The sequence below is a fragment of the Gigantopelta aegis genome, chromosome 10 (assembly GCF_016097555.1).
Source record: "Gigantopelta aegis isolate Gae_Host chromosome 10, Gae_host_genome, whole genome shotgun sequence".
Lineage (NCBI taxonomy): Eukaryota > Metazoa > Mollusca > Gastropoda > Neomphalida > Peltospiridae > Gigantopelta > Gigantopelta aegis.
The window spans coordinates 72,747,607-72,819,695 of record NC_054708.1 but is presented as its reverse complement, the minus strand read 5'-3'; the positions used below and the strand labels follow the sequence as shown (position 1 = coordinate 72,819,695).

Genomic DNA, 72,089 nt, shown 5'->3' with positions numbered 1-72,089 from the left:
AATAAATGAATAATTTTTAATGTAAAATTGAAGACTGATACGTATTGGTATGGTTCGCTGTACTGCGGCCACTAAAATAGACTCGCCCGATATTTTTAGAATTTGTATGCTCCCAAATAACGTTATAAAAGGCGAAGTGTGATTGGTCAATATTTAAATTATTATTTACAGACGAAATGTTACCTGGACATTGGGGACTACGCAGTGTTGTTAGTTTTAAATCACTGGCAGGATTCTGCAAGTAAGGTTTTGATTTTTGGACATGAGCTCCAACTGGCTGTCTTTAGATCCACATGTAATAGTGGAGCTAATTTGAATTAGATTGCCATCTGCAGGGCCCATATTCTCGAAGCTCTCTTAGTACTACGAAATAGTAAAACCATTGTAGAGTGTGACGTCACTACAGCACACGCCATAGTGACGTCATAGCTTACGATCATTTTACGATTTCGTAAGCTAAGATTGCTTCGAAAATATGGGCCCAGGCTACCACGTTTATATCACATAAGCGCCTAAAAAAGTTAAGGTTTGTTTTTGTTTAACGACACCACTAGAGCACATTGAATTATTAATAATCGGCTATTGGAAGGAAGGAAATGTTTTATTTAACGATATTTTAAAAACATTTTATTTACGGTTATATGGAAGGAAGGAAGTAAGGAAGGAAAGAATTTTTTTTATTTAACGACGGACTCAATACATTTTATTTATGGTTATATGGCGTCAGACATATGGTTAAGGACCACACAGATATTGAGAGAGGAAACCCGCTGTCACCACATTATGGGCTACTCTTTTCGATTATCAGCAAGGGATCTTTTATATGCACCATCCACAGACAGGATAGTACATACCACGGCCTTTGTGGCGTTGTGGAGCACTGGCTGGAACGAGAAATAGCCTAATCGGTCGGCTATTGGATTCTAACATTTGGTAATTTTGACATATAGTAATAGACAGGAAAGCCCCTACATTTTTTCGATTAGTAGCACGGGATCTTTTATATGCGCAATCCCACAGACAGGATAATACATTTCACGGCCTTTGATATACCAGTCGTGGTGCACTGGCTGGAACGAGAAATAGCTCAGTAGGCCCACCGATCGACGGGATCGATCAGAGCTTTTCTACTGGGCTACCTCCCGTGTCGAAAGACGATGTAGCGACTGCGACAGGATTGGGGGGGGGGGGGGGGGGTATGGGGTAGCTATCAGGCACGGCGGAGCGGGGGGGGGGGGGAGGCGGTGAGGGAGCTCTAGGGGCTTTATCCCCACAATAATTCTGAATCAAAATATTATTCGTAGTAAACCTTAAGGCAGAGATGAATTTTACTGGTAGAATGCAGGAAATTGCATTTCAGGACATCTAGTTTTCAAAATTATATGAACCCCCTAGAAAGTTTGCTTTGCGCCCTCGATCTCAGTCATCCCCACCCCCAATGTATACTTCCTTCCGCGGTGCATGGCTTTGCCTGCTTATAGTTTATCACAAAAACGTTTCATATATTATTTTTGCAGCTGCTGTAAATGTAAAATGCCCGTGTCTTCAATGTAAACAAGAATTCGTGTGACACATAAGCTGACCTTCGTTTCAGTCATCTATTTAGGTATAACTTATGATTATGATGTTACCTGCTTCAGCTGTATCTGTATACGTCCGGGGGTTAGTAGGCCTACACGTCACACTGCGAAACACAGGTCGCGAAGTGCAGACTAGTATATATATAGTATTATACATGTATATACATTAATACATATAGTGTAATACACATACATAATAATACACGTACATTGTACATATACGCTTACTCATACAGTTATTTATACACATACTCATACACCTATTTATACACATACACATACTCATACACTTATTTATACACATACACATACTCATACACTTATTTATACATACACATACATGCTCTTACACATACACATACTTATACATATTATACATACATATACAAATACACTTACACATATACATACACTTATACACATACACATACACTTATACACACACGCAGAGAGAGAGGGGGGGGGGGGACAGACGGAGAGAGAGAGAGAGAGAGAGAGAGAGAGAGAGAGAGAGAGAGAGAGAGAGATGGTGAATAATTATAATAGATTACATACAGTATGATATTTTCTTGTAATGCCCAATCAAAAGACAATACTATTAGAAGAGGTTAATTTGAACTTATTAATGGTTTTGTATATATATTATAGTAGTGATGTTCCTGCGACAGATTATAGTCGAAAATTAATTGGTTGGGCTGTTAATGTTCAATTATCAAATTCCATAATCGTTTGTCGCGGAAAATATTATTTGTAATTAAATGGTTCCTACAATTTAAATGAAATTGATGTAAATATTCTGCGGTTTAGGTTTAGGTGTAAGTAAAGTAACTACATATTGAACAGATATTAAAGGTAAAACTAGCACTGTGTTGGATCTTTTCCCTCGAGTACGACCACATGTATAGTCCTAATAATTCAAATATTTATTAAGTTTACATAATATATATTAAGCGATGATATAATCGAAAGTTGATCGGTTGCTGCAAACCGATTATAACCGATGGTCGATGATGAAATTTCAACAGATTGCAAACTAATTATGCATTAGTATATATAGGTCTAATACACAAATATATGGTACACGTCTTTGCACGCTGGGACCTCCTTCCCCGATCCCAAAGATGTCAGAGGCCGGGACCTCCTTCCCCGATCCCAAAGATGTCAGAGGCTGGGATCTCCTTCCCCGATCCCAAACATGTCAGAGGCTGGGACCGTGGTGGGCATGTCTCAACCTTCAGTGGATATGAGCACGTCAAAGAATGCTTCGACCCACCCCACCCCACCCCACCCCCTGCACGCTGGATGACCTCAGAGAAAGGTCAGTACAGCTGCCAAATTTAATTGTATTGTGCATTCACTCCAAACCTACCAGCTTTAAAACCGTTTGATCATATGTCATTAAAACGGTAGCCTCACCTGACAATATTATATCAACACTTAAATACAAACACAACTAGTTTTAATAAATTCGTGTTTTGTCACTACCAACGGTTCTCGTCAGATGTCTTCATACATCATACCAGTCTGTCACCATGGTTTAATATATTGTAAACCAACAGCTTCTGGGTATTAAAGTGGAGAATAATATATAATTATATTCTTCATGTAACGTAACACACCTCGTCGCCATTTTGAAGAAGCGACCCGCCTGTCAAACGTTAATACGGGAAAATTCATGTATGTCACCTATATTAGATTTCAGCTAATATAATAGGAGGGATCTGGCAATATCACGAGAAGAAACGTAAACTGTATGACCTGTTATAAATGCATGAATATTCAAACTATACTCGTGCTTCAGCTTCATTGGCCGCCGATATTCTCGAGTTCGGTTTTATCTTTAATAGGATCCGGGGTTATTATTATTATTATTATTATTATTATTATTTTATTATTATTTTTTTTTAAAAACCCAACAAAGTTTGAATGGTAACAGTCTTTAAAAAAACATAAAGTTTGAATGGAGGGCTGTTGTTAAAACCCATAAGAAAGTTTGAATGGCGACTGTCTTTAAAAACAACAACGTTTGGGTTGGAAGTGTCTTTAAAAGCCATAACACAGTTTAATTGGGGATTGTCCTAAAACACATAACAAAATTGGAATTGGGACTGTGTTTAAAACCATAACAAAATATCATAACACAGTTTGAATGGGAACTGTGTTTAAAACAACAAAGCTTGAATAGGGACTCTTTTAAACAGCATAACAAAGTTTGAATAGGGACTCTTTTAAACAGCATAACAAAGTTTGAATAGGGACTCTTTTAAAAATCATAACAAAGTTTGAATAGGGGCTCTTTTAAACATCATAACAAAGTTTGAATAGGGACTCTTTTAAACAGCATTACAAAGTTTCCTTAGGGACGATGTTTAAAACATCATAAGAATGTTTGAATGCTGACTATGTTTAACATCATAACACAGTTTGAATGCTGACTGTGTTTAGCATAATCACAAAGTTTGAATGCTAGCTGTGTTTAACATCATAACAAGGTTTGAATGTTGGCTGTGTTTAACATCATCACAAAGTTTGAATGCGAACTGTGTTTAACATCATAACAAAGTTTGAATGCGAATTGTGTTTAACATCATAACAAAGATTGAATGTGAACTGCGTTTAATATCATAACAAAGTTTGAATGCTGACTGTGTTTAACATCATAACAAAGTTTGAATGCGAACTGTGTTTAACATCATAAAGTTTAAATGCGAACTGTGTTTAACATCATAGCAAAGTTTGAATGCTTACTGAGTTTAACATCATAACAAAGTTTGAATGCGAACTGTGTTTAACATCATAACAAAGTTTGAATGCTTACTGTGTTTAACATCATAACAAAGTTTGAATGCGAACTGTGTTTAACATCATAACAAATTCTGAATGCTTACTGTGTTTAACATCATAACACAGTTTGAATGCGAACTGTGTTTAACATCATAACAAAGTTTGAATGCTTACTGTGTTTAACATTATAACAAAGTTTGAATGCGGACTGTATTTAACATCATAGCAAAGTTTGAATGCGAACTGTGTTTAACATCATAGCAAAGTTTGAATGCGAACTGTGCTCAACATCAGTGGCGTAGGAAGGTGCCAAAAAGGGGGGAGGGGTGCCACACTTTTATATTTACACACTTTTACACTATTATAAAGCAAATATAAAGCAAAATATCTGAAAAATGGGGGACACATGCCCCTTGCCCCCTTGCCCCCCGACCGTTTCCTACGCCAGTGAACATCATAACACAGATTGAATGTGAACTGTGTTTAACATCATAACAAAGTTTGAATGCTGACTCTGTTTAACATCATAACAAAGTTTAAATGCTTACTGTGTTTAACATCATAACAAACGTTGAATGCGAACTGTGTTTAACATCAGAACAACGAATGAATGAATGAATGTTTAACGACACCCCGGCACGAAAAATACATCGGCTATTGGGTGACAAACTATGGTAATGGAAACAAATAAAGTGATGATCAACATCAATATAAGAATTTAAGATTTAAATAAAAACAGTGTAAAGAACTGTGCAAAAATACAAATATCACAGATAGATACTGACTTTTACTCAAAATTTCAATTGTATCTCGAAGAAAACAAGGTGATTTGTTCTGTATTGGCCATTCTCAAAGAGAATGTTACAACTATGCACCACGGTGAGGTTACAGCACGCGCAGGGGTCTGAATGCGAACTGTTTAACACCATAACAAAGATTGAATGCGAACTGTGTATAACATTATAACAAATACTGAATGCGAACTGTGTATAACATTATAACAAATACTGAACGCGAACTGTGTACGCACAAGGGTAAATATAATAAAAACATTTAAAGGGACATTCCTGAGTTTGCTGCATTGTAATAGTTCAGGAGCCCAGTGAGGTTTAATTAGCATTGCGAGTACAAAAGGTCTGGACCCATATTCACAAAAAAGTGTAAATTTACGTCTACGACTAGCACTTACGTGTGCCGTAGATTTACGTTTACATGCAAGAAGCACCTTATTCTCAAAGATGGTCGTAAATGTAAACGTAACTTAGTTGGACGTAAATCTACGATTTAACATTCTCACTGGAGTAATTAATAAAAACACATTAGAAATGATGGCTACCGGGTAAATAACAAATGCGCAAAACTCAATTTTGTTTGTCGTTTGCTAACAATAACATTGCGAACAGTGAACCATGGCATTTTGGTATTGGTGGGGATCCGCGTTTTGGTACGAACTTGAGGACATTTCTTAAAAAGGAAAAGATAACTCAGGAGAAATTGGCCGAGTCGAAAACATCCGTTCGATCACGAACAAAAATATGTTCAATCCGTGGGCGTTCGCCATCGCAAATTGCTTCATTTATTGGAAATACTGCTAGTTTCCGTAAATAATAGTAAATAACGGTGATCGTGCTTGATTTATTATATGTACACAACTTACGTGCAGCGTTAGTTGCAACCTGAGGCACTCTTATATTTACGTCCAACTTTACACGTAACTTACGTTTTCGTTGTTTCGTGAATAGCTCTGCAGTCGTAGATTTACGTGTACGTGTAAAACTAGGCTTACGATATTTTGTGAATATGGGTCCTGAGGCCTGGAATATGTAGGTGTGGGCTGTGGGACCCCCAAACGGCCATTCTTAAGTGTCATCTCCTGTACCAATCCGAGGGGCCGCCCTCAAAATACCCCAAATTTTAAGTTTAATTAGCATGGTTGAGTACACAAATCAAACCTACATCAAAATGTTCTCTGTTGATGTACTAATTAAGATCCACCATTCTTAAGTGTCAGCTCCTGTACTTAGTCCACTTAAGAACGCCCCTAATTAGCACTAATTAGAAGTTTAATTAGCATGGTTGAGTACATCAACGAAACTGATGCCAAAATATTCTTTAGGGTACCCTGACTAAGGATCAGTGATTCTTAAGTGTCAAAACCTGTACCGAATCCACTTAAGAACGGGTCAAACGTCACAATCCACCCAATTTCAGGTTAATTAGCACGATCGAGTACATCAACGAAACTAACGTTAAAATTTTCTCTGTTGATGTACTAATTAAGATCTACCATTCTTAAGTGTCATCTCCTGTACTTAGTCCACTTAAGAACGCCCCTAATTAGCACTAATTAGAAGATTAATTAGCATGGTTGAGTACATCAACGAAACTGATGCCAACATATTCTTTAGGATACCCTGACTAAGGATCAGTGATTCTTAAGTGTCAAAACCTGTACTGAATCCACTTAAGAACGGGTCAAAGGTCAAAATCCATAAGATGTTTCCGACTAATAAAATATTTCTACGATTAAACTTACTGTGAAGTGCATTAATTGTAAGAACTACGGTACTAACAAGTGCGCGCTATACATGCTCAGTCGAAACTACCGGCCCGACCCGGCATGGTCGCTGGCACAATGTAACAAGAGAAAATAAACAAGTTACACATGCTACACCATTAGTTAGCTTCATACATGGTGTCAGGATTAAACTGAAAGTGATCGCCAAGTCAACGAATGTTCCACTGTTGTAAGTGACATTGTAAGTTTGACATAAAACGCGAAACTTAGAATGGCTGGCAACGCCGCATTGTTAGACAAGGGCCCGAGCATGAACTGGGCTACGGACGACGGGCTTTACAGACGCTTTAAAATTTGGAAGCAAAGATGCGAGCTGCTGTTTACCGGTCCAGTGTCCCGTATGGACGAAGAAATTAAATGCAAATACCTCCTTTACTGGGCAGGTGAACAAGGTTTAGAACTTTTCAATAGTTGGGGGATGTCCAACGAAGATAAGAAGTTACTAGCAAACTACTGGGCAGGGTTCGAAATTTTCACAAAGCCTCAGTCAAATGAGTTAATGGCCTCTTGGGCACTGCATCATATTTCTCAAGAAAGTTTATGCATAGAAGAATTTGTGGCCAAGTTACGCGTCATGATAAAAGAAGCAGATTATCCTCCTGAACATTATAAGCGCTTCCTCAGAGACTTCTTTGTATTTGGCATAAATTCTGATCGAGTCAGAAAAGACTGCTTTAAAGAACTAACATTTGAAAAAGCCTTGACCCTTGCAAAAGCAGAAGAATCTGCAAACAAACAGTTACAACAAATAAACAAGTCCCAAACAGAAGACATACACATAGTTAAAAAGAACACAAAGTTCAACAGAAACAGGGATAAAAAGACATTTCATCCCAGTCATGGGGCTAGCCAGAAACATACACAGTCTAACCCTTCCAGGCGTATACCGGATAGAACGTGCCGTTATTGTGGGGGTAACATACATAAACGTGAGCAATGCCCAGCCAGAAATGCAAAATGTCACATTTGCCAAAAATTAGGACATTACGCAAAAGCTTGTCTCTCTAATAAGAGAAAGCAGATCCATGACATCAAAACTGAAGAAAATGAAGGCGCACAGTCAGCAAGCGACCATGTGTTCCTAAGATTAGTCGAAGCCACACCGCTAAATGGTACCATTAACATGATATCATGCAAAGAGAAAGCAACACTTGATGTGCAGATGTCAGCACAGCCACATGGAAAACAGACACAGGTTCAATGTAAGATTGACTCTGAAGCAGAAACAAACATTATGCCAAAAGCAGTGTTTGAACAGTTGTTTCCAAAACAACATCAGTTGAATAAACCCACAGTCAAGCTGTCTGCTTATGGGGGCATCGAAATTCCCAGTTTGGGGTCATGCCAGGTATACATCCAAACTTTAAACAACAGCCGCCCGAAAGCAATCCAAATGGAAGTCGTGAATGCAAATGGTCCTGCAGTCATTGGCAATATTACAGCTCAGAACCTGAACTTGCTGAAATTAAACTGGCCGATTACAACTTCAGCTACCAAAACTGAAAGTAACAAACATATTGGGTTAACAAAGCTGTTTGACATCCGAGGAAAACAACACCCTTTTCCATTAACCAAAGAATACTTGCTTCAAAAGTACAGTGATGTATTCGCGGGGATTGGTCGTTTTCCATGGCCTGCATATCACATAGAGACAGATCCAGCTGTTCCACCTGTGCAGCATCCACCTAGGCAAGTACCCGTGCATATGCAGTCAGCCTACAAAGATGAGCTGAACAAACTACAGGAACTAGGAATCCTACAAGAAGTTCAAAACGAGTACACCCCATGGGTAAACGTCAACGCCAAATGGATCATTTCGTTTATGCCTAGATCCTCGAGATTTAAACAAGGCAATCAAACGAAATCCATACTACGTCCGCACAGTTGACGATGTCATACCAAAAGTTAGTGGTACCACACAAATCAGTATCCTGGATGCTCGGAATGGATACTGGCAAGTTGACATTGATGAAGAAAGCAGCAAGCTCTGTACATTCAATACACCATGGGGAAAATACCGCTGGACAAGACTATTCTTTGGCTTAACTGTGAGTGGTGATGTGTTCCAAGAAAAGATGGACACAGTATTTGGAAAGGTCAATGGACTGAGTGGTATAGCAGATGACACATTCGTATATGGTAAAAGCGAAATGGCTCACGACCAGAATATTCTCAACACCCTCGATACAGCTCGTGAAAATGGTGTTAAGTTCAACCCAGACAAATTCCAGTTCAAGGTTGCGGAAACCTCGTTCTTCGGTTTAACGTGAACTTGTGATGGACTCAAACCCGATGTGAGTGAAGTGAGCGCTATTGAGCAGATGCCACCTCCACAAAACCTCACAGAACTACAGTCCTTTATGGGAATGCTGACTACTTGAATCGCTTTTCACCAGTCCTAGCTCAAGCATCGGGGCCAATTCGCAAATTAATGAAGAAAGACACTTCCTTCATATGGCAGCCAGAACACCAGAAAGCATTCGAGATGGTAAAGGATGTCATCACAAAGTCTCCGGTACTGGCATATTATGATGCCGAAAAACAAAATGTGATCCAGTCGGACGCAAGTCTCAAAGGGCTAGGATGCGTATTGATGCAGGATGACAAACCTGTATGCTACGCCAGTCGATCGCTCACCGATGCCGAGTCTAGATACAGCAACATAAAACGGGAACTCCTAGCTGCATGTTGGGCTCTAGAAAATTTTAACCATTATGTCTATGGTAAACATGTCATCGTGGAAACTGACCACAAGCCATTAAAAAGCATATGGAAAAAGAGCATTGCAAGTGCATCGCCCAGATTACAGCGTCTACTGCTCAGAATGTCAAAATATGATGTTGAGGTTCGATACATCACAGGGAAGTCAAATGTGGTGGCTGACGCGTTGTCGTGTGTCAGTTACATGAAAAACCCAGACTTTGACAATGGAGTACCATTGATTGAAGTTGACACCATTACAAGTAGTCTGCCCACAACTCCAGCCAAACTGAAAGAAATCCGTCGGTGTACAACCAAGGATGCAAAATTGTGTCATTTAAAGGACATGATATACCATGGTTGGCCAGAATATAGTAGTGACTGTCCGCCTGATCTGAAAGAATACCGGACTTTCAGAGAAGATTTAAGTGTCGAGAATGGCTTGGTCTTGAAGGGACACCGTCTAGTAATTCCAGACAAGCTGCGTCCTCAGATGCTAAATATCATCCATCAAGGACATCTTGGGTCTGAGAAATGCCAGCTGAAGGCTAAAGATTGCTTGTTCTGGCCTGGTATCTCAAAAGATATTAAAGAGATGACTGCCTCATGTAACACATGCATACAGTTCTCGAAACAGCAGCCCAGGGAAACCTTGTTTCCACACAACGTGCCAAGCTACCCATGGCAAAAGGTAGCCTCTGATCTGTTCGACTACAAAGGAGCACAATACCTAATCACAGCTGATTACTACAGCAAATTCCCAGTGGTCCGAAAACTACAAACTACTTCATCAACATATATCATTCAACAGTTAAAATCCATATTTGCAGAAAATGGAATACCGGAAACCTTGGTTTCGGATAATGGGCCACAGTACAGCAGTCGTGAGTTCGCTTCATTCTGCGAATCATGGGGAATCACTCATGTGACGAGCTCACCCCTCTATCCGCAAAGCAATGGATTCATTGAAAGAATGGTACAGACCGTAAAAAACTTACTTAAGAAATCTGAAGTTCCGGACAAGATCCATATCTGGTCTTGTTGGTGTATCGAACTACTCCGATCGACAACAAATTAGCAGCACCAGCCAAACTGCTCAACAACAGAGACTATCGAACTCAACTACCATCAAGTGGCCGTTTACAACGCCTCCAGTCAGATGATTCAAATGTTGACTTCAACATCGCCAAAACATCCAGAAACACCAATATGACAAAAGATCCAGTGACTTAAGTGAACTTTCTCCCAGACAACATGTTGTTATGTACCAACCGACATCAAACACCTGGATTCCAGCAGAAATAAAAAAAAGTCTCCGATAAATCCAGATCGTACATTGTCTAAACTGCTAACGGGGTGGAATATCGTCGGAACCGTTCACATCTTAAGCCGGTGAAGACCCAACCACCTGATGGCGAAACTCGACAAGCCGAAAACGAAACACAACTGCCTGACAGCGAAACAACCCTGTGAGAAGCACAAGATTCAAGGGTGTCACATACTATACCTTCTGAACCACGAACATGTACTACTAGAAGTGGTCGTGTTGTGAAGTCGCCTCAAAGATTAGACTTGTAGTGTCTAAACAGTATTATTACAACTCTATATAACTTAGTCAGATATTAATAAGTAGTCTATGACAATGTGCCAAACCAAGGACAAGACTGTGACCAAATTAGTCATATTAATATCAGAATTAACATTACAAGAAAGTGTCCAAGAAACTTGAGATACTAACAGTTTATTTTATTATTTTGAACTTATAATTTCTTAAAGAGTTTTATAATTTAAAACATTTTTTAATATAAGTTAATTGTTCTACAATTGGTACAGCATTTAAAAGTAAGAATATTACTTTAGAGTAGCTAGTAATTTTTTCTTATTGTTTTCTAAAAGGCGGAGATGTGAAGTGCATTAATTGTAAGAACTACGGTACTAACAAGTGCGCGCTACATATGCGCAGTCGAAACTACCGGCTCGACCCGGCATGGTCGCTGGCACAATGTAACAAGAGAAAATAAACAAATTACACATGCTACACCATTAGTTAGCTTCATACACTTACGTAGTAAATATATTTTCTTGTTTAGAATACCAGTGTCTGTATATTCAATATGTTTCTGGTCGTCTTAATATTTATAAGAAGCCCAAACTGGATTTTGTCTTGAAATAATTTTGTACGTACCAAAAAATTATATTTTAGGAAATAAAATGAAATTTACCTAGTATAAATATTAGAACGATCAGAAACACGTTTAATATACAGCAACTATTATTTTATGCAGAAAAATATATTTGATATGTAATTACAATCGTTAAAAAGTCCCTGTTAGTCGATAAAATCTAAAAAATTGCAGCAAACTCAGAAAAAAAGTTTTAAAATATTCCTACAATTATATAAAACATAATTTATAACAATCAAAACTACAATGTATACATACAATTATTTTAAGATAAGTTTCTCACATGATCACACATTGTTTTCACTAATTCTTTACACGACTGAATATTACTTTACCTACCAATAACACAGAACAAAATAAACTTTTAGAATGAAAAACAAAAATCCTTAAGTAATTCAGTATACTATCAATACATTTTTTTCCATACCAAACGCTCTTGAAAAACAGAATATTTGCTGTAAACGAACTGATAAACAAAAACATCCTCAAAATATCTATTCCTCGTAATCCCTCTAGTCGACAAAATGTTTCTAAGAATAAAGGCATCTAGTATATCAGTGCCGCGACCGGCGTATAAACAAGCTCATAAATATTAATAGGTAGCGCTCTGCAAGCACAGTAAACACATGGGCCGAGTCGAATCGTTGGCAGTCGATACTCCAGCACCGTACGAGCAACAGTTCGCCTCGATTCTCTGGCTATTCCTTTCTCAGCCATCACCATGCCTCCTCCAATACCAGAACAGCTTACTAAATATGAGAAGGTGAGTGTTAGTAGTAGTAGTAACATTGGTAGTGTTCACTAAAGTACTGTGTGTGTAGACTGACTGTAGACTGTGGTGTAGAGGCGATGCTATGCGTGTACTGCTAGTTAGGTAGGTACCACATGTTTCGTAGTACTAATACTAGCTGTTATTTTCTACTACGTATCAGTATTTGAAATAGGTTAAATTTGATATGTTTGTATTACGTATTTTAAAATGCTGGGGAAAATTAGCGCCAAATTGTTAACATGTCTGATATCGGTTGTTTAAGTCAGCGGAAATGAACGAAACGAATGAATGAATGAATTCGGACATTGACAGCTACTGGAATAAAATCGGTCACTGGTTAAATACTCCCCCTCCCACTCCCTACCACCATCACCACTATCACCATAACCTCGTCTACTTTTTGTTTTTATAGCCTTCTACGAAATACGTACAGCTAAAGTTAAATAATAATTCTCTAAATGCAGTGAATGTAGCTTTATTTTAATGTTTGACATTTTCTCTACAATGTCAGAGCGGTTCTCTTTCTTGTTCAAACAGTGTAGCATAGCCGAGAGATTTCATTGGTTCAAACGGGGTGTGTGTCCTCCGCACACCTCCAAAAGGTTGAATAAATTATCCTTGAGCCGAACAACACAGCGAAAATCATTAGCATCGTTACACGTGGTTTGACGTTCCAGAAAAAAATGTTCTTCAAATAGCTTGTTGATTTATCATCTTATCACCCCCTCCCTCACCCCGCTCCCCACAAGTTTTCTTTAAGGAAGCACTACATAGATTTTGAAGCATAGGGGAATTACATTTAAAATTTTAAAATATATTAATTATAATATATAAGACTTGAAATATAATAATTAAATTTAAGACTTGAAATATAATAATTAAATTTAAGACTTGAAATATAATAATTGTATTTAAGACAAAAAAAAAAAAAAAAAAAAAAAAAAAAAAATAATTGTAAAACTGACTGCTGTTGGTAATTTGAAAAAAAGAACTTTTTGAAAATAAATACAATTAAATCACAGTTTCTGAAATAGCTGGTTTTGAATATTAGTATTATTTTGAAGGATTACAGATTAATTTTCACTTTTTAAAAAACTTTCATGTCATAAAATTAAAAATAAAAATAAAATATTATTTAAGAATACAAATTAAATTAAAGCTAAAATGTACAGTTATGAAACTAAATGGATTTTTTATTTTTGTGACACCCCTTTTACAACATTCTGGATCCGCCCCTGTGTAATCGACCCAGACAACTATAGCAGTGCCATAGCTATCATTTTCCCCCACGGGGTAACTGGGGCTGGGGAGTGCGAAATATCAACTTAAAATTGCAATCTCGAATACAATTTTAATATTTAAGCATTTAGAATACTTCAAGATGGACTTAGCTTCTAAGGGGCGGGATGTAGCCCAGTGGTAAAGCGTTCGCTTGATGTGCGGTCGGTCTAGGATCGATCCCCGTCAGTGGACCCATTGGGCTATTTCTCGTTCCAGCCAGTGCTCCACAACTGGTGTAACAAAGGCCGTGGTATGTATTATTCTGTCTGCGGGATGGTGCATATAAAAGATCCCTTGCTGCTAATCGAAAAGAGTAGACCATGAAGTGGCGACAGCGGGTTTCCTCTCTCAATATCTGTGTGGTCCTTAACCATATGTCTGACGCCATATAACCGTAAATAAAATGTGTTGAGTGCGAATTTCTTTCTTTCTTTCTTAGCTTCTAAAGTGTAAACTTTTGACTCCATATACAAATAACAATAACTGCCTAAACACGTTTTCAAATGAATGTTGGCTGGCTCCACAAATTATATTCATATATCGATCAACTGGCTGTAAACAGAAACATCCTTATTAGCCCAAATTATCTTATGGAATCGATCTTTAAAACGTTATCAAGCAGATTTAATTTCATCGGTGTTATTGGCAATCCGTTTTCCCAATTAAATAAATTATAATACATATAACTATAAGTTTGTAAAGAAAGCATTTATAGTCGCTCACGTACCGGCCTCGGTGGCGTCGTGGTTAGGCCATCGGTCTACAGGCTGGTAGGTACTGGGTTCGGATCCCAGTCGAGGCATGGAATTTTTAATCCAGATACCGACTCCAAACCCTGAGTGAGTGCTCCGCAAGGCTCAATGGGTAGGTGTAAACCACTTGCATCGACCAGTGATCCATAACTGGTTCAACAAAGACCATGGTTTGTGCTATCCTGCCTGTGGGAAGCGCAAATAAAAGATCCCTTGCTGCTTGTCGTAAAAGAGTAGCCTGTGTGGCGACAGCGGGTTTCCTCTAAAAACAAACAGTGTCAGACTGACCATATGTTTGACGTCCAGTAGCCGATGATAAGATAAAAAATCAATGTGCTCTAGTGGCGTCGTTAAATAAAAAAAAACACTTTTTTTTTAGTCGCTCACGTGCCCATGTTTTGCACCTTTTGTTTGGAACGTGTATTTAGAGAGTAATGTTATTTTGTGTCCACTGCTCGCAGTATGGAATATTGTCCTATGTTGAACCAGTTATGGATCACTGGTCGGTGCAAGTGGTTTACTCAAGGTTTGGAGTCGGTATCTAGATTAGAAATCCCATGCCTCGACTGAGATCCGAACCCAGTACCTACCAGCCTGTAGACCAATGGCCTAACCACTACACCACCGAGGCCGGTTAGAGAGAGAGAGAGAGAGAGAGAGAGAGAGAGAGAGAGAGAGAGAGAGAGAGAGAGAGAGACGTTTGTTCTAACGCACTTTCGTCAGAATAATATTGGATTTGCATCACAATTTGCCATTGGCGTGTTGTAATTGCATGTAATGACGAACCTCTAACCGCTTTCTCTGCAAAATGGTAATCATTTGTTGAAGAGGACGATTCCGTACCATACTTATGCAACATCTCGGAAATGTGTTGTTGTCGGAAACGTGCCAAGTGTTGGTAAAACAACTCACGTCATAAGAAAACATTGCTTAATATTGTATTCGATTACATGGAATCTAAGAATAGTACTCAATGAACTGAATTGGTGTTATCGACAATTTTTACTTGCCCAAGTTTAGCCAAACATAATATGGAAAAATGTTGTCTTGATACTGAAGTCAATGGCGAGTTAGTTAAAATCTGAATGATAAAACTTTTGGAGAGCATAGCAAGTTCAGTTCAAAATGGCTGATTGCACACATTTTCATTTAAATACGGATGAAGGGAAACCATGATTAATGACTGGTATTTGGTGGATACAGCCATTGATGTAAATATCAGTTCCTCGAATTAACAATGGCAGATCTTCATAAAAATAGTAGTATTTTATTCACAAAAGGTTGAATATCCAGGTCATGTGTCAACCACTTCTATGTTATGGTTGGTCGCCGTTGCATTGAAAGTCATTTATATGTAGGTGAAGGTCATATTCAGAGATAGTATTTTGTCAATTGTAAAGAGGAAATTTTCCACACTGTTAATGAATACATAGTTTAAAAATTGATGGACTAAGAAAGCAAACAGATAGTGTGCAGGGAGACTAGTGTACTGTGAAGAGCAATTGGGGGCGTGGGGGGGGGGGGGGGGGGGGGGGGGGTCCAGAAAATTTATCGAAGAAAAAAAATCACTTGGAGCGGGGTGTGGGGGGGGGGGATAAGGATTCGACCTGGATATTTATTTCAATAAGGGCATCTGCTAAAAAAAAAAATTACTGACAAAATCATACACTGGTAAGGTAATATAACAACACGTACATAACGAGAAAGCATAAAAGAGGAGAGAAAAAAAGAGAGGGGGCGGGGGCAAAAGAGAAAATGATATTTAAAAAATAGAAAAAAGATAGGTAAGATTATTGAACAGAAGAATTCAAAAATAATTAGAGATATCAGATAGGGACAAAGGGACAGAGAGAAAAAGAGAGAGGTGGGAGGGGAGAGGAGATGGAGAGGAGAGAGAGAGAGGAGAGGAGGATAAGAAAACAAATTGAAGAGTAAATAAATGAAAGTAGGGATATATTATATTAAAAGAGAAGTAGGGAGAGAGAGAGAGAGAGAGAGAGCTATTGGGTGTCAAAGAGAGAGAGAGAGGAATAAGAAAACAAATTGTAAAGAAGTGCAAAAATACAAAAATGAATTTTACGGGATATATTATATTAAAAGAGAAGTAAAACCCCTGCACCACGGTGAGGTTAAAAAGCTATGAAAAGAGTTGAAGGTTAATTAGTAACAAACGTGAGAGAAATAAAGAAATTTGGATAAGAGGTCATAATGAATGAAAGATAAATGTGATGGGTGCACAAAAAATAAAATTATAGTGGGAATGTGAGGGGCCTGCTTTATATTATGAGAGGGGGGGGGGGGTTCACCCCTGTGAGTAAATCACCCACACTGTTGTGGAACGATTTAATACATGATTAAAGCAAACTGATGAAATATTAATGATGCTAAACAAAGAAACGAATTTATAGTGAGAGATGTTTCAATAACGGTCTCTGGTGTACTTTTGAAATTGTAATATATTAAATATAAGATTTTAAAAGTCATGAAAAAAATTCTGTCTTTTAAAAATAACTCAAAAGTATCGAGTATTTTAATTCTTAGTTATGGAGTTTTCCCAACACTTGTATCTGACGTTCTTATTAGATTAATCAGACAGACACCCTTTTCTAAGGGGGTGGGACGTAGCCCAGTGGTAAAGCGCTCGCTCGATACGCGGTCGGTCTGGAATCGATCCCCGTCGGTGGACCCATTGGGCTATTTCTCGTTTCAGCCAGTGCACTACGACTGGTATGGCCGTGGTATGTACTACCCTGTCTGTGGGATGGTTCTTATAAAATATCTATTACTGCTAATCGAAAAAAGTAGCCCATGAAGTGGCGACATAGGGTTTCGTCTTTCAATATCTGTGTGGTCCTTTACTATATGTCTGATGCCATATAACCGTAAATAAAATGTGTTTTGTACGTCGTTAAATAAAACATTTCCTTCATTCCAAAGAAACGTATATACAGAATTGCCAATATGATTAAAATTATCTCTACTGGTCTACCTGATAATAGTTTTAGTCCATTGGATCCGAGTTCAATCACATTGACAGAATTGCATTTACCTGAAATACGATCATGAACATTTCAGAATAGGATCGTATAACCAACCATTCTCTTTGATCTTCCAGAGGTGTTCTCACAATTGCACGTGCTATTTACGCTTTAATAAAAAAATTTAAAAATTCCGTAATTTATTGTTTGTAAATTAAACATACATGTACATTCAGCGATTTTATGATTATTTCCCCACTCTCCACCTCTTTGAGTAGATAATAAGTAGTTCACCAATTTACATATTATGTTCTTAGCTTGAATGTATTACTCGATTCGTTTGTAACAGCTTTGGTTGTTGAGTTTATTCGTCTCACAATTAAAGTATTGTTCACTATTTGGCTGTCCAGTGAGTGGGATTATTGATTCCTATCACCGGCCTGGAACGACCATTGGCTCATATTGTCAGTCACTGAGGGGCGTGGGGTAACTCAGTGCTACATAACTCATTGAGTCACAGGATCGATTCTTCTCCGTGGAACCGTTCGAGTTTTCTCCTGTTCCAACCAATATCCTACGACTGGTGTATTGAAAATCGTTGTCTTATCTTGTATGTGGAAACGTGAATGTAAAAGATCCCTTGCTGCTATTCGATAGGGGTAGTCTATGTAGCGGCAGTGAGTTTCTTATCTCATTTCCGTATATTAGACGCCAAATAGCCGTAGTTTATAAATAAGCTTTCAAAGAGTCCATTCCTTATTTGGTCTTGACGTCAAAGAAAAGAATAACTCCCAAGTTGCAACCATTATCATCAGCATGTTAATGTTTGATAATGTTGCTGTTGCTGCAAGTTTGACGGTCTTAGCGGTAATATGGCGCATGTCATGACCATGTTAACACAGTAAATGTATGGCGCGTGTGATGACCATGTTAACACAGTAAATGTTGTGGTATATTGAGACTAGGTTTCGCCAGGGGCGTATTATCGCTGACGGGGGCGGAATCTAGCCCAGTGAGTAACGCGCTGTCGGAGGTCCTTGGGTCGAACAATCGAATCGCTACTTTTAGGCCCAATCTCTGATTGGTTTTTCCCCCCTTCCCAACCAGTGTCCAACGACTGGTACATCAAAGGCCGTGGTATGTGCTGTCCTGTTTGCAGGAAAGTGCTTATTAAAAATCCCTTGCTACTAGTGGAAAACGTTGCGGGTTTCGTTTGAAGTCTATGCGTCAGGATTATCAAATGTTTGACATCAAATAGCTCATAATTAAATCAATGTGCTCTTTAACTTTAGATGGTGGTGGTGAGGGTGATCATCATCATCATTATTAACATCAACAGCATTATCAGATAGACAGACAGTTTATTCAGTATAAAGGTCATAGACCCATAATGCTGTCAGAAAATGTTATACATTTTTTGCGCATATGTGTAGCTAACATTTGGACAGTATACTATAGGTATATATTTCAATATTTAAGTATTTCTTCTTCTTTTTTTTTTGCATATTATAAAGATAAAGACATACATTAAATAATACATCCAAATTTTCTGATGTCATAATATCTATAAAGGTTTGCAATGAATGATTTATTTAATAAATTTAGAAATATAGTGATCTCTTAGTACATCATAACGCTTACATACAAGCAAAATATGGAGTTCATCCTCAATATAGCGTAATACATGATACAGACAATATGGATAGAGTCTTTCAGTGTAGGTTATGTTGTTATATCTTCCTTGGTCAACAGCAAGTCTAAAGTTACTACATCTAAATTTGTATAGATATTATCATTATTATATGGTAATTGGCGTGCTTTTATCAGTTGCTGAACGTTTATATTAAGCTCTCTCCCAAGGAGAGAATACAAGTCGGGAATATTTGACACATATGTTGTCACGACTTTTAACAATGCTGTGTCTGTCCTTAAACCCACAGATTAGTGTTTCAAACGGAGGGCGTCTTCACCAGCTCCGACCACCAAGGCGAATATAATTCACGCTGCTTCATATATATACTGAGAGAAACTAATACAGCAACACTTGGTATTGTAGAACAAATTTCATTGACTAGTAGTGTAGTAATATCTGTTTATAATTCAAAGATATAATGTGTGAATCAATGTCAGTAATGTGGGATTGAGAGTAAGTAATGCGGTTAACGTTCTGACACTAATGGTGAGGTTATTGGTGATAGTCACCCTCTCCTGTCAATCTTTCTGTGTTCCTTCATTTCTGTCCATCAGTATAGGATCATCGAACATTTGTGGAAGCAGATGTATTATAGTCAGTATTAGGTCACTGTGCTTTAAGGTTCACGCGACAAAAATATCCGGCGTAGGGACAATCTTATCCGGTTAATATCGATATTTTACAAGGTGCCTGACAATAGCATCAAACATGTACGGCCTTACCGGCAGTGTATGACAGTCTCGGGTAGGGTCTCCACGAGTACTCGCCATCGAGTACTCGGGCACGGGCCGAGTCTACGAAAACTCGAGTTCGTTCGTCATTAAAGGGACAGACCCTAGTTTTTAAACACTAAGGCATATTTTTTCACGATTAGAGCCGTTTATGATCATTGAAATCAAACATTACTTATATTTTATTGTTTAGATTATCTATTTCCGTACAACCGAAGTGTTTCTGGTCATCCTGTTGTTTCTAATACAACAAAATGCATGTTTTATATTTTTTAAAAACGCGCGTGCGTCTGAGAAGTAACGGTTATTGATTCGAGTTCTAGTCTATTTTTTTAAGGATATTTCCCAGTTTTAACGTCACAGACTAGATGATGATGAGACTAAAGAATAAAATAAACTAGCATTATGCATCTTAATCCCAGCGTGCCATTGTATTGCATTCCACCGGTTCGACTCATGGCCCTATAACGTCACCTGCACCAAGCTGCTTGACATATGGCAAAATGACGTAAAAACAATTAATTAAATGAGAGTGCTCTTCCTTGCACGGGTACTCGAGTCCTGTGAATGGACTCCAGTCTTGTTAGACTCGACCTGTACCCGAGTACTAAAGTACTCGTGGAGACTCTAGTCACAACCTCTAGTAGTGGTCACACCTCCATGGGTGTGTGTGTGTGTGTGGGGGGGGGGGGGGGGGGGGTAAGCTATGGTTTACTCCTAATTTAGTACAAAAAATTTCATTTTCGTTCTCGAATTTTGGGGTCAGGGGTCAGGCCCCCGCCCCTCTCTGCCCAACCCGTTTCCTACGGGCCTGAGTCTTGTTAATTTTGGTTGGAATACTCGAGTATTGACTATATTACTAGATATATGTTTTTTCTACCCTTGCTGCCTTAGATTTGAACAAAAGAAGAAGTGTTCTTTAAGAGCAACTGATTCTGTTGCAATTGTTAATCTGTTTCACATCGATGCAAAACATGACATACAAAAGTAAAGATAGAATTACCGGTGCAGCTACACTTTGTCAAACCGCCAAATACTGATACACATTTCCATACTGCGCGTTATTCCGCGAGAAATTCTTTGCTACCTGCCAATGACAGGATCGTGTTTGGTTTCCAGCTACCTGTTTCCTGGAGCACCAGTGTGAACACGTAATCATATACATCGTACACATTCCAAACTAATTTTGGTGAGCTGTATTGCTTTGGTAACCTAAACAATTATAAATATTTTAAGTTTTAGATTTATATACTTTATTTCAATGTTCAATGAACCCATAGGCGTACGGGCTTCCATTTGTGTAAGGGTCGGGTGTGGGTAGGGGTGGGAGACTGATTTTTGCCCGAATTAAACAAAAATGCTTGAATGGTTATATTGGGTTGGAAACAAATCATTACGCATTTTTACATGGATTACAACTAATATTGTTGGTAGAAAGATGGAAATACGTGATAAAAAGGTTTCAAGCAAGCTCATATTGCCCGAATATTTCTATCTTTTTTGCCCGAATTTGATGATTTGCCCTCTGTCTCGTACGCTTATGAATGTACCAACATGAATCAGCTGGTAAAACGAGCACCCCAGTAAAAGTGTTAAGTTTTAGTATTACCCCGGACACATGCACATAAAACACGTATGCACGCACGCGTGTATGCAGACATATACACACACACACACGCACACACACACATATATATATATATATATATATATATATATATATATATATATATATATATATATATATATACGTGCATTATCAACGTACACATTCTCAACTTACTTAATAGGAAAAACACCAACTGAAAAAAAAACCCTGCACTGTAGCACTAATCTAGACCGAGTGTATTTAACATTGTCATGCTGACTGTGGGTTCAACAGCCTCAAAACACATTGTGCGCAGCTGGATTCATTTATCCAGTAAGCGGTCTCTACGACATATATATCATTTAGCGACGTAAATGTTACCGCTGTATTTTAACCCCATAAACCCATAGTACTTGTCTCGTGGAGGTCGTTGTCATAATTCACCTCATAAAGGTCACGACCTCGTTTTGCAAGGACATTGTATATGTCTAGCAGACGTGAACAAAGCCGACAATGTGTTAAGACGAATGTGGATGTCTAATATAAATTACTGGTAGTTAGTGCAACTAACCGGCCTCGGTGGTGTAATCGAATATAAGGCTGGTAGGTACTGGGTTCGCAGCCCGGTACCGATTCCCACTCAGAGCGAGTTTTAACGACTCATTGGGTAGGTGTAAGAGCACTACACCCTCTACAACTAACCACAGACAGCACAGATAGCTGAGATGTGTGCCCAGGGAGGCGTGCTTGGATATAAGCACGAAAATAAGTTGAAATGAATGAAAGAAAATGGTACTAGTATGTAATTACAGTTATTTCTCTAGAACATATGGTTATTTTGATACTTGGTCGAGATTGAAAGAGAAGAAACCCCCATTCGCTATATAGGGTACTATACCAAGAAACTACCAAGATTCCCAAAGGCCCATAGGAACATCTAGAGTAGGGCCTGCTTTGGTTCTCTAGCCGTGTGGCACTGGTTGGGACGAGAAAAGCCTTCATCCATGGAGGATGTTCGATCTTATGGCCCATCGCAACATAGACGAGAGAGAGAGAGAGAGAGAGAGAGAGAGAGAGAGAGAGAGAGAGAGAGAGAGAGAGATGTGTTTGTGTGTGTGTGGGGGGGGGGGGGGGCAGATAGATATATATGTACACACAGACGGACGAACGGACAGACAAAGAGGGGAGAGGGACAAACATATGATATATTAGTTAAAGTGTGTTCTGTTCAACGACTCCACTAGAGCACATTGATTTATTAATCGTCGGCTACTGGATATCAAACATTTGGTAATGCTGACACGTAGCCATCAGAGAAAACTCGTTACATTTTCCCATTAGTAGCAAGGGATCTTTTATGTGCACTTTTCCACAGACAGGCTAGCACACACTACAGCCATTGATATACCACTGGGGCATTGAAAAGGATGGAGAAAAACTGGGAATAATGTCCTGATTAAGTCGTGGCAGTTTTTCAAGGATCGCAAGCTTGTTAAAAAATATCAGTGTATCAAAGTACAGCTAAAATATAAAATATTTCAGAATACGGCTAAAATGTTAAAATGTATAAGAATACAACTATAACATCAAATGTATCTGAGTACAACTAAAATATAAAATGTATCGGAATAGAAATTAATGTAAAATGTATCAGAGAACTAAAATGTAGGCGGGATGTAGTTCGCCTGAGGTGTGATGAGTTGCAGGATCAATCACCATTAGTGGATTCCTCACAGGCCGTGGTATGTACTGACCCTTTTGGCACGAGTAGCTGCGGGTTTCCTCTCATTCTATGGAACAAATGTCAGAATAACCATGCATGTTGAACATGTGTGTGTGTGTGTGTGTGTGTGTGTGTGTGTGTGTGTGTGTATGTATAATTTTCTATAATATATGTATAACACTGACTACATCATGCAAAGTTTGCGCAATACGTGTGTTTAAAAATAAACGAAGTATTCGGTAGTGCGACCATCAAAAAGAAGGTTATTTCATACACCGTGTCCAGTAACCGACCTGATGTGTGTCAAACTGACATGTGTTTGTCACCGTCAACTGCCAGAAAATTCGCCACGTCAATCAGCCTGCCAGTTGCTAATTCTATTTTAAGTCTATGGGGATGCGCTGAATTGGTCCATATATTGAAGATTCAACAGTAAAGTTCCAGAAAGCAAATAGTAAATGTTTGAATACTCGTTCACGCGCCCACATCAACCTTGCTATATCCACATTACCACCCCCACCCACCACCCCCCGTTCACACGCCCCGTCAGCATCGCCATGCTAAACAGGCACAGCGGATCACCGGGGGGGGGGGGGGGGGGGTTCGCTACCCCTCAATAATTCGTCATAAAAAATATTATTGGTAGTAAATCTTAAGGCAGAGATGAATTTTACTTGTAGAATGCATGAAATTGGATTTCAGGACATGTAGTTTTAAAAATGTTACCGTGGAGTGTACACCAGAACCCCCTTAGAAACTTTGCTTTGAGCCCTCGATGTCAGTCAGCCCCCTCCCCCCCCCCCCCCCCCCCCCCCCCCGCATCTCTGTCGGCCTCGCCAATGTCTACTTGGCTATCGGATGTCTAACATTTGGTGATTTTGACATATAGTCTTAGATAGAAAACCCAATACATTTTTCAATTAGTAGCAAGGGATTTTTTATTTGCACCATCCCACAGACAGGACAGCACATACACCAACCTTTGATAAATCAGTCGTGGTGCACTGGTTGGAACGAAAAATAGCCTAATGGGGCCCACCGACGGGGATAGATACTAGACCGACTACGCCTTAAGCGAGTTTTTAACCACTGGGCTACATCCCGTCCCATGCAAACATCCTTTTAAAATTCTACATTTCAAAATGAAAACAAAATGTATTATTTTAATAATAAAATGTCATAGTACACCATTCACCTATTGGCCCAGAGCGGCAGAGCCGCATCTAGTTTGAAATAATTGGGGTGGGGAAGGAGGGGGGTGTCGAGAGATCAGTAATGTCTCGAGCTAGACAAACGGACCACCTTTAAACTAAAAAAAAGGGACACTTTTTTCATATACTGTAAATGCCAAATAATAATTTAAAAACCCGCTACATTTCGCAACAATACGCTTACCATTGTTGATTCCGAAATATACTACCTTTGGGGTTACACCCTCACCCCGGGTATGTCAAACCCCATTGCCGCCATCTTTATGGAAAGGATCTAGATAAGCATGTGTGTTACAAGCTATTATACACGTATTGTTGTTATTATTAGCAGTTTTAATCGCCGGAGATAACATCCCCCCTCCCCTGGATTTTATGGGTTTGAAGTGCCCTTTTTGGTTTAAAGTCCCCTGTTTGCCTAGTTGGACAAGACCCAGTACTGAGCCCCGATTGCTTTTAAAGGAACGTGGTAACTTCGGACTTTGGTAACTTCGGCCTAGTAACTTCGGACCCGAGTAATCTCGGCCCCAGGTAATTTCGGACCGGTAATCTCGGCCTCCGTATTAATGAACGCAACTTATATCTGGGTTATACGCAAACGAAACTTTGTTGTTAAACAACCTGATATTATTATTTTAAGATGAGTTTTTTTATTTAATTAAACATTATTATATATTCATTGTACATTTTGTTGTGTATATTTTGTTTATTAACTTTTAAACATTTATTCTGCTCATACCCCGTCCCCTTCTTAATATGGTTTGATTTGGTAGGTGTTCCTGATTTTAATCAGATGTTATGCCCACATTAAGCATGTTTGAATCCTTGGCATATAAGCATTTTAATACCTATCAAACAATCCGAATTTAGCCATTGGTGAAAATGCACTGAGAGGCCATTTAGTGTATGTGAACTGTAATTTAAAAGCCCTGTTTGAATAAAGAAAGAAGAAAGAAAGAAATGTTTTATTTAACGACGCACTCAACACATTTTATTTACTGTTATATGGCGTCAGACATATGGTTAAGGACCACATAGATTTTGAGAGGAAACCCGCTGTCGTCACTACATGGGCTACTCTTCCAATTAGCAGCAAGGTATCTTCCCACAGGCAGGATAGCACAAACCATGGCGTTTGTTGAACCAGTTATGGATCACTGGTCGGTGCAAGTGGTTTACACCTACCCATTGAGCCTTGCGGAGCACTCACTCAGGGTTTGGAGTCGGTATCTGGATTAAAAAACCCATGCCTCGACTGGGATCCGAACCCAGTACCTACCAGCCTGTAGACCGATGGCCTACCACGACGCCACCGAGGCCGATCCCTGTTTGAATATGTCGGCAATACCTGGATCACGAGCGCTGTTTGGCCACCATGATCTTGGAGCGTCTACGGACTCAGTATCCGTACAAATAATGATGTTGAAGGGTGGCACAACAGACTAAATAAACGTGGTCGCCCACATATGCCATTTTATATGCTGATTACCCTGCTTGGTACCCTTGCAAGTTTGATTGGTGAGCGAGTCAAAACTGAAACGTCACCAAGAAAAAAAATACCGGGATCTTCAAAGAAAAATCTTTAAGTACTGGGGAGAATATGTGGAAGGCTCACGTAGTGCGCTGCAGCTTCTACGTTCATGTTCCAAATTAAATGGACCCGTTCAGTAGAATGAGACATGTGGTCTACAATTCTCTGACATCTGTGAACTTTCAGTTTACTTTTAGAAACTGTATGCCTAGATTACTGATTAATAAAAATAGTGCTTAATCGTTTATATAATATTTGATGTTATCACAAATTGTTTTAGTTTATTGATGTAAGCATATAAATTTTAAAAAACGCAACATTTATTTATTCAGGATTTTACTTTTACGTTTGGAATATATATATATATATATATATATATATATATATATATATATATATATATATATATATATATATATATATATATACACACACACACACACACACACACACACACACACACACACACACACTAGTAGTTGGTTAGTATATATTTTGTATTCACGACGCGTAAACGTAAAGTATGATGATAATTGTCCCTCAGATATATCTAGAGTATGTACTATTAAACTGGATTTTAAATACAACTGGTAAAAACTGTCTTAACAAAATATTTTAAAATGTTTAGAAAATAAAGATATATATGAAATTGAAACTTCTTGTTTTATTTACTAGAAATAAAATATATGTACAACTGGGTATATGTCCCATACTTTTGGAGAAATATGCGTATTGAAATGAACGTTTGAACTGCATATGCCATAAAATGAAAAAACGTATTTCATTTCAACTATGTTCGTGCTTGTATTCAATTACGGTTCAAGCACACTTGTTATGGCACACGCCTCAGTGGTTAATTGTTAATAGATATATGTTATTGAGAGTGTTAATGAGAAAAAAGGAGGGTGTAGTGGCCTTACATCTACCCGTTGTGCCCTTAAGAACTGACTCTGGGCTGGAGCCGGTACCGGGATGCAAACCCTGTACCTGTCATCATTGTAAGACCGACGTTTGCTTAGGCACTGCGCCGTCGAGACCAGTAGAAAAATGTCATCGGAATTCCACTTAACTAAGCCGATGGGGTCCGAGATTACCTGGGGCCGAGATTACTCGGGTCCGAAGTTACCAGGCCGAAGTTACCAAAGTCCGACATTACCCCTATTCCTTTTAAACACCCTCAGTAATTTTAGGCTAGATAATATACATACATGCACGTACTACACACACGTGATACGTTATCTTTAACGTCGACTGGTAAACAAACACCCATTTCATTATTCCCTGCTCTTTCTTCTATTTCCAGACAAAAGCTTGAATTACGCAATTTTTCCATTATGTACATGCACGTTAGATAAGTCTTCTATTTATATACGAGTCTGTTTGCACTGCAGATGGAAGTTGTAACATTATCTCATTGTTGTAGGTTTTAGATAATTGGACCACTGTTAAAGGAGACTGGGGGGGGGGGGGGGACGTTGATAGGGTATCCAGTTTCCTACGCAACATTTCATCATGTTTATGTAATATTTTTGGTGATGCCCTCAAAAGTATTGTTAAAGATTTGTTTTAATGCTTACATTTTAAAAAAACAAAAACAATCGCAATCATAAACGTTATTTTATTTGTGATATTATCCTTTAAAGTTGAACCATGTATATATCCTTTTATGTATATGCAGTAAAAAGGTTTTCAGTCAAACGTACATGCTTAAACGAAACCAGTGATAGCATATATTTATTTCATGCGACAGTCTTAATATTAAAATAGCGAGGATGTAGAAGTTGCCTAATTTGTTTAGAAAATAGTATACAAATATTTGTTTTAACTGGAGCCGGAGCAATATCTCCCTCCACACACCAGGCGCGTGTGCAGGAATTTTAGCAGGGGTGTGGTGTGTGGGAGAGTCATGGTCCCCCCCGGAAACTATATTTAGAAAAACGAACATTTGCTTGACCAGCAAACACCAGAAAAAGTACCCTTTTTAATTTGAAAAAAAAGACCATTCTGTCTAGCTGGTGAAAACCCGATATTATTACACCTTGATCTTTTGTTAATGCACGACCCCTCCCCCTCCCAACACAGATACCTAGTTATAGTAGGTTAGGTACAGCCCCGGAGCTTGAACACTGGGCATTTACAAATAAACATTATCATCCAACGATACTTCAGCATAATATACGTGTTTTAAAAATATATATATATTTCTGCCTTTACTAAACAATACGTGATTACGCAAGTGTGGCCTCTAACCCTAGTAGATAAAGATAAAAAGGTCAGGTTATTGGTTGTTTTTAGTTTTTCTCCGGCATATTCGGCTTTGAGAGCTATTTTGGTTTAACTTGTACCACAATACTCATGCTATACTAGAATAACAGCTTGTTACGGACTTTTTTTGTGTTCAGTTGCAGTCGACAAGGAAGTAGGAAGAGTTGAAAACCAGTTCAAGTCTCCCAGTAGGTCGAGTTCGTTACAGTGTCGTCATTCCATTCAGAGTGTTCGATCGAACGTGAGAATGTGCATTTCAATTACCTTCACGTGAAATACGTTGAAAACATTTGAACTTATCAATAAACGTAACGTCTTTATTATTGAGGTTTGGTTTATTTAAAAAAAAAAAACCACGTATTTTCTCTCTCGGTCACGGCAAAATCTATTTTTTGCACCATCATTTTTGCTTACGTCATGCGTCTGTATGGAGGATGTGGGGCGTAAACGGTTACCCTTACATTGGAATGCCTTTGCGAAATGGACGCACGTTTCTTCTGAGTAATGGAAATAGTATACACACGGAAACTTCCAGGTGTGTTTATAAACAGTGCATGTTATTTTGCTTACTGTCTGTATTATAAACAGCTAGGCATAAAACCAAAGATGGTTTACAGTTTTTAAAGTTGTAATAGTTTTCTCTTCAAAATGTGTGTGTGTGTGTGTGTGTGTGTGTGTGTGTGTGTGTGTAATTCAGTGGTAGAGCGCTCGCCTAAGGTGTGATAGTTACAATATCGAGCGCTCGTTTTCCCCATCCTAAGGTGTGATAATCATAGACAGTAGTACTATCCTGCCTATACAATATAACATATCCTTTCTTTTGTTGGAATACGCCTGTTTGGCGCTAGCGGATCACATTCCCCTCTACTCTAGACCCGTACATTTTGAAATGTGGACTGTATATTGTTGTACTTCGTTCGTGTATTTCCAATAGCTTTTTATTACGCCTGTATGGTACCCGTACTTTGGACTGTATATTTTGTACCTGTATTCTTGTGTAGTAAATTCTACCGCATATAAAATAAGTAATAAAATATGAATCGTGACACAGTTGGTTGCGGACAAAAATAGATTATTTTAATAAATGGATGTTTAAACAAGGAGACAGTTTTCTTTATCCATTCATTCATAGACGTGTCACGTGCTAGCTGAACTATGATTTCCGTCACAAAAGCGCTTTGATTTCCCACATTCAGCCGTCTGGCTGAGATTTTGTTACTGTTGAAAATAGGTTTTCTAAAGGCTGTGGAATTTGTGTTTGCATATTTTGAAAGGGATACCTCGACACTTCAAGCGTGAATCCAGAATCGCAGTGTGTCTATGTTGGGACAAGTCTTAAATGTACTAGAAAGAAAGAAAACACACAACACGGGGCAGCTGCCCCCTCGTACAATATAACAACTGCCCATTATAGTTTATAAGATTTGGGGTTGTGTGTGTACTCGTAGCTCAAGAAGATCTTATTTTAATGTTTTATAATTGCTGGGTTGTTTTGGTTGGGTTTTTTTTTTTTTTTTTTTTTGTTTTTTGGGGGGAGGCTGTTGTTAGCTATTTTCCTCTCTTTTGTTTTTGGCAATTGAATGGCCCAGTGTTATCTACAACCTGCAGACATTTAAAAATTATTTGCAATGAACCGAGTGTTCCAGGAGCTACAAAAAGATTATCCTTATAGTGAGGCATACGCCGGAAAATGAGTTGATTTAATTGTGCATGATGTATAGTGAGTGTGGTGAGTGTGATGCACGTGTCCGTGAACATTTCAATGTCAAGTTAGACATGTTAGCCTTGAAAAACAACGTTCTTTCATGTCGTGATGCTGCTTATATTAAAAAAACACCCCCAAAACACCAACAACCAACAACAAGAACAACATTACAACAACAAAAACACACACGCGCGCGCGCACACACACACACACACACACACACACACACACACAGACAACACATACACACACACACACACACACACCCATACCAACACACATACCAACACACATCACACACACACACACACACACACACACACAGATACATTCACATACACACACACACACACACACACACCAACACACATCACATACACACACACAGATACATTCACATGTACATACACACACAAACACACACACACACAAACAAACAAACACACACACACACACACACACACACACACACACACATACCAACACACATCACATACAGATACATGCACATGTACATACACACACACACACACACAAACACACACACACATACACACACAAACACACACGCACACACAAACACACACACACACACACATATACCACACCACACCACACACACAAACATATACCACACCACACACACACACAAACATATACCACACCACACACACACAAACAAACATATACCACACCACACACACACACACAAACATATACCACACCACACACACACACACACAAACATATACCACACCACACACACAAACATATACCACACCACACAGTAACAAAATTCAACTCCTGTACATAGTACAATTCAGTTCTGTTTTCACAGTTAAGGATTCTACTCGTGATAGATGTTATTGGCGCGAGGGGGTCAAAGCTAGGAGGCAATTTAAACATAGTATATAGATGGTCCACTCTTTAATCATAACATCATTATAGCTTGGAATGAATGTCGCGAAATCTTGTATACAGTATGTGTGTGGTGTGTTTTGCTTGCTAATGCATCTTTTATTGCCAAAACTAATTCGAACAAAAACCAATGATCAAATATTATACAAAATAAGACCATAAAGCGACAATAGTATAAGAATACCAGCAGTATCAAGTACCATCGTGTGTGGAAACTACACTGATCATAATACTCATACTAACTTACAAAGCAATTAGAACGGTGTACGTCCCGGTACTTTTATTGTTCTCATCCCGGTACTAACACAAGTTAAATGTCTGCTTCCCTGGGTACCCAACTCCTGGTCAGAACGTGGATGTTTAAATCACAACTACCCTGCAAAACTGAGTGGCCAGGGCTTCTTAAGTATTGTAGAATTGAAAAGTGTTGCAGTTGTGGGAAACAACAACAACAACAACAAACAAACAAACAAAAATACAAAAACAACCCCAAAACAAAACAATAACAACATTAACAAAATATCGTTGTATTTGCATGCACTTATATTGAATGCATTGTAAAAACAGAAGAAAGGGTAACGGTATTCTCTCCCCCGGGGCACATCATTAGGTTAATAAGATTGCATTTTATTTAAATTATATACCATATGTTGAGTGGGGTAAATAAACTTTAACTTTAAACAAATGTACAATGGGGATAGGTGACCTGAAGTACCGAATAAAATAGTCTGTGTTACCGTATTTTACCCTATTATATATCAGTATTTTTTTTATATGACAATAGATGTCTATTATACTGTGTGCAGGAACCTTTTTCCCCCGTTAGTATAGCTTAGTCTGTCTGTAAATGCCACCTGCGTACCAATGTGACGTATAAAGTGCCCTTGACACTGGTTCACAAAACACAGTTTACAGGAGACGGTGACATATATATGTTTTATATACGCGACGTCTCAATATTCGTTTGTAATGAACGCTTTTTTAATAATGGCATTGGTATCATGGGTGCTAATGAATTGAACAACTTGTTACGTCTGCTGACCAGTGACGTGTTATTGGTGTTTAAATATATTCACCTCCAGACTTCCAAAAGATACATGGCTCTTTGCCAGCCGAGCTCACGTCAATATTGATCTGGCTTCGGTTCAAGAATGTTTACAACGAACTCGTCTATAGTGACGGCGTAGCCTATTGCACACCCACGTCATTGGCTACGTGTCGTCTATTCACAGGCTTTGTAGTGGTTTAACCTCTATTATATAACCCCCAAATCCAGAGGCCACACCTCCCCATTCACACACCCGATTATGTTACCTAACAATTGATACTGCTAGAATGTTTACAGACCTTATTGAACGAATATTGTTGATAAACATTGCTGGTCGACTAACACGTTTACGAGTATAGTGTGTTAATCTATAACATTGAAAAATGCATCCTAAGGTATAATGATTTAGTTTTTTGTTATCAACAGTTACTTATAAACTGGTTTGGTAATCTATAACATTGGAAAATGCATCCTAAGGTATACTTATTTAGATGTTTTGTTATCAACAGTTACTTATAAACTGGTTTGGTAATCTGTAACATTGGAAAATGCATCCTAAGGTATACTTATTTAGATGTTTTGTTATCAACAGTTACTTATAAACGAGTTTGGTAATCTGTAACATTGGAAAATGCATCCTAAGGTATACTTATTTAGATGTTTTGTTATCAACAGTTACTTATAAACGAGTTTGGTAATCTGTAACATTGGAAAATGCATCCTAAGGTATACTTATTTAGATGTTTTGTTATCAACAGTTACTTATAAACGAGTTTGGTAATCTATAACATTGGAAAATGCATCCTAATGTATAATGATTTAGTTTTTTGTTATCAACAGTTACTTATAAACGAATTTTAACTTACGTTTAATTAAACTTAACTGTACTTATTGAGTGTAGTGTTTCATTAAACATAGAGTTTCCATTTTATAATTATAGATCGAGGCGCTTGTTAAAGGCTTCAAGCTGTCCACCTTGACGTATAAACGCATCATGCATTTGCTGGACGCCGAAATGAACAACGGACTGACCAAACACACACATCACGTGGCTGACATTAAAATGTTCCCCACATTCGTCAGATCTTTACCCGATGGAACAGGTAGGCCTATACAATTAGTTTAAATGTTGAAATGGAATCAGAACTGAAACAATTGATTTTCTTTCACGTATTAGCGTTATGAGAAAATAACTGACAGAGTACATATACTTTTGGCACAAAATATTTCCACTAACCGGTTATTTTTAGACTACTGATCGAATTATTTTTGTCTGATTTCCAAATTGTTCTCCGTTTTTTAATAAAATTATTTATTATTTGGTATAAAATGTTGCTACATTTTCCCATTAGTGATCATTTGTGCGCACATACCACGGTTATTGATATACTAGTCGTGAGGCACTAATTGGCACGGGTGATGGTGTGGGGGGAATACCAATAGGTCCACCGAAGGGGTTCGATCCTATGACCGATTGAGCTAGGTAAGAGCTAGTTTTCAGTAAGAATCATAGTAAATTTAATACTTCGTAGGCGTAGGAAGCGGTGAGGGGAGATAATACATTGCTCACCCCTCCCTGCTGGAAAGTAAGTTCATATATTACTGGCCCCTCCAATTACTGGCATCGTGCAACACATACATACAAGTATACATATAAATTGTGACACACCTCTTAAAAAAGGGGGAAAAAGACGAAGAAAAAAGTAGATTCATCAGTTTTAACTATATATACAAACATTTGTAATAATAATAAAAAATAAACGACTATTTGACCAAAGACTCCCTGTTCGGCTCTTCTTAAAACAACTAGGTAGACTTAATGGGAAAAGATTGTTAACATTTTAGTCAGTCCCTACACTCCATGTTCCAAACTATTTTGACTTTTTATATATACTGCTACGAATGTTTGATACATTGACTATTTGATTTCCAGAAACTGGAAGTTTTCTTGCGCTGGATCTGGGCGGCACAAATTTCCGCGTTCTGTTGGTGAAGATAGACGAGCTGGACGTGGACATTCAGAGTAAAACCTACCTCATACCGCAGAGGATTATGCTCGGCACTGGACAACAAGTAGGTCACGTCACACCTAGAACGGCCAGTACCTGGAGGGCGACATTAAATAAAACATTTTTTTCTTTCTTTCTTTCTTTCTTTAAACAACATGTTTAAAAAACTTGAGGGTTTTCCCCATCAACAGGTAAATATAAAAGGTAGTGGATAACAAAGAGATGTACCCCCCCCCCCCCCCCCCCCCCACCCCCCCCCCCCCCCCCCCCAGTCACATCACTTTGTCATCCGCTACTTTTTATAGTTACCAGTTGCCCCATAACACGACTCGTAAACAGTGTGGTTATCCCATGTGGATGTCCCCGAATATAAAACCGTGGACTACATGCGAACAGAACGATGGTTTCGCGTGAAATATTGTGTCCTCTATTGATGCCTATTCTCTTTTCACATTGAACAAATAAAACATATCACTATAATATCAAGAACATTGTCACAAACATCCGATAATTCTGTGGTTTTATTTTATTTTATTTTTTCATATCTACCCATTTTTGTAGCACATATTCCACCAATGTACCGACGCCATAATACCGTAAATAAAATGTGTTGAGTGCGTCCTTAAATAAAACATTTCCTTCCTTCCACCAATGTAATACGACATCTTAGTTAAATTAGTGTGTACACAGACGAATCAAGTTACTTCACAGAAAAGTTGTTTTGTCGTTGTGGTGTTTTAAATATTGTCTTACATGTTTTTTTTGTTTTTTGTTTTTTTTTGTTTATTTGGAGCAGCTCTTTGACCACATAGCTGACTGTATCGGGAAGTTCATAAATGAACACGACTTGAAGGGTCAGAAGTTGCCCCTTGGCTTCACCTTCTCCTTCCCGTGTAGACAGGAAGGGTTGGCCAAAGCGAGGCTCTCAAAATGGACCAAGGGGTTCCGGTGCGAGGGGGTAGTGGGTGAAGACATCTGCCAACTCCTACACGAAGCTTTGAAAAGACGAACAGTACGTGTAACAATTACATTTTGATTTTTCTTCTTTTCAAAAGTAAGCCATTTGGTAAACATAAAACCCCCATTAAACGTGCAACTAAAACCTTAGACTAAAACCAAATCTCAATTTTGTTTTCTCTCTCTCTCTCTCTCTCTCTCTCTCTCTCTCTCTCTCTCTCTCTCTCTCTCTCTCTCTCTCTCTCTCTCTCTCTCTCTCTCTCTCTCTCTCTCTCTCTCTCTCAGCTTGAGCTACTTATAAAAATTAGGACAACCAGAACACAAATGAATAAACAAACGCTGATATACTAATCAGAACGCAGGGCAGTCTCTTTAAAAATAAATAAAATTTATTTTCTGTAGAACACAGACGTGGAGATAGTTGCGATTGTGAACGACGCTGTAGGAACTCTGATGTCTGCCGCTCATGGTGACAGGGCGTGTGAGATCGGACTCATCCTCGGTATGTGATCTTCTCATTTAACTTTAGTATGTATGAGTCTGGTTATAAGAAATACCCCTGTCACACTCCACTACAGACCGTCGGATCGATATGTGAAGTATGAATGTAGGGCACACGCACGTTATAATTGGGTGGAGGGAAGGGGAACAAGCACATTATTTGGTTTAAATTTATTATACAGAAGGACAAAGAAAACATAAATGTTTTGAAAATTGAATCAGATGAGGTCACAGACCACACTGCCCCCCCCCCCCCCTCCCCAGGTTCCTGCGGACCTGCACTATTTTTTAATACTAGAGCTTCAGTATGTCTTCCGTGAAATGAATGAGACCTATGTTTTTTTAATCGCAGATGCTAGGTCAACTGAAGTTACTAAGTCTTCTTTTGGTTTCTATGTTGCAATTTTGATATTTAATCTATTTGCACTCTGTTATTTTGATAACTAAGCAGAATAGTTTGCACACTTTAGCAGAGTTCGTTTTTGGCGTAATTCAAAATCCAGCTGAACTATTCACATTAAAAAAACAAAAATTAAAAAATAAATAAATAAAAACCCCACAAAAACCCACAAATCCCCAACCCTCCCCACAAAATAACCTAAAAAACAAAACAAAAACAAACCCTGTTTAAGTTTATGTTTAATGTGTTTGATTTTGTCGTCTTTCAGGTACAGGTTGCAATGCTTGCTATATGGAAACACTTGACAATGTTGGCTTGTGGGACACAGATAATAAGGATAAAGCTCATCCTAACCAGGTGAGTCCCTGTTTGACATCACTTCTTTTTACATTTGTAAAACCACAACATAATGTGGTTTTGGGTAAGGGTGTACATTTTTTCTTCGTTTTTAATTTTTCAAATAACTGAAATCAACATTTAAAAAAATACTGTAATCAAGACGACATGACTCATAAAACGGATGTTGAACGATGCCAACAGAAAGTAATGTGACAGGATTTCGACAAATAAGAATATAAATATTTGTTAGTAGGCTATGTTATATAATAATTAAATAGATACAATCTTTAATATATTTATTATTATTTAACACTTTAGAATGGATAATTCAGATTACTATTTTATCATGTCACAATATTCCTTAATAGCCTTAGACTAGCATTGATAAAATACGTTTCTCTCTGTGTTTATATATACATGTGTACACACACACACACACACGCACACACACACACACACGCACACACACACACATACCACGCACACACACATACACACACACCACGCACACACACACATATACACATACACACACACACACACACACACACACGCACACACACACACACGCGCACACATACAGAGAGAGAGAGAGAGAGAGAGAGAGAGAGAGAGAGAGAGAGAGAGAGAGAGAGAGAGAGAGAGAGAGAGAGAGAGAGACACACATATATATAATGGTAAATCAGTTTTTGCTGACATTATTTGACATGTTTAGGTAATCATCAACACGGAGTGGGGAGCCTTTGGTGACAATGGTTGTCTGGATTTCGTCCGGACAGAGTACGACAGGGAGCTCGACACATATTCCATTAACCCAGGAAAACAGATGTAAGAGCTTACTCGTGTACCACACAGTGGAATACACTGAACAACAAAAGAAACGCAAACATGTTAATAGGCTACATATATTTGTTTTCATGGTACAAGTAATTCGGTTAATAGAATGTCAAAATGGGACTGAAATAGTCACAAGAAATTCGTAATTTTAATGGACAAAATGGCATTCAAGCTGAACAATTTTGTAAAAAAACCACAAATCCTATTTTGGGTTTTTTTTTTGTTGATTATATTTAGCTTATTCAGCGTAAATGCATTACTGTTAGCTACGTTCCTGTGTGATTTATACTCGCGGAAAAACGTTCATGTGCACAAAATAAAATGGTAAAGTATGTGAATTGTCAACACATATGTAGTTATAACTACATGTATTACACGAATCTAAGGCGGACCCAGTAGCAGTAACCCACACATTTGCTACGTTCGATTCGGAATACTATTACACTTATTTTTAATAAAATATTTCTTTTATTGCACAGTCAAAAGTATTTTTATTACTACAGTAAGATTAAATGGGTATGTATTACTATTGTACTAAACTGTGGTGTTGCTGTTCCAGTATGGAGAAGATGATCTCCGGGATGTACATGGGGGAGATAGTCAGACTGACGCTAGAACGTCTGACGTCAGAGGGCCTCGTCTTCATGGGCGCCGACCGAGACAGTCTGCTGTTCGAACGCGGCAAGTTCTACACCAAATACGTCTCAGAAATAGAAAGGTAATCAGTGGTCGCAAGGCCGACTTGAGGACATTGATATATACTTGGCCTTTGTCCTTCAATTTAAACCAGAAGATTCATAAGAAACGTCCCACCTTTTGAAGTTGAATAGGGAGGTACTAAGATATTAAAAAAAAGAAACCTGGCCGGTACTCGGGATCACCCACTTAACGATTAGTGGTTACCTGGGTAATCCCGAGGCTTATATAGCAATGACTTTGTCATCCGTATAGGTGACGCACCCTTCGGGGTGTAAGGCTCACGAATGCTTGAGGAACTCTACGAGGACACCTCTCAACGGCTCAACACCCGACTAGCTGATATCTCCTCAACTATACGTTTCACCACCACACCGGACGGCGCCTGGCGGGCTCTCACTACCATTATCCTTCCAATCCTATCATTCCTTCCCTTCCTTCCCCTATACCATCATCATCCTAAATACTGCCCTACTGTGCTACATGGATGACTTGGTGCTGTTTGGGTGCGCTAGGGCGTAGGCGGTTTGGGCCGATAGAATGCCTGGTAGGAGGCCTCCCTCCCCCGGAACCTCCACCCCATGGAAATCCGGACCAGCCGAACTGGGCTACCCGCCTGTTTGAGCGCTGACTGGATTGGGCGCGATGCTCCCCCCTTTGCGAATCCTTATTCCTCCAGGGCTTAAGACTATAAGTAATTAAATGAATTATTATAAATAAATACTATATTATCGTTTTATTATATTAGTTTTTTAGACCAGCCCGACTGAAAAATATATTGCACCGTCTACATATTAATTGTAACTTTATAACCTGAGTTAGCTATATTGAATTGGTGCTTCTAAAAAATATTAATCTTAATTAAAATTAGTTTAAAGTTTCAAGTCCCCTATTTATTTATAATTTTTGCTTTAAGTGGTCATACCACGTTTCTAAATTACTCCCCTACATATTTTATTCCCCCCCCCCCCCCCCCCCCCCCCCCCCCTCCTGCCCCGGAATTGGTCACTGGCGAAGTCAGAGGCTAAATCCGAGGTGGGCGTGCCTGAACCTTTGTGGATATGGGCACGTAAATAAGAGTTCCCATCCCATCCCATAGGGAGGTAAGCAGGCATTGAAAATTTGCACAATGCCAGTTTATTATAGTGGAGAAAAGTAGAACTCTGAACACCAAGGAACAGTAGAACATCAGTTTATTACGTCGTCTGTTGGTGGTAGAATGTTCACATTTACGTACAAATGCGTTTAAAATGGTGCATGATACAAAAGCAATATCAAGAAAAGTTATACCATTGAGAAAACACTCAACATCTACTGTACGTACTTAAAACGATGGTCAATTGACCCAATATCTTCATTTACTCAACTCAAAGTTTTTTTGTTTGTACACACTGCAATTACGGATCCAAAGTGTGGTACCAGAGGGACCTGTCCCTTCTCCATCAAACATTTATAAGCCCCTTTTTAAAAACAATTTGTTTACAATTTTTATTTCACGAATGCCAAATGTTATTGAGTGCCCTATTTTAGAAGTTGAATGATGTGCCCTTTTGTCGTAGGTCCCCTCCTTAAAATATCTCCTTGGTCCGCCTATGTATTCACACACTCCCTAAAACAACGCTGGATCCAGCCCTAGTCATAAGTGTTGTGTTTTTCTCACTGACAGTGACCACGATGAGTTTTTCCGCAACACGAAGCAGGTCCTGGAGGAGTTGGGCATCGACAACTTTACGACGGAGGACTGCAAGATCATCAAGTATGTCTGTACCCTCGTGTCGGCCAGGTCGGCATTCCTCGCAGCCGCAGGTCAGTACTGGGCTGGGACTAGTTGAACGTTTCTTTTGTTTAATGACACCACTAGAGCACATTCGTTTATTAATCATCGGCTATAAAATGTCAAACATTTGGTAATTTTGACATATTATAGTCATTAGCAGCAACGGATCTTTTATATGCACCATCCCACAGACAGGATAGCATATACCACGGCCTTTGATATACTAGTCGTGGAGCACTGGCTCGAATGAGAAATAGCTTTATGGGCCCACCGACGGGGATCGATCCCAGACGAACCGCGCATCAGGCTTTACTGCTGTGTTACGACCCGCTCCCTCTGTTCTGGGCAACGGCAGGAGAAGACGTTTCTCCTGATAATCACTGCTTTTAATTATCTCGCGAGCTGAGTATCTGTTTGTGTGTGGGCATGCGTGTGTGTGTGTGTGTGCGTGGGTGTGTGTGGGTGTGCATGCGTATGCATACGTGTGTGCGTGCGCGCGTGTGTGGCTAACTGACTGATTGGCTGATTGTCTGTCTGAACGTCTGGCTGGCTGCTTGGTTAGCAGGCTTTCTGGCTAGTTGTTTACCTGGCTGGCTAGTGGATCTGGCTGGTTGGTTGTGTGTCTCAATGTCTGACTACATGGCTGGCTGGTTGTCCGTCAGTCTGAACGCCTGGCTAGATGGATAGTTGTCTGTCTAGATGGATGGCTTATTGTCTAGCTGGTTGGTTGGTTATCTGATTTTCTGAATGTCCAGTTAGATGGCTCACTGGCTAGTTGTCTACTTGGCTGGCTGATGCATGACTTGTTGTTCTAGTTTATATAATAATTCAGAATATATTCTTATAATGTTGAAACCATTATGCTGTTTGATGATTACTATATTTTATATTTACCATAGTACTTAAATTAGTTAAGATATCGAAATTTTCTTTTTTCAGGACTTGCTACATTAATCAACCGCTTGAAGAAACCGGAAATGACGATAGCAGTTGATGGATCCCTCTACCGCTTTCACCCGCGATTTCACAATTTGATGTCGCTCAAAATAAAGGAGCTTGTTCATAATGGCCTAAAGGTAGAAACCCTTGCAAAAAAATCATATTACATATACAGTATTTGTTTACCGTACGACCATTTTATAATTTAGTATAAGTTTCAGATATTCTTTAATGTTGAGATAATCCATCAGTTTATAATAAGAGACATTTAGACGGGGTCAAAGTTGATATATTTCTTGAATGACGTGCTGCTTTGATTGTTTATAATTTATTAATGCAATTAGTGCATTTTTTGAACAGTAAAGGATCATTCACCTCAGTGTGAACACTGTCGGCGTACACTGACAGTTCGTCACATTTTGGTGGAGTGTCATCATCTTGAACCGACTAGGAAGATACTAGTATATTTGGTAGACGAAATGTGATAGAATCATTTCGATTCCACGCTGAACTATCTTGGAGTCTCTACGAGATGCTGATTTTTTACTCAAAATATTAATATACTTAACTGTGATACTTATACTTTTGCGCATACTTATTTGTAATACTTATACTTATGCACAGCTCTCTACACAATGTTTTAAACTTAGTTTTAGAAAACAAATATATATATATATATATATATTGATGTTGATCATCAATTCATTTACACATTTGTCATTGTCTGACATCCAATAGCCGATCTATTTTGTGAGCTGAGGTGTCGTTCAACATTCATTTATTCATTCATTCATTTTAGGGGCGGGACGTAGCCCAGTGGTAAAGCGTTCGCTTGATGCACGGTCGGTCTGGGATCGATCCCCATCGGTAGACCCATTGGGCTATTTCTCGTTTCAGTCAGTGCTCCACAACTGATGTAACAAAGGCCGTGGTATGTACTATCCTGTCTGTGGGATGGTGCATATAAAAGATCCCTTGCTGCTAATCGAAAAGAGTAGCCCATGAAGTGGCATCAGCAGGTTTCCTCTCTCTATATCTGTGTGGTCCTTAACCATATGTCTGACGTCATATAACCGTAAATAAAATGTGTTGAGTGCGTCGTTAAATAAAACATTTCCTTCCTTCCTTCATTGATTTTAGAGCAGTCTTTAGCAAAAACAAGTAAAAAGGTAAAAGCGTACTATTGAACCCTCTCATTTCTTTCTTATTCCAGTTTAAGCTATCACTTTCTCACGACGGAAGCGGAAAGGGGGCAGCGCTCGTTGCGGCCGTTGCCATGCGACTGCGGAGTCTCAAAGTTTGAAAACGAGGTTGAAAGAGATGTGATCACGTGCCAAGTGGTTACTGTGTGGTTGTCACGTGTTACTATGTGTAGCTAAAATTGACTGGTGTGCTTCACACTGTTATCATGCGATCCCAACAGACATCCTGGATAAATGTTACTTGACTGTGACGTCACTGGCATAAGCAGGAAATCGGCTTCTCGGCGAGGTGAAAGAACTGAACTGATGTAAATTTGTATTCTGAATGGCAGCATTATTTCTGTATATAAGCTTCAACCTGCGCTGACTCTGTGAAAGCTTCTATGCTGTAGACATACGTGATGTGGATGTTTATACAGTTTTGACCATATTGGTTAAGTACGGACTCCCAGAAAGAGTTGTCGACAATTGAGTGCATAATTATAATTATTCTTGTAAGACACAGAAAACGCTCGAATTTGATTTATTGATCAAACTTTCAGACAGAAGTCTATTTTCCATGTGTTTTGAGTTGTTAGTGAATTGTGATCTTGCATCTGTACCTGAAGATATAGTGTGTAGCTACTTCAAATATAAGGACATGGTGTCATATATTAGAAAGAATGAATTTTGTTCTTTAAAACAACATATATTTATGTAGCACAGAAAATTATTATTGTTGTATATTTTAAACAAAACCAGTAGAGATTTTTTGTGATATTATGAGAGATCTTTAATTTGAAGGACAAAGTTTTGAAATTTGTTGGTATGTTTAGTTCCTTACTAATGTGTTTGTACATAACATTATTATTACATGGTGATAAATTCTTCAGAAATATTCACTGAGTGTACAGCTACTTTCAAACGTGTGTCACACAACTACTGAAAGGAAGTACAGTGTAACCCCATGTAAACCGGACACCCATTGGACTGAATAAAACGTCTGGTTTTAAGGGGTGTCTGTTTTAGAGAGGTTATGTTCTGTACTGATATTTAAAAAAGAGACCGCGAAAAACGTCCGGTTTTGAGGGAATTCCGGTTTACAAATGGTCTGGTTTTAAGGGTTTTAACTGTACATAATGACCTCTTAAAACAGATGAATGTCGATTTAGGAGAAACTTAAGGTGACCTCTAAAGACAGGTGACAGGTAAAAGGGGTGGACTACTTGAGCTAGTTTGTATTTCAGACAATGATAAGCATATTGCAGTCGCTTCAGAAACACCTCTTTGACCTGGCATTTTCTGACGGACGAACAATCTTGGTCGCTCGCAAGACTGGGGTTTTATGTTTAACGTCAAGTGAATGAGATATGATAGAAGACGAGGGTACCAGTCAAACAGTTCACGATCGGTCGACCTCCTGAACAGCCAGGCCACAGTCCTTCCTCCAACTCGGGAGTCCAGACGCCAAGCTTGTAAAACTTTTAAGGGTCGACTTTAACGAAATCTTCCCCATACAAAAACATGTAGTTAAAGTTAGCTAAAGTCTTGAGTCTGGACCTTTTAAAATACAGGCAAAGGTCGTACTCTTCTTTTGGATTTGCCATTGCACGCACTTGCAGAACTTCAGACTCCAGTATTGTTTGAACACTGGTAGAAGTAGCATAAGCAATCAAGTCGCGACTTAAGAGAAAGTCTCCATACGTTACCTACGTCCTTTGTGAGCGTGACTTTATTATATCGTCGACTCTAGTTTAAAAAGTTTTATAAGCGCAGCGCCAAGTCTGTATAATCACACATGAATGAGATTCGTCCCTTAATATTAAAGGAAACTGCTTTTTGACGTGTTCCCTTCATCTAGAATGTTGTCTGCTCGCGATTCTAAACTGGTGACACTTGGGCTTTCAAGGCCGACGATAATTTTACAGTTAAGAAAAAAAAAAGTTTCAAGTCAACCCAGTCAGAGATTCATCTCCAACCTTTGACGTCTCTGACCCCGAGTCACTGAAGTTGACAAATGTCTAACTTAAGGCCCTGGCGGAGTTTGAGTCATATGACCTTGGAGCTCCTACTTATTACCTGCCCAGCCTTCAAGATGAGGTATGCGTGGGAGTGCCTGTAATCCGATGTTATTCTTTTTCTATACGGTCTTTCATTGTATGTCTAATGTAGCAGACAGCCTCTGAAGCTTTACGCGCAAACCTGTTTACAATATGTGTATAATTGAAAAAAAGTTCTGTTGTTGTTGTTGTTAATAGTATAGGCCTACGTATCTTGCTAACTTTAATAAGTGTTGCTAATGCGGGCAACAGGTTTTAAGTGGTATCCACGTGTTTATTTTTCTTATTCGTGACACGGCATACGTGTACGTTAATAGACATACTTTTCTTTGTAAATATACAGCAGGATAAAAATTCAACTCAAAACCGTGATGTTTGGTATACCGTGCCAAGTGTTGTGTATTGTTGGTGAATGTATACTTTGGAAATAATTATTTGTGGGGCTATACCTTTTGTTATAACACGAGTTTTACCTTCACCGAACAACATGAGTTAACTTTCAGTAACTGTTATCAAGTACCATCTACTGAAAAAAATAATAATTACCTTAGTTTTGGTTAAGGTTTCCAGACGCGTGTGCAGGGGGAGGACTAATAGATAGTATGATTGCCCCCCCCCCCCCCCCCCCCCCCCCCCCCCCCCCCCCCCCCCCCACCAGCAATGTTGGTGATCTCCTAATACAAAACGCCGATGGATGTAAAATGTTACTGTTGTAATCTGGAGATCTGGATAGTTCTGTGGTCTTTGTAAAACTTTCTTGAACTTGTGCGTGGTAAAGATTTTAAAACTCGTGTCATAACCACCATCATCAAAAGGTCTCACACCAGAAATGATTATTTTCAAAAGATACTGGGTTACATTTCTGATTGTTTGGAAAACACATTGTTTTAATAAAAAAAATTCTTAATTGGAATGCTAGTAAATCCAGTACAGACTGGTTTATGTGATAGTTTGGAGCAGCCCTTAGTGTTTATTTGCTACTTACGTTTTTACTTTTCAGTTTGTAAGTACTGCCATGTAATGGTCAGCTATGACATCGTATACAGCTCGTATAGTTGTGTTTGTTGTGTATTTTAAAACTTTTGCTCTTTACAGCACTTGTTGATTTTATGCACTTCCATTGCTATTTACATGACATGTTTGAGATAGACTGGGTTATAATACTCGTTTACTAGTAACCCTACCCAGTATCCAGATATTGTTTCTTTCGTTGTTGTTTTTTCACAACTGTTTTAATGAGTACATTCAAGACAGTTTGAAAAGTATTATTTATAGACATCCAACCATTTACAGGAGTCTCGAACAAACAATATGTTGCTTTCACTTCCTTCCCCCAACCTTTACCAATAAAATTCAAATGAAATGGTTGTATTTATAACGAGTAACTCGATGTCAGAATCGTACACGTACAGTAAAATTAAAATCAAATGTTTGTATGTATAGTAAGTAACCCGATGTCTGAATCGTACACGTACAGTGAAATTCAAATGAAATTGTTTTATTTATAATAAGTAACGTAAACTCGGAACCGTACACGTACAGCGAAATTACATGTAGGTTTACTCGTCTTCACTAGTAAACTTTGCTATTCTAAGCATACGATTCATTATTCATCCACCGATTACGTAATGGAGCAATTTTAAACATTGCATAATTATAAACCGTTCCCTTTTCATACATTCACTGTGATTGGTCAGCGGTAGACCTAAGGTCATGACCTATGATTCAAAATTATTTCAGTTTTCAGTGTCGGAAACATTTTTGTTTTGTTCAGTACAATAACTGTTTCCCAATTACTATTCTGATTTGCGAATGTTTGTGGGGATGGCTCTTTGGGATGTGATGGGGAGTGGTAAATAAAATAGTAACAATATTAATTATGTTAAAAGTCCATGAATGTATGCATGATGTGTTGCAGATATTCAGTATCATGCATATGGTGTTACTTTATCCGAGTAATTAAAGCATAAAAGTTATACCAATACGTAAAAACACAATTTAAGTATAAAAGACATGTGAACACGTAGACACACCCCTCTTTGTTACCGGCCCCGATCGGACTGCTGGTGCTTCCTTGCACCTGCCAGTGCAGGCGGTGCCCCCCCCCCCCCCTCCTTCCCATCCCACTCCTTTTCTGTCCTGGATGGAGGAGCCGGCTGAGGCAGACACCTGTGCCCAGGATAGGGGTGCGCTACAACAGCTTGCTCTGAACGTGCATGTTAAACACTCTGACCTGACCTGACCTGTAGACACACCGCTATGAACTGTATGGAATTGGTGTCGACATTACTTCTTTTACGTTACTAATATCCTTTTAATAACTTTATTCCATGTGTTGAAACTACTGTCATTGAGAATTAATTAATTTAGTTGTCAGTCTTCTTCGACTTTTTAGTCAAACGTTTTATTTTTTAACATTTTAATATTATAATCAACTCATATTGGAATTTGAAACAATATTTTAATATAGAAAGTTTAAAGAGAAACAAATTAAGAGACGATAATTGTCATTTTATTAGATTTTGGTTTTTAATTTGCTCTGATTAACTAAAATCCAGAAACCTTTCTATATACATATATACATTTTCGTGTTGTTTCTTGTTGCTTCACATGTAAATACACCATTATATGCATTGTTTACTTCGTGTGGGTGATTATATTTCTTACATTGTGTACAGAATACTGGGAACTCTGTTTATCAACGTTTAAAATGTTTGTTTTTATGTTTTACGATTGAGATTTTGTGCAATGGTAATTCTATTTGTATATGTGGGTTAATAATTTAGCCATGGTAAACTTAGTTTTGTTCATACACTGTAGTTTAAAACCTTAAGTTTGAAATCCAGTGGTGTCAGATAGAATACTAATGTTATTAGTGTCGTTTGTACTCACATATGGCGGAATTTTAAGAAACAACAATATTACTTTACTCCTGTTGGGCTACAGCAAGAAATAAATACTAACCATATTTGTCAGTGTTTCTTTGTTTTTGAAAACTGGAACCCAATTCACTAAACTCTCGCAACTTTGCGATCTCGCAGGACAATACTAAAAGACTTGCAGAGAGGATGCTTTGATGTCTAGCAGAGCCTAAAAGGTCTTTGCGAATTAGGCCCCTGGTGATTTAGTGGCACGAGCTATCGAGCTCAGTGTTGGCTGGGAGGGTCTTCGTCATTAAATCATGTTCCACCATAGGCTTATAGTGATGGGAATCGGTTGGGATTTCCTCATCGATCATCGGTTATAATAGGCTGGCACCAACCGATCAACTTTCGATTACAAAATCGGTTAAAAATGTATGGTCATAAGAACGTTTTGAGTTATAATTCAAAACGTTCTTATGACCATATTAACCATTTAATACAATTTGTCTTGATGTACACATGAAGACAAACCCAAACCACTGTATATTTACATCAATTTTATCATCTAAACTGGAGGACCAGTTACAGCTAACATTTTCCCACACAATCGATTGTGTATTTTTACAATCGATCATCACATCAAAGAGCCAGTCCGATCAATTGTCGATTATAATCGATCATTGGAACACCACTAGCTTATCAATACCGACATAATGTTTTATGAATCAAACGATCAGTAAGACGTTTTGCGATATACTCAGTAATTTCCGTAAAAATATTATCTACACTGATCTCTTACCCTCCACTGGTTCCGTAATATCTCAGTCCACAGTTGTGACAAAGGAAGACGCTATTTAATAGTCTTTTGAAGGCGGGGCGTAGCCCAGTGGTAAAGCGCTCGGCTGATGCGCAGTCGATCCCCGTCGGTGGGCCCATTGGGCTACTTCTCGTTCCAGCCAGTGCGTCACGACTGGTATATAAAAGGCCGTGGCATGTGCTATCCTGTCTGTGGGATGGTGCATAAAAAAGATCCCTTGTTATTAAAGTCAAAATTACCAAATGTTTAATAACCAATAGCCGATAATAAATAAATAAATGTGTTCTTGTGATGCTAAACAAAATAAATATTTTAACTTTAAAACACAGAGGTAACCAATGTTTCCACGTCTAAATATAAACTTCAACTTGTATTACGCATTTTCCTTCTTCTTTTTTTTTTTTTTTTTTTTGGAGGGGTGTCTTTTTTTTTTGTAAGTACTACTAAGTACTATTAAAATTAAATACTAGTATATGTATCGTGATATAAGGTACCCGTATCGACATGATATATTGCGATACAAACATTTGCATAACATCCAGCACTATAAATGAACGAGCTCGAAGTGTATCTCTGTTTAAGCTGTATCCTTAAGTTGTATCCTAACCGGACGCGTGCGACGTGAACGGATGCGAGTGACGCGATAATATTTATATCCTAACCAGACGCAACCATAGCGACAGTCTTCATTTTAAAATTGTTATCAACAGTTATCAACAGTCCAAGTAAAAGTTGTTTGATTGGTTAATATATGTTTGTCGCTTGAGTTGCGCGAGAAAAATAGAAACAATTCCTATCGGTATTGTGACCAAATGAATCTGTCGCGTCGTACGCGTGCGGTTAGGATGCAGCAGATGAAATCAATGGTTTAAAAAAAAATAAAAAAAATTGATTGATTCATTGCTTTCAATCGCAAGACAAAACAAGACAAGACAAGACAAGACTTTATTTACACTCGGGCTGTTACACAACGGCATAGGAGGAATATATACATAAACATTTTGTTATATACACGTGAAAAGATGGTTGACAGAAAATACATTAATTACAATACATTCACAAACACATATACAAACACATACAATCACGCACATCAATATATTATGTAATAATACAGATATTTAATACAGATATACGGGTATCCAAGTACTTATAAACGAATAGATTGTTAAACTTGTATATGGTGTAGGGGATAATGATAATATTTTGTTAAATATGTTTGGTGTTTGTAGTCAAGGGCGTTTGAATTCATTAGTTATTATATTTATGAAATATAATAATAATTCCAATTTCAACGGGTAGGTAATGGTTAGACGTTCTACGCGTACGGTGCGACAGATAAAATTAATATTTCGAATGTGGACAAGGGTGCACATGGTGCACGGGGGTCATGCCCTCTCAATCACATCTCTCTCCCCCCCCCCCCCCCCCCCCCGCCCATTTTATGTTTACATGTCGCACCATAACACGACTTATGATAGAAAGTGTGGGTGCCCCTTATCCCCCTAATATAAAATCCTGACTACGCCAAATGAAAGTGTTCTCGGTGTTTTTAAACAACCATTCCTATTATTTGTACATCCCATCTGCGTCCAGTATTATCGACTTAAAGAGACAGATGTTAAATAACGTGGGCAAGTATACTTAACAATAAAAGAAATGCAAATCAGAGTTATGGTTAGTCGACAATTTGAAAAAATGTAGATGATTATAAATAGGCGTACGGGCTCCCATTTGTGTAGGGGGGAGGGGTGGGTGACTGTTTTTTGATCGAATTAAACGAACATTTAAGCATTAGCACCAAACAGCGAACGAATCACTACGCATTTTTACATGGATTACAACTAATTTTGAGGGTAGAATGATGGAAATACAGGGTAAAAAGGTCTCAGGTTAGCACATTTTCCCGAATATCTGTATAATATTTGCTCAAATTTTAGGTTTTGCTCCAACACTAGGGGGCAGTTGCCGCCCCCCCCCCCCCCCCCCCCCCCGCCAACGTCCCCATTGTCTCGTACGCTTATGGTTATAAACATTTAATTCTGTGAACTGACAAACGGTATATCAACCTATAGTTCTCCCCAATCTTAAATCGTGTTAATCTCATTTAAAAACAACATTTAATATTACAGCTGAAATAGTATATGAGTTTTGTTTGTTATTCAGTATATATTGATTGGAGTTTGTTTTCATATACATTACCGTAAAGTATATTGTATCCGAGCCATAATGTATTGCCCAATTTCACGTTGACGGTTTCATCAAGATTCTTCGTACAAATTTGGTTTTAGAGAGGATAATCTGAATTTTGCATTTCACATTACAAGAACTATTTCGAGTTTTAAGCCTTAGCAACTTTCGTTTGTCACCCTAACAAAATAAACATACATTCCGCTTTTACCGTGGTTGTTGGGTTGTTGGGTTATTTTCGTTTTAAAAAGCAAAAAGAAAAAAGAAAAAGCAAACCAAACCAAAACCAACACTATATCTTACCTTAACATGTTTTAAATATATTTAGCATTGTACGGATAAATACATTTGGAATGACCTTTGGGTGAGTTATTTTAAATTCCGTTTGGCATTTTGAATTCGTACGAAATTATTTTAGACCAAAATCGATATTGAGACGAAACAAAACATTACTGTGCCCAGAAATGCATTTGGTTTAGAGACGTTCACAATCCAAGCAAGACAATATAACTAATTGCAATTATGATGATGCAAAAGTATTCTATTTGACGAAAACTATTTAAAATAGCTACAAACTCAGGAAAGTCTCTTTAAGGAGAGGTATTATTCTCACTCCCCATCACTTCCCTGAGATTAGTTCAAGGACAGTCGGTTTTTGTTCCCTTAGCATATGAATTTATATGGTATCTCCCCATTATCTAAGTTAGGGGAGCAATTAATCACGCTCTTCAATTTTATTTCAACCTTCTTTCTTCTTCCTTTACAGAAATGTCCTGTTTTCATTCCTGATTTGACAATAGTGTTAACGGATTGTATGATCTAAATATTAAAGCCGCACACCCTAGTTCCATCCAGCGAAAATAAATTATAATTTGGTTAATCTACAAACCTGTAACACACTTAGATCACGTTTTTATCAAATGGAGTGAAAAAGCAGGTTTTATATCGATAAATACCATGGGAATCCCCATGTCCCAATTGCTTGAAATAATTTTGAAAGTTTGTATTCTGATGTCACCGGTAGATGTCGCTCGAAGCACAACAATGCCTACGTCACGACAAATTTCACAGACTTGGGGTGCGTTCTTTTCACCTCTCCAGGACATTTTCCAACTGTTCTGTCCTGGTTGTATCCCCTCTCCAGATATCGTAGGACTTAGCAAAATTATTGGTTTTAAGGGTTTGTAACGTTTTGTATTGAGATACTTACTTGTCTGAACTTTATTGTTACTGAAAATGTTCACGAACTGTGAAGAAAAATCTCACAAATGAACAACAACAAATGATGTTGATCGCGCGAACCGTGCACGAGAAAATAAACCGAACCAAAATGATAACGGCCACGTGGTATACCAACGTCTGTGACATTGAAATGGAAATATCCCGTCTAAAAATAGATTAGACCTTGTCTGCTCAACGGTTTTTTCTCAAACGTGCGCCCGTTTTTCAGAAATAGGAAAAATGCATTTTGTGGTATTACAAACACCAGGATTACCAGGATTACCAAAAAACACTTCAGGTGAATGAAAATGTATATTCTAAATAATAAACGGTAAGTAAAGTGCAATTTTATTTGTGAAAAAATGGGTTTAATAGCGAAAAACAACGCCGTAATGGTTAACAACTAGCCGTAACTAGGGTGTGTCCCTTTAATTGCAAGTAAGGTTAATAATGTTTTTATTTTTAAAAAGAACCCAACCAAACAACAATACACACACGCACGCGCGCGCACACACACACACACAAAGACACAACTCGGTTTAAATTTAATATTTTATTTATAAAAAATAAAACAAATAAACATTTGTAAATATCACTCAGGTACCCGCTTCCTCCGGACATTAAAATCAGATTGCGTACAATGAAACGTTCTAGAAAATACAGCCTATACAATAAGCATTGTTCCACGCTGGCTCGTTTTTACAATTGGGCCTAGCTACTTATTGAGCATATTACAAAACGACAGGTGATCCAAACTAGGGTTTCTGCCAGAGGGTGCGATGGGTACAATTACGTACCTTAAAATATTGGAAATTAATGGACACATTTTAATAATTTTCAGAACGATAATAAGCGAATTGATGTTTAAAATTTGTCAAAGTACATTAAATGCAGTTTTCAACCCCATAACCACCTATTAGGGGCACTTATAATCTGTTTTGTTTTTAATAATCTGTTTTGTTTTTAACACGTACTATGCAGAGGGTAAAAACTGGAGTTAACTGTTATAATCTCGGTATTAACGACAGTAACGTACAGCTGTTTTATTGCTCTATGGAGAGTTTTCCATGTGGGCAGGTTTTAACACGTGCGCCGATAGCGCAAAAGGACGCATTAACAAAAAAGAAGAGCAGATTTTTATGTTTATCAATAACAGTATTACCACATGAGCATCCTTTTTCCGCGCCCGCGCCGCAACAAAAACCGCGCATATGGAAAACGGCCATAGAGGCGATATGCGAGAAACGAAGGCATAAAAGAAAATAAAAGATGTACATTCAGTGGTTATTCTCAACAGTAGTGTTTCCATAAGCGCGGCGCGATGTTTGCTAATCACGTATCCGCCGCGTCCACGCACTACCAAAAACCGTTAAGATGGAAAACGGCCCATGGACTGGCATATAAACGCCGTTTATTGCACTCTTGAAATAGGGCAGTAAAACAATTAATTTCTTAAATTCCATGCCCCTTGTGAATAAGTTAAAGGGCCTTTTTCGTCTTTAATTCACGTTAATACACGTTAATAGCTGTTATACACCCGATAACAGGTTCTGCTTGAGTATTTGAAGCCTGTGAATCAATGTTTTGAATAAAACAATACGTTTAAAGAAAAATAAAGAAAGTGACTGGAAATGCGAATAAAATGGAAGATGGGTGTATTATTAATGAAAACAAATGAAACAAAGCACATTCACCAGGCTGCTCATACCGAAGGCACGTCTAGTTTGTAAAGACTTCAAGTTACAACGTCTAGTTCGTGCAATCAAGTTTAGTTTGTGAAATAAAAATATCTAGTTTGTGCAATCACAATATCTAAATTGTGCAATCACAATATCTAGTTTGTGCGACCACAATGTCTGTACATGTAGCTAGTTCGTGTAATCACAACGCCTACTAGTAGATTTCTTGGGAGTACATTCACAAATGGATGACATATCTACATCTAGGACTGTCGATTTTTGTTTTCTTGCTTTCTTGCCTATATAAAATCTATTATGTTATGTTAAAGCTTCACTTTAGATGCGTCAGTGTTATTTCTTGCGGTTTTGTTTTTCTTTGATTTTCACTCATTTTGTTTTAGAATTGACATATCCATAGAACTAATAGTTTTCTACTCAGGAAATGCTCAGACAAAGGGATATGAAACACTTATTAAATGTCTCCCATGATAAAACTCCTCATTGTCTCCGGTGCCGCCGAGTCAAAGCCGACGACGTCCATCATTCCGGGGTCATCGGGGTCGGCGATTGTGAAGCCGTTACTGTTCATCCCGCACACTATGAGACGCGCATCCCATACTCCACTCTGCTTCCGGTACTGACGTAGAGCTTCCGTCGGATGAACGGCGCCGGCGTACGTCTCGCTGTCCGTGTACACGACGAACACGTCAAACTTCTTGTTGTTCCGTTTCGCCCAAACCATGGGGAGGGAACAGTCGGTGGCGCAGAACGGAAGTGAACACATTGTCTTGACAACCGCGTCCAGCGTGTGACCCTGTGCCACATTGAGAGGTGTCAGTTTGTGGCTGAAGGCAACTACCTCGCTGTGCTCCTCGGTTCGCTTCGTCACCATCATCATGGCAGCGGCGGCCTCGCGACAGCTGATGATCCTAGTCCCCAAGACTGAACAGCCCATCGAGCCACTGACATCCACAGCCAGCAGGTAGCGTTTGTTCGTCGGCTCCACGAACTTGAACGACAGGTAAAACGCCGAGTCTAGCGCAGCAATGATCTTCTTAGTGGGGTTCCATATCAGTTTGCCTCGGTCTCCTTTCCCCGAGCTGTACGTCTTGAACGCCACGAGAACGTTAAATGGGTGTATGCGAGCAGCTTTCAGAAGAGTTTTGTCTGAAAGTTTCTTGACAACCTGCCCTTCTTGCTGGTTACCAGCTTCGATAGCACCAATGCTCGTCATTTTGCCGAGATTTCTGATTAGCGCCGTAAGAGGCATCTGCTCGAGAAGCACCCGCCACAGTCCGACAGAACCCAACAGCTCCGTGGGCATGTGTTCCCTCACAAGTCTGTGTTGTTTGATCAGATCCATAACTCGATTTTCATCCGATGATGTTCGCACTTCTTCCACAGCTTCCAAAAAGGCTAGCACTTTGCCAAACGGCGACTGGTCGTCGTCCTCGTCATGGTTTTTGCAGTACATGCTCTTGGCCTTGTGTATTCCTTTGACGACGTAGCGCAGTATCAGTCCTATAGCGTCGTCGCTTGGCTTCGTGTGAGCCAGACGCAAGAGATCTCGGTGCGCCCAGTCGTTTCTCTTTCTGTACTTGGTGACGTGCATGGCCAGCCTAATCGGGTCGGACGCAAAGCTCGTGTACCAGGCAGACACCGCCTTGCGGTGAGCTCGCCCCCACCCTGTGGTCTCTCCCATCTTATCACACACTTCAACGAACTGAAACAGGTGAGTGGGGATCCGACATATCTTACCGAGCACGCTGTACGCGTGCTGCTTCGTATCCAGATCCCCGCGTCTTACACACACCGCCAACGCGTACAGGATCGACGTCTGCTTCGCGGTTCTGCCTTCTAAGCTGAACTGACAAATGACGTCAACAACGTCTTTACCCTTGCCGTCTGCTATGAGACGTCTGATGCATTGCACGTTGTCTTCCGTCAACTTCTGCTCACTAGAATAGTAGGTTCCTCCCTCGGATCCTAAGCACAGGAATCTCTTTACTCTGACCATGTCATCGACTGTCCAAACGAACCCCCCTTCATCATTCACAACCTGATCTGAAGATATTTGACAAGTTTGCGGCAAAGTCACTTCGTCAGCCATCGTATTGGTTCGTTATGCTGAAGCGGAAAAAAAAGAAGAAGTTTTACATATTATAGGCTCCAATAGGAAACATTTGTTCGAGAAAAAAAAGGAGGTAAAATCACGCCCGTAGGAACAATATCTGGAGGGGGCGGACATGTTTTTATTTTTATTTATATAGAGTAGGCTATGACAAAAAGAAAGTACATTTTCGAACTCGAGTGGGTGGGGAGAGATGGTTGTACCAAACCGGCCCGCCCGGTACCTACGGGCCTGATTATCATGACCGTAAATGATTTTTTATATAAATAAAATAATAAACAAGTAAATTATTTATTAGTTAACTATGTTGTGAGTTTTTACTCAGTATTAATGTCCCTAGCAAATGAAGGAAAAAAGAAAACAAAAACCAAGAAAAAAGAAAAGAAGAGAAGCCCAAGTGGATTCGATTCGTTTGTACCCGCGATCTAATCACGGACATTGGTGTTATTGAAAACAGAGTGATTAGAGTTGCTGCCCTTTAAATGCGCGTTACCGAAAAATAGCTATACACAATAGCCCTTAAGACTGAGTAGTCACAATTTCAAACAAGAAAAAATATTAGTAATAATACTTTAATCTAAAACATTTTTTGTATGCTTTATTTGTTTTGAACGATGTCAAAACCTCTAAAACCATGTTAATTGTGAAACTGCTCTCTGACCTAACAGGGATGTTAGTTGTTTGTTTTGAGTTTTTTTATTTTATTTGTTTTGTTTGGGTTTTTTATTTTTTGCCTTAAAATACAATCGGTTGATAATTATATTTTGCACCCAACACTACACGGTTCTTCCCGTGCAGACTTTTTGGCAAAAACTAATTTAAGGGTACGTTATAAAAACAAAACAGTGCCTTAAGTGATTATGGGTTTGAAATCGTTTAAAACTGGCAAATCATTTCTTTAACTATAATTAGTAAAACATCGTTACATGTGCACATTCATGTTAGGGTACGTAATTTGACCCTTAGTACCCTCTGGTAGAAACCCCGCAGTGCTCCATGAAAGGTGCTATCCTGTTTGTAGGAAAGTACAGGTACCAGACTATTTACAAAGAAGTCATGGTGTGATTTTCTTTTCTCAAACACACATTTTTGTACTATTTTGGTTTTACTAGTACTAATTTCATTTTTCTAATAAGAATATCGTAATACTAATTATTCCCCCAGCACCCAACCCCACCCCTCGTTCGCTTTAACTGAAACATGACATTGTATTCTGCACCAGTTCTCAACCTGAGGGGAACGTAGCCCAGTGGTAAAGCGCTCGCTTGATGCGCAGTTTAGGATCGATCCCCGTCTGTGGCCCCATTTGGCCTATTTCTCGTTCCAGCCAGTGCTCCACAACTGATGTAACAAAGGCCGTGGTATGTACTATCCTGTCTGTGGGATAATGCATATAAAATATCCTTTGCTGCTAATCGAAAACAGTAGCTCATGAAGTGGCGACAGTGGGTTTCCTCTCTCTATATTTGTGTGGTCATTACCATATGTCTGACGCCATATAACCGTAAATAAAATGTGCTTAGTGCGTCGTTAAATAAAACATTTCCTTCCTTCCTTCCAATTGGTTCACGTCTAGAAAGTTCTTCGAAGCATTTCTGACTCACTTTCCTTGAAGACTAAACTTAGCAAAAATAGATATGTTGGTTCTCTCTTACCAAGACAATGAACACTACCAAATTGGATCTTTTAGTTTTAAGCACTATCTAACTTCACCTTTTTTTGTAGAAAAAGGTTCTTATGTCTCCAAATGGTTTTCTTCTTCAGACTCGTCTAGTTGCAGAACAGTAATTTGTCTCTCATGTAAACTGTACAAAGGGTGATAAAAAAAGGTTCTTAGTATAACTAGGACTGACTTGAGCTCACCTACTGTTACTTGGTAAGGTTATACTTCATGCAACGGTGTTGCATTGCCTGTATCACTCTGAAGGATTCTTTATGTAGGTAAAAAATACAAACTCAACTGCGCAAATGACATCATTATCAGTTACGTAATGTCAGTCAGGTAATACATCTAAACGACAAAAACCGTAATACGTGATCGGGGCCGTATCTCTGCACAATGCAGAGTCGAATGGGCATTTGACAAAATAGTGGTTGATTCTATGCATCTTTATCTCGTACCTCGTCCATAGAGGACAGCCACTCACGAGGATATCATTTACTGGAGATTCCATCCTTATTACATCGCCATAAAGAGGATTTCCACTCCCAGACTAGTTTTCTAAATCAAAACTTGTACTGAACAGAGCTCATTGAAATAAGTAAAGCTGTGATGACATGAACTCGGGAATCACTGTCATAACAGTGATCATGTCGGGTGTTCGCGAAAGGTGAGAATATCCTGCCCCACTGATGGCACCCGCCATGAGTATTACCACCACAGCTGTCAAGTCCGTCACCTCATCTAAAACGATGAATAAATAATAAATGTGCAAGAGTTTCACCAAAGAGATAAAAACGTAGGCTATGCACAAGTTCAAAATATGGAATAGCATCAGCCATCATTTTGGTCCGTGGTCAGTGATGCGTCGTATTTAGTAGATTTGGCCTCCAACTGTCTATCATAAAACAGTTTGAATGCCCTCAGTAGTCCCTGGACATCAAAACCCTGTGTCAGAATGATATGGCGTTGTTTGAATTCTGGATACAATGAGCATGTTTTAAAGTATCTTAGAAGCTGTGATATCCTTTTTTCAGACGCCGACTGTTACTTATGGAGGTAGCGCCCGTGGACGTCCACACATGTATTTCAATGGTGTTGCAGAGCATTTGAAGGATTCTTCCCCCAGATCAAAAGACTCAACTGCGGAAATGACATCATTATCAGTTGCACAATTTCTGTCAGCTAATAATTCCTTTTTCAGGTTGAAAATTACATAGAAGTCAGTCGGTGCTAGATGTAGGGAATATGGTGGAAGCCACATTCGTGTAGTGCCCCCATGGCGACCACCGACGTATGCGCAGGTGCACTGTCCTGATGGACAGTTACTATGTTGGTCAGCCATCCAAGCAATATGGGGAAGGGCTCAGAAATGGAGGAATAGCCAGATTGGAGAAAGAATGTAGACATGTGAAGCAAAAATTATATCATTTACTTCCTGTTGGTTCTATATGTATGTACATGTCTTCTTTTTTCATTGTTTTGTTACGTCAATAAATACATGTGTGTGCCCAAGCATATCTATTGGAAATCCATCTGGATTAGCTTTTTTGTTTTGTTATTTACTTACTTTTACAATATATACAAATTAATGTAACACAGCCGTCTAAAAATGCAAACAGCTGGGGTGGGGCTTGATAGTTTTAGCCTCAGAGTTAATGGGGGTGGGGGCAGTATGTATGCCTTTTCTATAGGCGCCATAGATATAAATACACACGGGGTGTAATTAAAATAGAGGCTGCGCTTTTGACCCAATATCCAATAAGCTGTAGAAAGGTGGGGGTTTTTGTTTTTGTTTTGTTTTTTTGCTTTGTTTTTTGTACCTTTCCCTTGTAACTCTCCCTGAAAATCAATGTGGACCATACAGTAATACAAGTAGTTCGGGAGACATAATAGGCTACTTACACGTATCCACAAAACTATTTACAGCAACCCCCCCCCCCCCCTTATATCAATTCAGCCTCTATGGTACTAGGAAGGAATGTTTTATTTAACGACGCACTCAACACATTTTATTTACGGTTATATGGCATCAGACATATGGTTAAGGACCAGACAGATATTGAGAGAGGAAACCCGCTGTCGCCACTCCATGGGATGCTCTTCGATTAACAGCAAGGGATCTTTTATATGCATCATCCCACAGACAGGATATCACATATCACGGCCTTTGATATACCAGTCGTGGTGCACTGGCTAAAACTGGCCCACCGATGGGGATCGATCCCAGACCGACCGCGCATCAAGCGAGCGCTTTACCACTTGGCTACGTTCCGCCCGCTTATGGTACTAGGCCTATGCCTAATAGTTCATTACATATAGTGAATGCATGACAACTGAACATTTCCCATATTATACATGTATTTAACGGATATATACAGTCTCAGTTTTACTGGATGATCCATGTTCGTGCATGAACGAGGTTATTTACATTTCCTGAAAACTACTTACGCCAAGGAGTAGCAATCATTGGCATGATTGGGAACAATCCGATACGGCAATATATCTATTTTAGAGATCATGGTTTTAACTACATGGAATAACATTAAAAAGTAAAACACAAATATCACAATGAATCTTACCTGTACTTAGGACTCGCTGTTATCTGACATCTGACAACCCACGTAGGCGTGTGTGTTTGTTTGTGTATTGACGGATGTTGTGCAACAGTGCGTCAAATCTAATTATAGTTGTTGAGACGCACAATTGGCAAACATAAGCTGAGCCAATTGAACATTTCTATATTCACAAACACCAACACTGAATCGTACGGTGACTGGGAAAGGACATAACATCAAATTATTTTTCTCGATCGATCGACTTTCGAAAACGAGGCTTTCCGTCAAGATTGATGACCAGGATACAATACAATAGGGATGTTCGCCGAAGCAGGAAATGACGCAGTGCGGCGCATGCGCGTAAAACTGGTTGGCAGAAACCATTTCTTTTATCATTGCAATGGATGACCAGATCACAAAGAAATTAGTTTTGAATGGCCCTTTGTCGGCGTATGCGAGTGCATTAACCCCTGAAACATCCCTATACAATACAATAACTTTATTTCCATGTTCATATATGTATAATAAAAACATAGTCTGGTTGACCAGCAAAAATAAAGTACATAAAATATTAAACGCTAACATCAAAAAACTAAACTACAACTCTTGTTTAATAAAGTGCATGTAGTGTAACAGGTTCTATTGTCTTTTGTCTGTTCCATTATAGGTTGTACTATACCAAATAAAATTCCATAGGCAACAACGTTAACATTTCTGGTTAAAAACACTATATTTAATATATCAACCAAACTATGGCCCATAACTACCAGTACCACAACTGAAATACACTTATGACATTCATCTAGGTACACTGTTCAACACAGAAATACAGAGATCACATGTGCAAACTTATAAAGTTTGTTTTGTTTAACTACACCACTACACATGGGCGTACATAGGATTTTGAAAAGGGGGGTTCCAAAATAGATTGCAGAGATATTGGGCATATATTTCTATGTTGAGTTTTGAAAAGGGGGGTTCCAAAATAGATTGCAGAGATATTGGGCATATATTTCTATGTTGAGTAAATATAATAATGTCAGATATCAATGTCTGATATATTAAATAATAAAAAAGCGATTTCGGGAGAGGGGGGGGGGGGGGGTTCTGTCGAACACATCGAACCCCCCTATGTACGCCCATGCGATATCGGTAATTTTAAGAAATATAAAAAACCGACTTTTAGTCTGTCCCATCCCTCTTATAAACATGTTTTTTGGTGAATAATTTCAGTTTCATTTGATGTAAAAAAAAAGAAGAAAAAAAGTGTTTTGGAAATAACAAAAACATACTATTTTTGTGTGCAGTTGTGAAAACAGTCGGTTAGTAAATAAATAACTTATAGTACATTTCATAGTATGAAAAATGGTGTTCTCTGTGGGAAGGTATAGTAAAATTAATTTAATGTATTTATAGTCTGTCTCACAGGGAACGCCTTTTTTCATACTATGGAATTTACTATAAGTTATTTATTTCTGAGCCGACTGTTTTCTAAGCTGCATACAAAAATAGCATTTTTTAAATTATTATTATTTTTTAATTTATTTACACAAATAATGAAAATATTAATAAATAAATAAAATTTTAATTATACTTTTTGATCGCCATTTTTAGATCGGGCGTTTCTAAACTTAAAATATATATACCATACAGAGCTCTCTAAGTTAGCCCTAAATTTTGAAGGAGGTTAGTTACCCAGGAGGTTGGGCCAAGGCCACAGGAAGTTTATTTAGTGGCGTCAAAATATTTAAAGTGTTTGTAGGGGCATCCATCGTATTGGAACTTCAGTGTGGCCGAAACAGGGGGAGGCCCCGAGGGGGGGGGGGGGGGGAGCAGTCCCCCGGACATACCTAACTCCCCCTACGGCCGAAACCGCCTACGCCCTATGGCATCGAACTTATTTCCGGTGGTATACCACCCACCCACCAAGTAACCCCCCCCCCCCCCAGCCAACCCAACCGTCGTGCCCTCCAGTCTTGGTGCCCCTAGAGGTTCAGACCTAACGTTGGGACCACTAGGGGAGTGATCCATTATCCGTTGGCATATTAGTAAGAAGAAGGAAAGTTTGCGTCCGGTGAGCCTGGCAGAGCAAAAACGTATTCTGACGAGGCCAGAGGCGCCTCTCCGTTGACCACGAGAAACAGAACGTTATGTCATTCATCAGATGCTGGCACTCTTTAATTTAGAACACTAGAGGATGCAAACGGGGTATAGTACCAGGTTCCACCAACTAGGATAGGAGCAGCGCACCGCCCTATTGAGTTCCGATTTCTTTTTATTATCCATAAATTAAAACCTGTATAAAATAAATTAAAACGAGCACGCTTGTAAACTATTAAATAAAAAAATATATATAACACCAAATAAGAATTAAAAAAGGTTTTGTACAATGTATTCGGTCGGCGAGTAGGGGGCTGTTACTGCCAGATAACAATCCCCATTATCAACCCGAAGTAAAAACACATTCATCCTTCAATACAAACCATGGGCGTACATAGGATTTTGAAAAGGGGGGTTCCAAAATAGATTGCAGAGATATTGGGCATATATTTCTATGTTGAGTAAATATAATAATGTCAGATATCAATGTCAGATATATTAAATTATAAAAAAGCGATTTCAGGGGGGGTCGGGGGGGGGGGGGGGGGTCGGTCGAACCCATCGAAACCACCCACCCCCCCCCCCATGTACGCCCATGCTACAGCACATTGATTGATTAATCATCGGTTATTTGATGTCGTCATTTTTCTTTTCTACCGGCCTCGGTGGCGCCGTGGTTAGGCCATCGGTCTATAGGCTGGTAGGTACAGGGTTCGGATCCCAGTCGAGTCATGGGATTTTTAATCCAGATACCGACTCCAAACCCGGAGTGAGTGCTCCGCAAGGCTCAATGGGTAGGTGTAAACCACTTGCACCGACCAGTGATCCATAACTGGTTCAACAAAGGCCGTGGTTTGTGCTGTCCTGCCTGTGGGAAGCGCAAATAAACGATCCCTTGCTGTTAATCGGAAAGAGTAGCCCATGTAGTGGCGACAGCGGGTTTCCTCTCAAAATCTGTGTGGTCCTTAACCATAATGTCTGACGCCATATAACCGTAAACAAAATGTGCTGAGTGCGTCGTTAAATAAAATTTTTTTTTTTTTTTTTTTTTTTTTCTCAAATTGAAGAACTAATCCCCATTCCCTTTGCCTTACCTATGTGGTCGGGATGATGTTAGCAGGTATGTACCGCATGTTTCACCATCACTAAAAGACACCCAGTGTTCACATCTCTCAAGTAGACCCATTGTTGCAATAGGTAAAGCAAATACGTATGTGTCAGTAGCAGATATCTGTAGCTTTGCTAATATGCATCGAAAGTGTGGAGTTCCATCATATGTTGTAATATGTTTGCCTTTTGTAGAGGGGAAGCCATCAATGCATATGTAAGGAAATTATTATGTTAATGAAAATGGTTGTTTCGGTTGTGACTCAAAGGGGGCTGTCAACAACCATGTCACTGTCTGACATATGATTTCAGACTCGTTTTTATATATGTTCTAAACAATATCCACATTCTCTGTCTGTTTCATAATGAACGGAATGGACATTTTCTGTGCTTTCGACACAGACATAGTTGTCTATGTTACTGAAACAGCGAGTGTACGTGGCCGTGTTGGAACTGATTTTTCACAAAATACATTCTTCACACGTTTGGCGGACTGGATATACCATGGGGCTACAGGCTGGCAGGTACTGGGTTCGATGTCACCCAGTGGCATGGGATTTGTATCCCCTTGCACCGACCAGTGGTCCACAACTTGTATAACAACAAAGGTCCTGGTCTGTGCTACCCGTCTGTTGGAAAGTTCATATAAAAGATTCTATATACCCCCCCCCCCACCCCCCCCCCCCCCCCCCCCCCCCCCCCCCCCCCCCCCCCCCCCCCCCCCCAAAAAAAAAAAGAAAAAAAAAAAGTAGCCTGAGGCGGTAGCTGGATTCCTCTAACCTACTGTCTTGGATATAAGCACAAAAACAGTTTTAAAATAAACTTTTTTCCCCTCAAATTTTCTCTTATTATTTTGTATCGAAAGATACACATATCACTGCAATTCTGACGGTGTGATAATATATTTTTAATTGAGATATATTTTACGGTACATGCATGGTAAAATGATAGTAAACGCATATTTCACATGTGAAGAATGCGTTTTGTAAAAAATTAGGTCAAACATGGCTGTTTCCCATAGTAAAATACGTCGTACATACGGGAACAAACCATCGCGAATAAACTGGGAAGACAAAGTGAATGACGATTAGTTCTACTTCATGCAATCTCCGGATAAGTCTCTGCCTTTAATGGGATAAAGAAGGTCGCCTTGTATGACTGGAAATCCATGCCACATCTTTGACTACTTATTTAACCAAACCAGTTAGCAGAAAAGGGACATGGACAGAATAGAATGTTTTGTTGTTGTGTTCTACCACTACCATGTTAGTCGTCTTTAAATTCAAAATGGCCGTGATTTTCATATATTTTCTTTATATATCTCCACTACTATTTAACATAGAAACATATTTTTGGGGCCTATTAAAACATTTGATATCAGTGAATTCAAAGAATTATTTTTTTTATCATTTGATCAGGCAGCCATTTTGAAATTCACAATGGCTACCATTTTAATATATTTTTCAAATATCTCAACTCCCGATTAACATGGAAGCACAATTTGTTTTGTCCATGTACATTTTTGTAGTCCATGAATTGGTTGATTTCATTTATATAGTCATTCAATCATGGCAAACATCTTGAAATTCAAAAAGGCCGCCATTTTTATATATTTGTAATAAATTACAACTCCCTATTAATGTATACTGACACACAATGAAAACGCAAAACATATTTTTCAATATTTTGTTGTGATTAATGAAAAATTTATTGGACTTAAAATAACAATTTATGAGAGGAAGCCATTGATTGTTACTTTTGTCTGGGTTTTAATCCTGGTTTTGTTCTCGTTACACATACAATAGCAGAAACACACAAAATGGTGTGAAATGCGTTCACTACATGCTCAATCATGCTGCATGCAATGCCAGTATGTGGACACATAAAAGTCACGTAATGGTGTCATATTCCTCGTCACATTAAGAATGCCACGACTCGGAGAAGAACAAAGGGATCGAGCGTTGGGCATGGTTCAATGGGGTACTTCGCAAAGCCAAGTTGCTAGGACCTTCAGAGTCCATCCATCAACTATTGGACGACTTGTTGAACGTCATCAACAGACCGGGAGTGTCCATGATCGACCTCGACCTGGTAAACGTACCGTTACGACCCCACGCCAAGATCGGCAGATTCGACGACACCACCTCCGTGACCGGTTCAGAACTGCGACGATGACAGCAAGCAACACGATAGGACGTCATGGAAGGCCTATCCATTCGATGACGGTCATCCGTCGACTCAGAACGGCTGGACTCTGGTGCAGACGCCCGTACAACGGTAACATCATGACACCGCGACATCGTGCTGCGAGACTACATTTTGCTCTCCAGAATGGTAATCATCCGCCAGCCTTTTACCGGAGCATTGTTTTCTCAGATGAGTCCCGTTTCTCTGTTTCCTTTGCCGATGGAAGAGAACGTGTGTACAGGAGACTTCATGAACAGTATGCTGACGGATGTGTGAGGGAACGTGATCGGTTTGGCGGCAGTTGTCTGATGGTATGGGGGGCAATCAACTGTGATTTCATGAGTGATCTCATCATTGTCCACGATGCCTTTACAGCCCAGCGTTATGCTGTCGTTCATTCTAAGACCAGTTCTCCAGCCACTTTTGCGCCGTCACCGAAGACCAGGAGGTCCCCTTCTGTTTCAACAGGACAATGCCCGTCCATATACTGCAAGAATTACCCAGGCATTCCTGCAACAAGCCGGTATCACCGTTATAAATTGGCCCGCCGTTTCACCGGATTTGAACCCAAATGAACACGTGGGATGAGTTAGGACGTCGTGTACGTCACCGTCAGCCACCACCGCGTAACGTCGCTGAACTTGCACAGGCGTTGCAGGAGTGGAGGAACATGCCAATGGTGGACACACCAGATACTGACCTTGATATGGGGGGTGGGGGGGGGACTTTTAGATTACGAATGCAACTCAATTACTGATGATAACTGGCCATGTTTCCATTATCCATCAATTCATTAATAGTTTGTCGTTATTTGCAATGAAAAGTTGTTTTTGCGTTTTCATTGTGTTTCAGTATAGAAGCATATTTTCTTTGTCTACGTATATTTCTGTAATCCGTGAATTGGTTAGTTTCATTTTTAGTCATTCAATCATTGCAACCATCTTGAAATTCAAAATGGTCACCATTTTAATATATTTTCATGCATCTCAACTTAGCATATCTTAACACAGAGGTACAATTTTGTTGTCTTTGACCATTTCCTTAGTCAGCAAATCTAATTGTTGTCTATGACCACTTCCTTAGTCAGTAAATCTAATTGTTGACATTACAAGTTATTCCATCGATCTGGGCCCGTATTTCCTCAGCTATCTTGGCACTGCGATAGTATAAAATCGACGTAGGCTTTATAATTATTTTCATGCTTATATCCAATTAAGTTCAAGCACGCTCTCCTTGGCACACACCTTAACTATCTGGACTGACTATCCAGAACAGAGGGTTAGTGGTTATGCTATGGAGAATTCACACTTTGGAGTGCATTCTCCAACTTAATCCATTATTCATTCAATTTTGTATGCCAAATTAAGTGATATTTTACATTATTTACTGGGGAAAAAAAGGGATAAAAATGGCAAGGATTTATATTCAAAACGACAGGATCCTTTCGGATCTAACCTGAACGATTCCACCATGAAATTATCAGCAGTGGACGGCTTGCATTAAACGTGTTACACGTCCTAATACTAGGCTACATTCTATCACATTCAAAAAGCGTTTCTAAAGTCTAATTCATAAATAAATATACAAGTTTTGTATTGTTATCGCAAAACTAAAAGTTATTTGTATGTACTGTACTAAAACAAATGATTTAAAGAGTATGTTTATTGAACATTGTCTAAAATACTAGTAGAGTCGGGCTTATGTCACGTGACATATATTGCAAACGAAAGAAATGTTTTATTTAACGACGCACTCAACACATTTTATTTACGGTTATATGGCGTCAGACATATGGTTAAGGACCACACAGATTTTGAGAGGAAACCCGCTGTCGCCACTACTCTTCCGATTAGCAGCAAGGGATATTTTATTTGCGCTTCTCACAGGCAGGATAGCACAAACTATGGCCTTTGTTGAACCAGTTATGGATCACTGGTCGGTGCAAGTGGTTTACACCTACCCATATATATATATATACTTACACTTTAGGTTAGGTCTGTCAACATGGGCGTACATAGGGTTTTGAATTGGGGGGTTCCAAAATAGATTGCAGAGATATTGGGCATATATTTCTATGTTGAGTTTTGAAAAGGGGGGGTTCCAAAATAGATTGCAGAGATATTGGGCATATATTTCTATGTTGAGTTTTGAAAAGGGGGGTTCCAAAATAGATTGCAGAGATATTGGGCATATATTTCTATGTTGAGTAAATATAATAATGTCAGATATAATAAATTATAAAAAAAGCGATTTCGGGGGGGGGGGGGGGGGGGGGGGGGGGGGTTTCGGTCGGACCCCTCCCCATGGTCAGTAATAACAAGAAATTTCTACACTACGCGAGACCGTTGCTTATCCGCACCCATAAGCGTACGAGACGGGGGACAGTTGTCCAGCTTTCCCCCTAGTGCTGGAGCAAAACCTCAAATTCGGGCAAAAATGATACAGATATTCGGGGGGAAATGTGCTAACCCGATACCTTTTTACCCTCAAAATTAGTTGTAAACTATGTAAAAATGTGTATCGAGTCGTTTGTAACCGTATATAGCTGTTGGTACTAATGCTAATATGAATAAATGTTGCTATCCAGATTTGGCCATTTTCCTTTAATTTGGGCAAAACCCAACCTGTCCCACCACAAAATCGGAGCCCGTACGTCTACATCCGCACCAAATCCCATACCGCGAAGATACAATATTTGGGTCAATTATTGCCTACCAGAATATATCCAGTTATACAAAATTAGTTAAATGTATCATTATTTCAATAAGTACAAATCTGACTGGTGCATTTCCAATGGAGTTCAGTCTATTAAAGAACAAAAAGTTGGTTTTCTTTAAGGACACCACTGGATTAAAGGACAGGAGCCGCTTTGGAGTAACATTAAAATCTGGAGAATTTTCAACCGATTACTGTGCATAGTTAAGTAGATTGCATAGTTAAGTAGATTGAACTATCTTTGATATTGGTTACATGGAGACTACAACAAAGAAAAACAACCAAAACTAATCAGTATACTTTATTTTCAGTTGTCAATATCAAAACACCTTGGAACAATTAACAAATTAATTTTAAAAACCTTCAACAATTTTGAACTCTGATTACTGTGCATGGTTCAGTGGATAAAATTATCTTTAATATTTAGTTACATGGAGACTACAAAAACGCCCAAAACAAATTGGTACAATTTATTTAAATTTTTCAGTAACAAAACACTTTGGAACAAGTAACAATTTGATTTCAAAAACCTTCAACAATTCTTCGTTTTGCTTGTCTTTTTTGTGCATCAACCATTGCTATCAAACAGAACTTCCTAAGAATGTACTGAACCATGTGAACCTCAGTTTTCACTGTGGCCATGTTCATCCTGGTAGTATGAAATGCATCCATAAGAAGAGTAATAAAATACTGCATCATCAGAATCTGAAATGTCAGTGAAAAGAAGAAGAAAAACAATGGACCAAGAACAGGGTTGCCTTCATAAAGACCATAGTAATCAGACTTGCCCATCATAAAAAGGAACATGGATGCAATTGTCCTTGGAAAATTTCTGTATCCTTCAAGTGTAGTGCCAAAAACGAGAACAGCAAATATAGCAAATGCCATGGTAAGTCCAAACAGACCAAAACAATATGCAATCAGCTTCCCTCTCGCTGAATAAAGTGTTTGTGAAAGCATGGATAATCGGATATTGAAACGAAGCAGTTTGAAGAACTTGAGAATTACTAACAGGATTAAAGTTGCCATAACATATCTCAGTAAGGAATCATAAAATGCAGCAGTGTGAAAATTAACAAACTTCTCGAAAACAGAGTCTGAAAAAACTTCCATCAAACGATTACAGACAAGAATACGATTAATAAACAGTGCAATAGTGGTGTACGCTAAACACAAAATGGTTAGTTCATAAAAGGTCCAGGTCTCACTGAAGTAGTCTTGCCATTTCATTCTAAGACATTTTTTAAATTCAGTATATGTAAACATAAATAGATATAAAACAAATAAGAACTCAACAATGGCGACAAAGGTCTCAAATTCCTTTCGGTAGTGATAGAAGTTGGCCGTGTAGATCACATGGTAGGGGAACACAAATCCAGTGTTGGAATATTCAAACATCAGCACCACTACTGTAAACAGTTGGACATTTGGGTTGAAGAGAGTGAATTCCACAAACACCACCCGCGTCTGTTCATCAATCCATTTTGTCTGTTTAACATATTCTAGAAGATTTTGTGCCTTAATGGGATTTCTTGGTAACTGAAGAATATAGCCCCCACCAGGATAGATGTCAAGTCTTCCCATAATTGGAAGGGTGCCTAGTTTAATAGCAGACTGGTATGTCCACCTTGTTATTTCTTCGTCAGTCGTTTCATTTTCCCAGTTTTTAGTGAAACTCCGAGTTTCTTCAGCACCAAAACTATAGGGTGGAAAACACTCCTCTGATGACATCAGTTTTGGCATCCAATCCATGTGGCCACAAAGTCCTAAAAATAAGTTGAGAAATTAACATTGAAATGATTCAACACATGCACACAAAACTGCATACATATACATTTTAATGGCCATGTTCCTATTAACATACCAATATCCAAAATGTTCATGTTTTCAAACTTATATAAAGTATAAAAATGTTCATGGTTTAAGTGTTTTTTTTCTGTATCATGATGTGTACAGTTAGTCAGTTCACATCACAAGCTAATGAACATGCATATAAAATGTTGTAGGTCAACTGCTGGAATAAAATATAGGGGCTTTGGATGGCACCCTGAACCCCATCAAAGGTCCCTTAATTGACCAAAAGATACCATGCAACTAATGTGCATTGTGTGGTATCAGCCAGAGACAAAATGGCAATGTGCGATGCCTGATGCACTGAAAATGAGGAATATGATCTCACTCAACAGTTTGAAAATGAACAAATCACTGGCTATTTGGATATTAGGCCATGGTTGTTCACTCCAATCCCAAATCTGACCTCTTCTAAAGGCAGAAAGATCATATAAGACCACAAGATGCTCGTGAGAAAGAGCATTTGGTTTGTGGAAGTCTCACTGGTGTTGCCTTCATAAATCAGGTAGTTGTCTTATCATTTATTCCTAACAAATATCTGTACTCAGGCTATCCAGTACACCCTTACGAAAAAGTAGGACAAAAGTGGGAATAAAAAAATAAAAAAAAGTAAGACAAAAGTAGGACAAAAGTAGGACTGAAACAGTAGGTAGCAACATTAAGCATGCTCATACTGGGAAAATGTGTTAAATCCAAAGTGTTATTACTGAGAAAACACTTAAAAAACCCCAGAAGAGTTTTATGTGGTGCTCAGTTTGTACGCATATTTTAAAAAAGAACATGAATCTTATGTAACAGTCATGTTATTCATTCATTTGAAAAATTTCAAGGCATTAAGAAAAAATAATATGGAAAACTATGTGGGATAGACGGACAGACAGAAGGATAGAGATGAATCCGTAGTCCTTTCCGATTAGACCGGTAGGGAACTAATAAACCTATGTACAGGCTCAGTATATAGTAGTGCTACAACTGCAGTACTCAGCAGAGTATTGAAGGAGTACACTAGTTTAGACATGGCAAAAGTAACATTTGAGTGATAGAAATAAAATTTCATCTTACATTGACTTTCAGGGTGTAAATTTAATGTTAAGATTATATGGCGCCGCAAATAGGGAGATATATCTTGCTGCAATACCCTCCCCCCGGCTTTGACTTTTGACTTTTACACAAGCAATATGTACATGTACACTTTAACACAAGCAATATGTACACTTTAACACAAGCAATATGTACACTTTAACACAAGCAATATGTACATTTTAACAGCAATTCGTAGCATTTGGAAACAAAAAAGTAGGAAAAGTAGAATCGCTGGACAGCCTGTTGTACTATATTAGAGAATGTGCAAAAAAACCCAGAAGAGGAGAAATATCCCATGCCCTGATAATGAAGATGCTGATGATTGTGGAAGCAGAGTGCAATGACGATATAGATAAAGATTATGAACACGATGCCACAGATCATAGACTATTCAGAGATGGAGCTACATGTATTACAAGCAGAATTCTTATTGTTTATCAATTAACTTGGCGAAAATAGTGTACTGACAAACACCGACAGCACTGATGAACAATTCCAGTTCAATTTTGGTCAATCATTTTGACCATCTTTCTGTGTCAAGTCAACAATGATTACTGGCTAAAGAAAGAAAAAAGAAAGACATGTTTTATTTAATGATGCACTCAACACATCATTAAAAAATAAAAAATACCAAAATATCTCTATATTACTTTGTTAAGACTGCCCCAGATAATATTAGTACCAAGTTTCAGAATTACTCAATCATAACTGTAGGAGAAGATAGACTTTTAAATTCTCAATGTTAAATGTCTATTTTTTTTTTTTTTAATTTAATAAAACATGCCCTTTACTAGGCTTTAGCATTCTTTGACTGATATTTATTTGGCAATATACTCCGTAATACAACTGACACAAAAATATGTGTCAACATTCAGAAGTTGTGTGTGTTATTCCATTGTCTTGTGTTAAAAACCACAATGACAAGTCTTGTATGTGGCATGAATTATGCAGTTAATTATGATAAGATTATTAAAGCTGTAGTTGTCTTTATATTTTGCCATTTGGGGCAGTAGGTTTCAATCCCATCATTATACACTTTGTGTGTTTTTTTAACATTTTAGGCATTTAATTAATTTTTTTGATATTTTTAAATGCACAGAAAATTGTTTAGGAATGAATGGAATGAACAAATGTTTAACGACACCCCATCACGAAATATACATCGGCTATTGGGTGTCAAACTGCGGTCAAGGCAAAAATTAAAGAGGATTGTTTAGAAGATCATTTAGAAAATACTAAAGCAGTGTTTCTGCCAGAAATAAATTTTTGGGTATAGCGCTATGGAATTGAATGCAACCAGTCAACAGAGGGTAATGGGGGGGGGGGGGGGGGGGGGGGGGGGGGGGAATCCTCCCTCAGAAAGAAAATGGGTTAATTTTAAAATCTGCCAAAAATTTGGGTATGGCACCATATCCATTTTACCTTCTGGCAGAAACCCTGTAAAGATGAAAATAGATATGATTACCTTTGTGTACTCTTATTTGTCGCAACCTTACCCTTCCCACAAGATATGATTCTGTATTTGAAGACTCAAACATCACATTTTGCAAAAGCCTATAATTAATATATTCCCACATCGTATGCGAGTTGGTTACCTATGGAAACAAAACAAAATTTTAATTATCAAAACTGCGAAAATATATCATGCAGTATTTGAATGAGATAACCAAAATATGTGTAAATGACCACAGCAAATTTGGTCACTTGACATGAAAATGAATAGTAAGTTAGTGTTATAATGATAGTCTTCATTAAATTTTCTTCAAAATAAAGCAACATGCATTCATCAAGTTCTTTACAGAACTTGGAAGGCAAAATTCGAGCACTTCAAATCAAGTATTCTGAGAGTACTGCTAAAGCAATGCATGTCCCTACCAAATATATATACAGTGAAACCTCTCAAAACTGGACCCTCTGTAAACTGGAATTCCCTCAAAACCGGACCCTCTGTAAACCGGAATTCCCTCAAAACCAGACGTTTTTCGAAGCACCTTTTTAAATATCTGTACAGAAGAGAACCTTTCTAAACCGGATACCTCTTAAAATCAGACTTTTTACTTGGTCCCAAGGGTGTCCGGTTTAGAGGAGTTTCACTGTATCTACAGCAATATTCTTTTTGTAGATGGTAATTTCAATTAGCAAAAAATGCACTTGGATTGTACATGTACATGTATGTCAATGCATTAGCTTGGTATCAATTTGAAATTTGGAA

The 72,089-nt window shown here is 38.7% G+C and overlaps 3 protein-coding genes across 8 annotated transcripts in view; 1 reads left to right on the top strand and 2 right to left on the bottom strand.

The window, feature by feature from the left end:
* Positions 1 to 12,436: 12,436 nt before the first annotated feature.
* On the top strand, positions 12,437 to 46,684 carry LOC121384547 (hexokinase-1-like). 3 transcript variants are annotated; one of them, XM_041514983.1, is made up of 11 exons: positions 12,437 to 12,588; positions 32,959 to 33,121; positions 33,952 to 34,091; positions 34,824 to 35,039; positions 35,387 to 35,486; positions 36,154 to 36,242; positions 36,940 to 37,052; positions 37,621 to 37,779; positions 39,424 to 39,563; positions 40,474 to 40,610; positions 41,687 to 46,684. In XM_041514983.1, exons 1-11 carry the CDS (start codon positions 12,547 to 12,549, stop codon positions 41,774 to 41,776), a joined length of 1,389 nt encoding a protein of 462 aa, XP_041370917.1. In that variant the 5' UTR covers positions 12,437 to 12,546; the 3' UTR covers positions 41,777 to 46,684. The 3 variants fall into 3 exon arrangements, with proteins under 3 accessions (XP_041370917.1, XP_041370919.1, XP_041370918.1); XM_041514985.1 differs by lacking the exon at positions 12,437 to 12,588 and adding an exon at positions 28,862 to 28,882; XM_041514984.1 differs by lacking the exon at positions 12,437 to 12,588 and adding an exon at positions 32,387 to 32,413.
* A 4,660-nt stretch (positions 46,685 to 51,344) lies between these two features.
* On the bottom strand, positions 51,345 to 59,158 carry LOC121383292 (60 kDa SS-A/Ro ribonucleoprotein-like). Of its 2 annotated transcripts, XM_041513217.1 has the most exons (3): positions 58,859 to 59,158; positions 56,330 to 56,421; positions 51,345 to 54,612 (listed from the first exon to the last, which is right to left on the bottom strand). In XM_041513217.1, exon 3 carries the CDS (start codon positions 54,593 to 54,595, stop codon positions 52,958 to 52,960), a length of 1,638 nt encoding a protein of 545 aa, XP_041369151.1. In that variant the 5' UTR covers positions 54,596 to 54,612; positions 56,330 to 56,421; positions 58,859 to 59,158; the 3' UTR covers positions 51,345 to 52,957. The 2 variants fall into 2 exon arrangements, with proteins under 2 accessions (XP_041369151.1, XP_041369150.1); XM_041513216.1 differs by lacking the exon at positions 56,330 to 56,421 and having other exon boundaries at positions 58,859 to 59,157.
* An 8,071-nt stretch (positions 59,159 to 67,229) lies between these two features.
* LOC121382763 (polycystic kidney disease protein 1-like 2) overlaps positions 67,230 to 72,089 on the bottom strand; it is a 136,891-nt gene continuing 132,031 nt past the window's right edge. For 2 of the 3 annotated variants that reach the window (XM_041512341.1, XM_041512342.1), the window contains 2 exons: positions 71,343 to 71,472; positions 67,230 to 68,709 (listed from right to left, as the gene is read on the bottom strand). In XM_041512341.1, coding sequence (XP_041368275.1) covers positions 67,466 to 68,709; positions 71,343 to 71,472 — 1,374 coding nt within the window. In that variant the 3' untranslated portion in view covers positions 67,230 to 67,465. The remainder of the gene's footprint in view (positions 68,710 to 71,342; positions 71,473 to 72,089) is intronic. The other variant, XM_041512343.1, reaches the window with a different exon arrangement.

Bases quoted from the DNA above. Each gene is read 5' to 3' on its own strand.
- LOC121384547 (XM_041514983.1), top strand. From the start codon at position 12,547: ATGCCTCCTCCAATACCAGAACAGCTTACTAAATATGAGAAG. The intron at 33,122-33,951 runs GTAGGCCTATAC...TTTGATTTCCAG, and splicing joins ATCTTTACCCGATGGAACAG to AAACTGGAAGTTTTCTTGCG. The intron at 37,780-39,423 runs GTAATCAGTGGT...TCTCACTGACAG, and splicing joins TACGTCTCAGAAATAGAAAG to TGACCACGATGAGTTTTTCC.
- LOC121383292 (XM_041513217.1), bottom strand. From the start codon at position 54,595: ATGGCTGACGAAGTGACTTTGCCGCAAACTTGTCAAATATCTTCAGAT.